Below are 71,796 nucleotides of genomic sequence, written 5' to 3' on the forward strand. Positions count from 1 at the left end.
CCCAGATGATGCTATATTAGCCATGGCCGAAGTACATGAAGGAATTTGTGGTACCCATCAATCAGCTCCAAAGATGAAGTGGTTGTTGCGAAGGTCTGGTTTTTATTGGCCTAGTATGACAGCTGATTGTTTCAAATACTACAAGGGGTGCCAAGTGTGTCAAAAATTCGGCGACCTACAGTTGGTCCCTGCAGTCGAATTACATCCTATCATCAAGCCTTGGCCATTCAGAGGATGGGGATTAGACTTTATTGGAGAAATTCATCCTTCATCATCAAAGGGGCATCGGTTTGTGTTAGTTGCCACTGACTATTTCACCAAATGGACTGAAGCCATTGCTCTAAAGAACATGACGCACAAGGAGGTAATTGAGTTCATAACTGAGCATATTATTCATAGATTCGGCATTCCCCAGACCTTGACTACAGATCAAGGTACTTCTTTTATGTCAAAGGAGGTACGTGAATTTGCTGAATTATACAGAATTAGGCTGCTTAATTCGTCTCCATATTATGCTCAGGCCAATGGACAGGCCGAGTCTAGTAATAGGACGTTGATTAATTTGATAAAGAAGAAGGTATCTGATAATCCTAAACATTGGCATAAGATTTTGTCTGAAGCTTTATGGGCTCATAGAATATCTAAACATAGTGCTACTAAAGTATCTCCTTTTGAGCTTGTCTATGGGCAGGAAGCAGTGTTACCTGTGGAAATAAGTTTGAATGATGTCAGGTTTGCCAGACAAAATGATCTAACTGCTACTGATTATTATAATTCAATGATGGATAATATTGATGAGGTGACCGACAAGAGGATGATAGCTTTGGGAGCAATAGAAAAGGACAAGATCATGGTAGCCAGGGCCTACAACAAGAAGGTCAAAGCAAAATCATTCCAAGTAGGAGACTTGGTGTGGAAGACCATTCTACCTCTAAGGAATAAAGACCAAAAGTTCGGGAAATGGTCGCCAAGCTGGGAGGGTCCTTATAAAGTGAAACAGGTGATGTCTGGTAACGTTTATTTACTACAAACATTACAAGGCAAGGATTTACCTAAGGCTTTGAATGGGCGTTTCCTCAAGCAGTATCATCCTAGTATGTGGCAAGATGCCTAAGAAAACCGATGTGATCACATCGAGTTAGTTGCTTTTGGTTCGCCCAGCTCCACCAAAAGGCAGGGGGGCATATGTTCGAACCAGAAATGAGCCGGCGGACTGTCCGGCCCTGAGGCCGGACGGTCCGCGGTCCGGACGGTCCGCGCCTGTGGGCCGGACTGTCCGCGCGTGCGCAGAACAGATTAGGGTTCCGAGTTTTGTGCTACGGTTGTTAGCTATATTCGCGGGATTAGCTCGGAATCAGTTGTGTAAAGGGTCCAGCCCCCCTCCTCTAAAAATAGAGAGGTCTACGGCCGATTTGTAATCATCAACAATCGAATCAATACAACTTTTATTCGCATTTTATCCTAGGAGTAGTTCTAGTCTAGTTTAGGTTTAGCCTCTCAATCCCCAAATTCTCCGCCTCTCCTCGACTCTACGTCGATTAGAGGAGTCTAGGTCGGTCTACCCGAGCCTAGACACCACCTAGGATCTCTACTCCCCGACGGGGTCCCTCCCGGGAGCGAGATCCAGGCGCCGCCGGCGATCTTCCGCCGTCCCTGCGTACGCGCGGACCGTCCGGCCCTAGGCCGCGGACAGTCCGCCCTTGTGCAGAGAGCATCACCGCGCCTCGCACCAGGCCGCGGACAGTCCGGCCCCTGCGCGCGGACCGTCCGCCCCTGTGCAGAGGGCACCGCCACGGTTCTTGTTGAGTGTTTGGCGCTCCAAAAAGGCGTCAACACTCATATATTCATTCCTCCCTGCCCTCTTGTTCGATCCTTAAGCCTTTCTTCCTCGTCTATTTCCTTCTGACCACACCCAAGCCCTCTAGCGCTCGCGAGCCTCGACGATTAGCGCACACCCTAATTCGTGCAAGCCTCAATGGCTGCGCCTTGACAGCCCACGCTCACGAGCGACGGAGTCCGTGTGTCGTCGGCGTCTATGTACGGAGGCAAATCTGACCTTGGCACGTGATGAGGCCCACCGATGCAAATCTGACCTAACCTAGGTAACACCGTGGTCTTTTAGCTTCATCTCCTATCCATTGTCTCTTGAGAGTGGAGTATATTTTTAAGGAGTTCCACTAGTGAAATTGTTTCGTTAAGACAACTTCAACAATTAATACAGTACTTTGTTTTTTTAAAAAGAAAAGCTCGCACGTTTGTTGGAATTTATGAGCGTGTGTACGTGAGGAGTATTTCTTTTCATTCCTGGGTCATCTCCCAGGCGTAGTGTCAGCTTGGTTTTTTTTCTGGCTGCAGAAAACTAGTAGTACTAGTAGAGCCCAAAGCCACCCTGGTGCACTGATTGGGCCTGGCCGGGTCGGACAGCCCATGTTCACAGCCTAGTTGGAAGGGCAGCGGTGGCATCACGGAGGGTGGCGCCCGTGCGTGAACCCGTACATCATTACTGTAGCTGTAGTTGATGAAATGATGAGTGCGTGTGCTGTGTTGTGCGCATCACATTCACATTCACCGCAGCATCTCGACCGAAAGCTCCCAATTATCAGCCGCATCATGCGGACCAGACCGCTGGATCCTGATGGCCGACCACTATGCGGCGCTAGCTACAAGAAGAATCTTGTCAATCACTGGCGGTCGTAGGTACCTCTAGCCGTCCAATGGTTGTAGGAGTAGCGTTACCTCTTGAGAACATATCGGTGCTTACAGATTTTGGTGTATATGATGTACATGTTAAACCATCACCGTTCATCTCATATTTAATGTTTGCTTTATATATTTTTTACAAAGAACACAATCTAAAGCGATAGAGTGTAGTGGTGAAAGATGTTATTTGTAAAATATAATAAGCAACAAGAGATACTAATTAGATATGAATAATTATTATTTAATATGTGCATCATGCGCACCAAACTCTCATGTGCATCGGGTATGTTCCTTTTTTCAAGTTCTATTTCAATGCACTAGAAGTTAATAGTTAACTAACTAACTTGCTAAAAAGTTGATACTAAAATTAGCTGACTAACAAATAGCTAGCTAACTATTAGTTGTTTTTATCTGAGTTGAAATACCTAATGAATTAATGGGTAGTTCAGGCTGTAGCTAATATTTAGCTAGACTATTAGCTAGGTGTGTTTGGATGTCTCCATTTAAAAGAAGCTAATAGTTGAACTATTATCTAGGTTGTTTGGATGCCTCCAGCTAATTTTAGTAGCTAACTATTATCTTTAGTGCACTCAAACAGGGCCTTAACCAAAGAGCAAGTTTTAGACGTATGAGACGTACCAGTCATTTGTAGGCGCATCTACAAAGTATAACTTATGCTCTGGCCAGCAGATCGTACATACGTTTGTGCAAAATATTGTTTTGCATTATAGGCATACTTTTCATAGAGCGGAGTTTAAAATAAGAGATGTGATAAGAGAGGTCGTTGGAGATAGCTTAATAGCTATGTTGTGGTGCATAATCTTGGTAGTGGTTAAAGTTATTGTTTACATCCTACTTTTTCAACAAAAAGGGTACATTATAGTAACATTGTATTAATACATATAAAGTTTATCAACACTAGGAGAAAGCTATATCATCAAATACCATAAAAAAAATTCAAACATTTTGATGAAGGAAATCATCAAGACTCTAGCTCCAAGAAAAGTAGTGGCTCACTATCCTAAAGAATTTGATCTCCCCCCACAAAGAATAAAGTTGCTCTAGTCATCGTGTTCCAAAGAGAACTACCCAAAACTTGCTCCCTAGGTCTCAGGACGTTCTAGACTTCAAGACGCTTCTAAACTTGAGTTCTTTTGGCTATCGCTGACCATAAAAATGACCTAAAGTCCGAGTCCCCGGAGCAATCCTGAAAGCAAGAAACTTACATATTCCCTTGCTTGTCTGGGGCCTTTGAGAGCACCTAGAGGGGGGTGAATAGGTGATCCTGTAAAAACTTGAAACTTAATGCCACAAAACTTGATTAGGAGTTAGCACAGTAAATCCAAGTGGCTAGAGAGGAGTTCTTGCAAAACACAATAACCACAAGAAGATCAACACAGAGAGGCACAGTGGTTTATCCCGTGGTTCGGCCAAGTCCAACACTTGCCTACTCCACGTTGTGGCGTCCCAACGGACGAGGGTTGCACTCTGTTGGGGCGACGGCAAAGACGCCACCCTTCGCTCCAGGCCTTCAGCGTCTCCGCCATCTAGCGACGTCTTCGGCACCAGGTGACTCTGTCGAACTGGTCCCTCGGAGGGCAAATGTTGGGGCGAAGGCAAAGACGCCACCCTTCGCTCCAGGCCTTCGCTGCAGCCGCTGGTCCGACGGAGGCAAAGCGGGCAGGGACACCCTTCGCAGGTCTCGACACCTTGACGAAGACCTGCGGCGACGTCCTCACACGGCGCGGCCTCATTCAGCCCCAAGGCCCGCGTGTGATCTGGCCCATTGTAACGGGCCCCGCGTGGCCGCCTCTGTATTACGGGCCTGACTTGTAAAGGCATACTTGTAATTACAGCTTGTAACCCTGCTTTATGGGAATATTCCGGGGATAAACTAGGCGTCTGAGGGCACATGCGTCCTTGAGACAAGACGCTGGGCGCTCAGACACCTATAAATACCCCCGCACAGTGCCCGTGAGGGGCTAGATCAACAGAGCTATTGCCCCCGTGCACGTAACCCTGTTGTCGCCATTGTTCACCCCCGTTGGCCCACTTGCAGCAGAGAGCAAGTTCCAACACACTCAACCCCTCTCAAGCGGTCCCAAGACCCACTTGAATACCACGGTGCTTTGCTTTGTTTCACTATATCCCGCTTGCGAGGAATCTCCACAACTTGGAGCCTCTCGCCCTTACAATTTGATGTTCACAAAGAAGCACGGAAGTAAGGATCGGATGAGCAACGCACACAAGACACAAAATCAGAGCAACAATACGCACACAAGTCACAACTTGAGCTCTCAACACAACTCAAAGAGTTCTCTACTAAAATGGAGCTCTAGATGCTATCACAAAGAATCGAATGCGCGGAAATGAGGTCTTGGTGCTTAGGAATGCTCAAGGGATGCTTGGTGTGCTCCTCCATGCGCCCAGGGGTCCCTTTTATAGCCCCAAGGTAGCTAGGAGCCGTTGAGAGCATTCCAGGAAGGCAATTCTTGCCTTCTGTCGACTGGCGCACCGGACAGTCCGGTGCACCACCGGACACTGTCCGGTGCGGATTTCTTTCCTATTCTGGCGCAGCCGACCGTTGGCGATTTGGAGCCGTTGGCGCACCGGACACTGTCCGGTGCACACCGGACAGTCCGATGCCCCCTTCAGACCGTTGGCCCGGCCACGCGTCACGCGCGGATTGCGCGACCGACCGTTGGCCTGGCCGCGTTGGCTCACCGGACAGTCCGGTGATTTTTAGCCGTACGCCGCCGATGATTTCTCGAGGGCAGCCTTTTCACCAGAGCCAGCCTGGCGCACCGGACACTGTCCGGTGCACCACCGGACAGTCCGGTGCACCCAGACTGAGCAGACTCTTGGCTGCTTCGAGCCAAGCTTTTCCAATTGTATTTTCTCTAATTCTAGCACTTAGACAAATTTGTTAGTACACAAAAACCAATGTACTAAGTCTAGAATCATACCTTTGTATTGATTTGCACCTTGTCCACCATTTGGCATAGTTGATCACTTAAGCATTTGTGTTGGACACTAAATCACCAAAATACTTAGAAATGGCCCAAGGGCACATTTCCCTTTCAATCTCCCTCATTTTGGTGATTTATGCCAACACAACATAAAGCAACTAAAAGAGGTGCAATATCAATGCAATTTCGAACAAGAAATGATTTTGATTCAAATTTGGCATATTTGGATCATTCTTTGCCACCACTTGGTTTGTTTTTGCAAATTAAACTCAATTTTCTATCTCTAAGTCAAACACACTTGTTGAGACATAAAGAGAGGTATTTCAAGAGAAATTGATCAAAGATTCAAACCCCCCCTATTTCCCATAATCGAACATTCTCCCCACAATAGACCAACTTTTGACAAGAGAGACAATAAGAGAGTTTTGACAAACCAAAAGCTCTATTCTACTATTTTCAAAATTCTCAAGTGGTAGCTGATCCATTTATTGCTTTGGCCTTAATTTCTCCCCCTTTGGCATCAAGCACCAAAACGGGATCATTTTTTGCCTTTAAACCCCATTGCCTCACCAAAATCTTCGATTAAGAGTAAAAAGGCAATAAGAATATGAAGACGAACTTGGAGTGAGTTACCCTCTCGTCGGAGTGCAGTGGAAGTCTTGCATGGTCCAAGTTCACCTTTCCCTTTCAATCTACCTTTGAGACTAAATCAAGTAAACTCAAGCACACGGTTAGTCTCAAAGGGTCAAGTTGTAGCATGCCTCCCCCTAAATAAGTGCATCACTTGCATATGGACTTGTGAGGTCCGGGGAGTGCTTGTACAACTTGAGCACCCTAAATAAACAACACTATGTATAGAAGGAACATGATCAAAGCATGAGACACATGTATGCTATAAATCAATCCAAGTTCCGCGAATCTAAGACATTTAGCTCACTACGCAGCCTGCAAAAGGTCTTCTCATCTAAAGGCTTGGTAAAGATATCGGCTAGCTGGTTCTCGGTGCTAACATAAAACACTTCGATATCTCCCTTTTGCTGGTGGTCTCTCAAAAAGTGATGTCGGATGTCAATGTGCTTTGTGCGGCTGTGCTCAACAGGATTGTCCGCCATGCAGATAGCACTCTCATTGTCACATAGGAGTGGGACTTTGCTCAGATTGTAGCCAAAGTCCCTGAGGGTTTGCCTCATCCAAAGTAGTTGTGCGCAACACTGTCCTGCGGCAACGTACTCGGCCTCAGCAGTGGATAGGGCAACAGAGGTTTGTTTCTTAGAACTCCACGACACCAGGGACCTTCCTAGAAATTGGCACGTCCCTGATGTGATCTTCCTATCGACCTTACATCCAGCATAATCGGAGTTTGAATATCCAATTAAGTCAAAGGTAGACCCCTTTGGATACCAGATCCCGAAGCAAGGCGTAGCGACTAAATATCTAAGAATTCGCTTCACGGCCACTAAGTGACATTCCCTTGGATCGGATTGAAATCTAGCACACATGCATACGCTTAGCATAATATCCGGTCTACTAGCACATAAATAAAGTAAAGAACCTATCATGGACCGGTATGCTTTTTGATCAACGGACTTACCTCCTTTGTTGAGGTCGACGTGTCCGTCTGTTCCCATTGGAGTCTTTGCGGGCTTGGCGTCCTTCATCCCAAACCGCTTGAGCAAGTCTTGCATATACTTCGTTTGGGAGATGAAAGTGCCGTCCTTGAGTTGCTTCACTTGGAACCCAAGGAAGTAGTTCAACTCGCCCATCATTGACATTTCAAACTTTTGAGTCATCACCCTGCTAAACTCTTCACAAGACTTTTGGTTAGTAGAACCAAATATTATGCCATCGACATAAATTTGGCACACAAATAAGTCACCATCACAAGTCTTAGTGAATAAAGTCGGATCGACTTTCCCAACCTTGAAAGCATTAGCAATTAAAAAGTCTCTAAGGCATTCATACCATGCTCTTGGGGCTTGCTTAAGTCCATAGAGCTCCTTAGAGAGCTTACACACGTGGTCGGGGTACCGTTCATCCTCAAAGCCAGGGGGTTGCTCCACGTACACCTCCTCCTTGATTGGCCCGTTGAGTAAAGCGCTCTTAACATCCATTTGGTACAACCTGAAAGAATGGTGAGCGGCATAGGCTAACAAAATACGAATTGACTCTAGCCTAGCCACAGGAGCAAAAGTCTCCTCAAAATCCAAACCTGCGACTTGGGCATAACCTTTTGCCACAAGTCGAGCCTTGTTCCTCGTCACCACCCCGTGCTTGTCCTGTTTGTTGCGGAACACCCACTTGGTTCCCACAACATTTTGCTTGGGACGCGGCACCAGTGTCCAAACTTCATTACGCTTGAAGTTGTTGAGCTCTTCCTGCATGGCCAACACCCAGTCCGGATCTAGCAAGGCCTCTTCTACCCTGAAAGGCTCAATGGAAGAGACAAAAGAGTAATGCTTACAAAAATTAACTAATCTAGAGCGAGTAGTTACTCCCTTGCTAATATCACCCAAAATCTGGTCGACGGGATGGTTCCTTTCAATCATCGCTCGAACTTGAGTTGGAGGGGCCTGTGGTGCTTCTTCCTCTTCAACTTGGACATCTTGTGCTCCCCCTTGAACACACGCCTCCTCTTGAGGTACCTGTTCATCATCTTGGGTTGGGGGTGCACGGTCGTTGAGGAAGAAGGCTGATCTTGTTCCTTGTGTTCCTGCGGTCGCACGACTCCAATTGCCATGGTACGAATCGCGTCCGTTGGAACATCTTCCTCATCTACATCATCAAGCTCAACTTGCTCTCTTGGAGAGCCATTAGTCTCATCAAATACAACGTCGCTAGAGACTTCAACCAAACCCGATGATTTGTTGAAGACTCTATACGCCTTTGTATTTGAGTCATAACCTAACAAAAACCCTTCTACCGCTTTGGGAGCAAATTTGGAATTCCTACCCTTCTTTACTAGAATGTAGCATTTACTCCCAAAAACTTGGAAATACGAAACATTGGGTTTGTTACCGGTTAGTAGCTCGTATGACGTCTTCATGAGGAGGCGATGAAGGTAGACCCGGTTTATGGCGTGGCAAGCCGTGTTCACAGCTTCCGACCAAAACCGCTCGGGCGTCTTGAATTCTCCAAGCATTGTCCTCGCCATGTCTATGAGTGTCCTGTTCTTCCTCTCTACCACACCATTTTGCTGAGGTGTGTAGGAGTGGAGAACTCGTGCTTGATTCCTTCCTCCTCAAGGTACTCCTCCACTTGAAGGTTTTTGAACTCGGACCCGTTGTCGCTCCTTACCTTCTTCACCTTGAGCTCAAACTCATTTTGCGCTCTCCTTAGGAAGCGCTTGAGGGTCCCTTGGGTTTCTGTTTTATCCTGCAAAAGGAATACCCAAGTGAAGCGGGAAAAGTCATCAATAATAACAAGACCATACTTACTTCCTCCTATGCTTAGATAGGCGACGGGTCCGAAGAGGTCCATATGAAGTAGCTCCAGGGGTCTTGATGTAGTCATCACGTTCTTGATGTGATGAGCACTTCCCACTTGTTTACCTGCTTGACAAGCTGCACAAGGTCTATCTTTTTCGAAATGCACATTTGTTAGTCCTAACACATGTTCTCCCTTTAGAAGTTTGTGAAGATTCTTCATCCCCACATGTGCTAGATGGCGATGCCACAGCCAGCCCATGCTAGTCTTAGCAATTAAGCATGCATCTAGATCGGCCTCCTCCTTTGCAAAATCAACTAAATAGAGTTTGTCGTCTAGTACACCCTTAAAAGCTAATGAACCATCACTCCTTCTAAAGACAGACACATCTACATTTGTGAATAAGCAATTATATCCCATATTACATAATTGACTAACCGACAAAAGATTATAACCTAGCGACTCTACTAAAAATACATTGGAGATAGAGTGCTCATTTGATATGGCAATATTGCCTAAGCCTTTAACCTTGCCTTGATTCCCGTCATCGAGAATCTTTATTCTTGACGTAGGAGGTGAACATCTTCTTCTCCCCCGTCATGTGGTTTGTGCATCCACTGTCGATAATCCAGCTTGATCCCCCGGATGCATAAACCTGCAAGGCAAATTAGGCTTGGGTTTTAGGTACCCAACTCTTGTTGGGTCCTACAAGGTTAGTGACAATAGTCTTAGGAACCCAAATGCAAGTTTTGTCTCCCTTGCATTTTGCCCCTAATTTCCTAGCAACCACTTTCTTATCCTTTCTACAAATAGCAAAGGAAGCATTGCAAGCATGGTAAATTGTAGAATGTTCATTACTTACTTTCCTAGGTACATGAACAACATTTCTTCTAAGCATATTGAGAGCACCTAGAGGGGGGGTGAATAGGTGATCCTGTAAAACTTGAAACTTAACTCACAAAACTTGATTAGGAGTTAGCACAAATAATGCCAAGTGGCTAGAGAGGAGTCTCAACAAAACACAATAACCACAAGAGATCAATCACAGAGATGGCACAGTGGTTTATCCCGTGGTTCGGCCAAGACCAACGCTTGCCTACTCCACGTTGTGGCGTCCCAACGGACGAGGGTTGCAATCAACCCCTCTCAAGTGGTCCAAAGACCCACTTGAATACCACGGTGTTTTGCTTGCTTTACTATATCCCGTTTGCGAGGAATCTCCACACTTTGGAGCCTCTCGCCCTTACACTTGAAATTCACAAAGAAGCACGGAGTAAGGGAGGGATGAGCAACACACTCAAGACAAGAAATCACAGCAACACCACGCACACAAGTCGCAACAAGAGCTCACAACACAACTCAATGAGTTCCCAACTCAACTAGAGCTCTAATTGCTATCGCAAGGAATCAAAAGCGTGGAATCGATGTCTTAGTGCTTAGGAATGCTTAGAGAATGCTTGGTGTCCTCCTCCATGCGCCTAGGGGTCCCTTTTATAGCCCCAAGGCAGCTAGGAGCCGTTGAGTACATTCTAGGAAGGCATTTCTTGCCTTCTGTCGCCTGGCGCACCGGACATTCCAGTGCACCACCGGACACTGTCCGGTGCGGATTTCTTTCCTTCTTTGGCGAAGCCGACCGTTGGTGCCTTGGAGCCATTGGCGCACCGGACAGTCCGGTGCCCCCTTCTAGCTGTTGGCTCGGCCACGCGTCGCGCCCGGATTAAGCGGCCGACCGTTGGCCCGGCGACCGTTGGTTCACCGGACAGTCCGGTGAATTTTAGCCGTACGCCGTTAATTACTTCCCGAGAGCGGCAAGTTCGCCTGAGCCAGCCTGGCGCACCGGACACTGTCCGGTACACCACCGGACACTGTCCGGTGCACCACCGGACTGTCCGGTGCACCACCGGACAGTCCGGTGCACTCATACAGAGCTGACTTTGGCTGAACAAAGCCATCTCTTATCCAATTTGATTTCTCCTATTTCCGGCACTTAGACACAATACATTAGTCTCTAAAGCAATGTACTAAGTCTGAGAAACATACCTTTATGACTTGATTTACACTTTGTCCACCACCTTGCATATATTAACACTTAAGCACTTGTGTTGGACACTAAATCACCAAAATACTTAGAAATGGCCCAAGGGCACATTTCCCTTTCAATCTCCCCCTTTTTGGTGATTTATGCCAACACAACATAAAGCAAGTAGAACAAGTACAAAATCAATTCAAATAAGAACTCAAATTTGTTTTGAATCAAATTTGGCATATATGGATCATTCTTTGCCACCACTTGGTTTTGTTTTTGCAAATCAACCTCAATTTCCTATCTCTAAGTCAAACACACTTGTTGAAACATAAAGAGAGGTATTTCAAGAGAATTTGATCAAAGAGTTCAACCACTCCCCCTTTTGCCCATAATTAAACCTTCTCCCCACAAGAGACCAACTTTTGACAATAAGAGGCAAACAAGAGTATTTTGACAAACAAAAACTCTAACTCTATTTTTTCAAAATTCTCAAGTGGTAGCTGATCCATTTCTTGCTTTGGCCTTATTTTCTCCCCCTTTGGCATCAAGCACCAAAACGGGATCAATTTTGGCCCTTTAACCCCATTGCCTCACCAAAATCTTCAACTAAGAGTAAACAGGCAATAAGAGTACAAAGATGAACTTGGAAAAAGTTACTCTTTCATCGGAGTGCAGTGGAAGTCTTGCATGATCCAAGTCCACCTTTTCCCTTTCAAACCACCTCCTTTGTTGAGGTCGGTGTGTCCGTCGGTTCCCATTGGAGTCTTTGCGGGCTTGGCGTCCTTCATCCCAAACCTCTTGATCAAATCTTGTGTGTACTTTGTTTGGGAGATGAATGTGCCGTCCTTGAGTTGCTTCACTTGGAACCCAAGGAAGTAGTTCAACTCGCCCATCATCGACATCTCGAACTTCTGCGTCATCACCCTGCTAAACTCTTCACAAGACTTTTGATTAGTGGAACCAAATATTATGTCATCTACATAAATTTGGCACACAAAAAGATCACCATCACAAGTCTTAGTAAAAAGAGTTGGATCGGCTTTCCCAACCTTGAAAGCATTAGCAATTAAAAAGTCTCTAAGGCATTCATACCATGCTCTTGGGGCTTGCTTAAGTCCATAGAGCGCCTTAGAGAGCTTACACACATGGTCGGGGTACCGTTCATCCTCGAAGCCAGGGGGTTGCTCCACGTACACCTCCTCCTTGATTGGCCCGTTGAGGAAAGCGCTCTTTACATCCATTTGGAACAACCTGAAAGAATGGTGAGCGGCATATGCTAGCAAAATACGAATGGACTCTAGCCTGGCCACAGGAGCAAAAGTCTCCTCAAAGTCCAAACCTGCGACTTGGGCATAACCTTTTGCCACAAGTCGTGCCTTGTTCCTTGTCACCACCCCGTGCTCGTCTTGTTTGTTGCGGAACACCCACTTGGTTCCCACAACATTTTGCTTGGGACGAGGCACCAGTGTCCAAACTTCATTTCTCTTGAAGTTATTGAGCTCCTCTTGCATGGCCAACACCCAGTCCGGATCTAGCAAGGCCTCCTCTACCCTAAAAGGCTCAATAGAAGAGACAAATGAGTAATGCTCACAAAAATTAACTAATCGAGATCGAGTAGTTACTCCCTTGCTAATGTCACCCAAAATTTGGTCGACGGGATGATCCCTTTGAATCATCGCTCGGACTTGAGTTGGAGGTGCCGGTTGTGCTTCTTCCTCCATTACTTGATCATCTTGTGCTCCCCCTTGATCACACGCCTCCTGTTCATCATCTTGAGTTGGGGAATGCACTATTGTTGAGGAAGAAGGTTGATCTCGTTCATCTTGTTCATGTGGCCGCACATCTCCAATCGCCATGGTGCGTATTGCGGCCGTTGGAACTTCTTCTTCATCCACATCATCAAAATCAACAACTTGCTCTTTTGGGGAGCCATTAGTCTCATCAAATACAACGTCGCTAGAGACTTCAACCAAACCCGATGATTTGTTGAAGACTCTATACGCCTTTGTATTTGAGTCATAACCTAACAAAAACCCTTCTACGGCTTTGGGAGCAAATTTGGAATTTCTACCCTTCTTCACTAGAATGTAGCATTTACTCCCAAAAACTCGAAAATACGAAACATTGGGTTTGTTACCGGTTAGTAGCTCATATGACGTCTTCTTGAGGAGGCGATGAAGGTAGACCCTGTTGATGGTGTGGCAAGCCGTGTTCACGGCTTCCGACCAAAAGCACTCGGGGGTCTTGAACTCTCCAAGCATCGTCCTCGCCATGTCTATAAGCGTCCTGTTCTTCCTTTCTACCACACCATTTTGCTGTGGTGTGTAGGGAGCGGAGAACTCGTGCTTGATCCCTTCCTCCTCAAGGAATTCCTCCACTTCAAGGTTCTTGAACTCGGACCCATTGTCGCTCCCTATCTTCTTCACCTTGAGCTCAAACTCGTTTTGAGCTCTCCTTAGGAAGCGCTTGAGGGTCCCTTGGGTTTCAGTTTTATCCTGCAAAAAGAATACCCAAGTGAAGCGGGAAAAGTCATCAACAATAACTAGACCATACTTACTCCCTCCTATGCTTAGATAGGCGACGGGTCCGAAGAGGTCCATATGTAGCAGCTCCAGAGGTCTTGACGTGGTCATCACATTCTTGCTGTGATGCGCTCCTCCCACTTGTTTACCTGCTTGACAAGCTGCACAAGGTCTATCTTTTTCGAAAGTAACATTGGTTAGACCTATCACGTGTTCTCCCTTTAGAAGCTTGTGAAGGTTCTTCATCCCCACATGTGCTAAGCGGCGATGCCACAGCCAGCCCATGCTAGTCTTAGCAATTAAGCATGCATCTAGACCGGCCTCCTCTTTTGCAAAATCAACTAAATAAAGTTTGCCGTCCAATACACCCTTAAAAGCTAATGAACCATCACTTCTTCTAAAGACAGACACATCTACATTTGTGAATAGACAATTATATCCCATATTGCATAATTGACTAACAGATAGCAAATTATATCCAAGAGACTCAACTAAAAACACATTAGATATAGAGTGCTCGGATGAAATAGCAATTTTACCTAACCCTTTTACCTTGCCTTGATTCCCATCACCGAATATTATTCAATCTTGGGAATCCTTGTTTTTGACGTAGGAGGTGAATATCTTCTTCTCCCCCGTCATATGGTTTGTGCATCCGCTGTCAATAATCCAGCTTGAACCCCCGGATGCATAAACCTGCAAGGCAAATTTAGGCTTGGGTCTTAGGTACCCAACTCATGTTGGGTCCTACAAGGTTAGTACAAATATCCTTAGGGACCCAAATGCAAGTTTTGTCTCCCTTGCATTTTGCCCCTAATTTTCTAGCAACTATCTTTCTATCCTTTCTACAAATAGCAAAGGAAGTATTTAAAGCATGATATATTGTAGAAGGTCCATTCATAACTTTCCTAGGAACATGAACACTATTCTTTCTAGGCACATGATGAATATTTTTTCTAGGCATATCTCTACCATGCATATAGGAGGAACCAGAAGCAAACATGGCATGAGAGTCAAAGGCATCATAAGCATTACAACTTCTATAAGACTGTCTTCTATCATGGTACATAAAAGCATGGTTCTTTTTAGCACTACTAGCCATAGGAGCCTTCCCTTTCTCCTTGGCGGAGATGGGAGCCTTATGGCTTGTTAAGTCCTTGGCTTCCCTCTTGAAGCCAAGTCCATCCTTAATTGAGGGGTGTCTACCAATCGTGTAGGCATCCCTTGCAAATTTTAGTTTGTCAAATTCATTCTTGCTAGTCTTAAGTTGGGCATTAAGACTAGCTAATTCATCATTCAATTTGGAAATTGAAACTAGGTGTTCACTACAAGCATCAATGTCAAAATCTTTACACCTATTGCAAATCATAACATGTTCTACACAAGAGTTAGATTTACTAGCTATAACTAACTTAGCATTTAAATCATCATTTATGCTCCTTAAGCTAGAAATTGTCTCATGAAAAGAAGATAGTTCATAAGAAAGCATTTCATTTCTTTTAACTTCTAAAGCATGAGATTTTTGTGCCTCTACAAATTTGTCATGCTCTTCATATAAAAGGTCCTCTTGTTTTTCTAAAAGTCTATCCTTTTCATTCAAGGCATCAATCAATTCATTAATCTTATCTATTTTAGTTCTATCCAATCCCTTGAACAAACTAGAGTAATCTATTTCTTCATCACTGGACTCATCATCACTAGAAGAATCATAAGTAGCATTGTTTCGAGTACATACCTTCTTTTCCTTAGCCATGAGGCATGTGTGACGCTCGTTGGGGAAGAGGGATGACTTGTTGAAGGCGGTGGTGGTGAGTCCTTCATTGTCGGAGTCGGATGACGAACAATCCGAGTCCCACTCCTTGCCAAGGTGTGCCTCGCCCTTAGCCTTTTTGTATGCCTTCTTCTTTTCCCTCTTGTTCCCCTGTTCCTGGTCACTGTCATTATCGGGGCAGTTAGCGATAAAATGACCAATCTTACCACACTTGAAGCATGAGCGCTTCCCCTTTGTCTTGGTCTTGTTTGGCTGTCCCTTGTGACCCTTTAGCGCCGTCTTGAAGCGCTTGATAATGAGAGCCATTTCTTCATCATTTAGCCCTGCCGCCTCAACTTGTGCCACCTTGCTAGGTAGCGCCTCCTTGCTTCTTGTTGCCTTGAGAGCAAAGGGTTGAGGCTCATTGATTGGACCATTCAATGCGTCGTCCATGTATCTCGCCTCCTTGATCATCATTCGCCCGCTCACGAACTTCCCAAGAACTTCCTCGGGCGACATCTTGGTGTACCTAGGATTTTCACGAATATTGTTCACCAGATGTGGATCAAGTACAGTAAAGGACCTTAGCATTAGGCGAACGACGTCGTGGTCCGTCCATCGCGTGCTTCTGTAGCTCCTTATTTTGTTGATGAGGGTCTTGAGCCGGTTGTATGTTTGGGTTGGCTCCTCGCCCCTTATCATTGCAAATCTTTTGAGCTCGCCCTCTACCAACTCCATCTTGGTGAGCAAGGTGACGTCGTTCCCCTTATGAGAGATCTTGAGGGTGTCCCAGATCTGCTTGGCATTATCCAAGCCGCTCACCTTATGATACTCCTCCCTGCACAAAGAGGCTAACAACACAGTAGTAGCTTGTGCATTTTTATGAATCTGTTCATTAATAAATATAGGACTATCCGAGCTATCAAATTTCATTCCATTCTCAACAATCTCCCATATACTTGGATGGAGAGAGAACATGTGACTATGCATTTTGTGACTCCAAAATCCGTAGTCCTCCCCATCAAAGTGTGGAGGTTTGCCAAGAGGGATGGAAAGCAAATGTGCATTTGAGCTATGTGGAATACGAGAGTAGTCGAAAGAAAAGTTCGAATTAACCGTCTTTCTTTTGTCGTAGTCGTTGTCGTCGTTGTCCTTTTGGGAAGAAGTAGACTCATCGTTGTCGTCGTAGTAGACGATCTCCTTGATGCGTCTTGTCTTCTTCTTCTTCCCATCTTTGCGTTTGTGGCCCGAGCCCGAGTCGGTAGGCTTGTCATCCTTCGGCTCGTTGACGAAGGACTCCTTCTCCTTATCGTTGATCACGATTCCCTTCCCCTTAGGATCCATCTCTTCGGGCCATTAGTCCCTTTGTGAAGAGAACGGTTCTGATACCAATTGAGAGCACCTAGAGGGGGGGTGAATAGGTGATCCTGTAAAACTTGAAACTTAACTCACAAAACTTGATTAGGAGTTAGCACAAATAATGCCAAGTGGCTAGAGAGGAGTCTCAACAAAACACAATAACCACAAGAGATCAATCACAGAGATGGCACAGTGGTTTATCCCGTGGTTCGGCCAAGACCAACGCTTGCCTACTCCACGTTGTGGCGTCCCAACGGACGAGGGTTGCAATCAACCCCTCTCAAGTGGTCCAAAGACCCACTTGAATACCACGGTGTTTTGCTTGCTTTACTATATCCCGTTTGCGAGGAATCTCCACACTTTGGAGCCTCTCGCCCTTACACTTGAAATTCACAAAGAAGCACGGAGTAAGGGAGGGATGAGCAACACACTCAAGACAAGAAATCACAGCAACACCACGCACACAAGTCGCAACAAGAGCTCACAACACAACTCAATGAGTTCCCAACTCAACTAGAGCTCTAATTGCTATCGCAAGGAATCAAAAGCGCGGAATCGATGTCTTAGTGCTTAGGAATGCGTAGAGAATGCTTGGTGTCCTCCTCCATGCGCCTAGGGGTCCCTTTTATAGCCCCAAGGCAGCTAGGAGCCGTTGAGTACATTCCAGGAAGGCATTTCTTGCCTTCTGTCGCCTGGCGCACCGGACAGTCCGGTGCACCACCGAACACTGTCCGGTGCGGATTTCTTTCCTTCTTTGGCGAAGCCGACCGTTGGCGCCTTGGAGCCGTTGGCGCACCGGACAGTCCGGTGCCCCCTTCTAGCCGTTGGCTCGGCCACGCGTCGCGCCCGGATTAAGCGGCCGACCGTTGGCCCGGCGACCGTTGGTTCACCGGACACTGTCCGGTGCACACCGGACAGTCCGGTGAATTTTAGTCGTACGCCGTTAATTACTTCCCAAGAGCGGCAAGTTCGCCTAAGCCAGCCTGGCGCACCGGACACTGTCCGGTACACCACCGGACACTGTCCGGTGCACCCAGACAGAGCTGACTTTGGCTGAACAAAGCCATCTCTTATCCAATTTGATTTCTCATGTTTCCAGCACTTAGACACAATACATTAGTCTCTAAAGCAATGTACTAAGTCTGAGAAACATACCTTTATGACTTGATTTACACTTTGTCCACCACCTTACATATATTAACACTTAAGCACTTGTGTTGGACACTAAATCACCAAAATACTTAGAAATGGCCCAAGGGCACATTTCCCTTTCACATATGATGAACAACATTTTTCCTAGCAAAATTTCTATCATGCATAATAGAAGAACTTGAAGCAATCATGGCATGTGAATCAAAATCATTATAACTTCTATGAACATTCCTAGAATATCTCCTGTCATGGTACATGAAAGCATGGTTCTTTTGAGCACTATTAGCCACAGGGGCCTTCCCTTTCTCCTTGGCGGAGATGGGAGCCTTATGACTGGTTAAGTTCTTGGCTTCTCTCTTAAAGCCAAGCCCATCCTTAATTGAGGGGTGTCTACCAATGGTGTAGGCATCCCTTGCAAATTTTAGTTTATCAAATTCATTTTTGCTAGTCTTAAGTTGGGCATTAAGACTAGCCACTTCATCATTTAACTTTGCAATAGAAACTAGGTGTTCACTACAAGCATCAATATTAAGATCTTTACACCTATTGCAAATCACAACATGTTCTACACAAGAGTTAGATCTATTTGCTACTTCTAGTTTAGCATTTAAATCATCATTAACACTTTTTAAACTAGAAATGGTCTCATGGCAAGTAGATAGTTCACAAGAAAGCATTTCATTCCGTTTAACTTCTAAAGCAAGAGATTTTTGTGCCTCTACAAATTTATCATGTTCTTCATACAAAAGATCCTCTTGCTTTTCTAACAATCTATTCTTATCATTCAAAGCATCAATCAATTCATTGATCTTGTCGATTTTAGTTCTATCTAAGCCCTTGAACAAACTAGCATAGTCTATTTCATCATCGCTAGATTCATCATCACTAGAAGAGGCATAAGTAATAGCATTTCGAGTACTTACCTTCTTCTCCTTTGCCATGAGGCAGGTGTGTTGCTCGTTGGGGAAGAGAGACGATTTGTTGAAGGCGGTGGCGGCGAGTCCTTTGTCGTCGGAGTCGGACGAAGAGCAATCTGAATCCCACTCCTTTCCAAGGTGTGCCTCGCCTTTAGCCTTCTTGTAAACCTTCTTGTTCTCTCTTTTCCCATTCTTTCCTTGTTCCTGGTCACTATCATTATCGAGACGATTAGCAATAAAGTGACCAATCTTACCACACTTAAAGCAGGAGCGCTTTCCCTTCGTCTTGCTCCTTTTGGGATACTCCTTGCGACCCTTTAGCGTCGTCTTGAAGCGCTTGATGATGAGGGTCATTTCTTCTTCATTGAGCCCTGCCGCCTCAACTTGTGCCACCTTGCTAGGTAGCGCCTCCTTGCTATTTGTTGCCTTGAGAGCAATGGCTTGAGGCTCATGAATTGGACCATTTAACGCCTCATCGACGTACCTTGCCTCCTTGATCATCATCCGCCCGCTTACGAACTTCCCAAGTATTTCTTCGGGCGACATCTTGGTGTACCTAGGATTTTCATGAATATTGTTTACAAGATGTGGATCAAGGACAGTGAAAGACCTTAGCATTAGGCGGACGACGTCGTGGTCCATCCATCGCGTGCTTCCATAGCTCCTTATTTTGTTGACGAGGGTCTTGAGCCTGTTGTATGTTTGGGTTGGCTCCTCCCCCTGATCATTGCGAACCTCCCAAGTTCGCCCTCCACCAACTCCATCTTGGTGAGCATGGTGACGTCATTTCCCTCATGAGAGATCTTGAGGGTGTCCCAAATCTGCTTCACGTTGTCCAAGCCGCTCACCTTATGGTACTCATCCCTGCACAATGAGGCTAACAACACAGTAGTAGCTTGTGCATTTTTATGAATCTGCTCATTGATGAATAGAGGACTATCCGTGCTATCAAATTGCATTCCATTTTCTACTATCTCCCATATACTTGGATGGAGAGAGAACAAGTGACTACGCATTTTGTGACTCCAAAATCCGTAGTCCTCTCCATAAAAGTGTGGAGGTTTGCCAAGAGGAATGGAAAGCAAATGTGCATTTGAACTATGCGGAATACGAGAGTAATCAAAAGAAAAGTTCGAGTTAACCGTCTTCTTTTTCTCGTAGTCGTTGTCGTCGTTGTCCTTTTGGGAAGAAGAGGACTCGTCGCTGTCGTCGTAGTAGACGATCTTTTTGATGCGCCTCTTCTTCTTCCCGTCTTTCTTCTTATGACTTGAGCCAGAGTCAGTGGGCTTGTCGTCTTTCGGCTCATTTATGAAGGACTCCTTCTCCTTGTCGTTGATCACCATCCCCTTTCCCTTAGGATCCATCCCTTCGGCGATTAGTCCCTTTCTTGAAGAGAACGGCTCCGATACCAATTGAGAGCACCTAGAGGGTGGGTGAATAGGTGATCCTGTAAAAACTTGAAACTTAATGCCATAAAACTTGATTAGGAGTTAGCACAGTAAATCCAAGTGGCTAGAGAGGAGTTCTTGCAAAACACAATAACCACAAGAAGATCAACACAGAGAGGCACAGTGGTTTATCCCGTGGTTCGGCCAAGTCCAACACTTGCCTACTCCACGTTGTGGCGTCCCAACGGACGAGGGTTGCACTCAACCCCTCTCAAGCGGTCCCAAGACCAACTTGAATACCACGGTGCTTTGCTTTGTTTCACTATATCCCGCTTGCGAGGAATCTCCACAACTTGGAGCCTCTCGCCCTTACAATTTGATGTTCACAAAGAAGCACGGAAGTAAGGATGGGATGAGCAACGCACACAAGACACAAAATCAGAGCAACAATACGCACATAAGTCACAACTTGAGCTCTCAACACAACTCAAAGAGTTCTATACTCAAATGGAGCTCTAGTTGCTATCACAAAGAATCGAATGCACGGAAATAAGGTCTTGGTGCTTAGGAATGCTCAAGGGATGCTTGGTGTGCTCCTCCATGCGCCTAGGGGTCCCTTTTATAGCCCCAAGGTAGCTAGGAGCCATTGAGAGCATTCCAGGAAGGCAATTCTTGCCTTCTGTCGACTGGCGCACCGGATAGTCCGGTGCACCACCGGACACTGTCCGGTGCGGATTTCTTTCCTATTCTGGCGCAGCCGACCGTTGGCGATTTGGAGCCGTTGGCGCACCGGACAGTCTGGTGCCCCCTTCAGACCGTTGGCCCGGCCACGCGTCACGCGCGGATTGCGCGGCCAACCGTTGGCTCACCGGACAGTCCGGTGATTTTTAGACGTACGCCGCCGACGATTTCCTGAGGGCGGCCTTTTCACCAGAGCCAGCCTGGCGCACCGGACACTGTCCGGTGCACCTAGACTGAGCAGACTCTTGGCTGCTTCGAACCAAGCTTTTCCAATTGTATTTTCTCTGATTCTAGCACTTAGACAAATTTGTTAGCACACAAAAACCAATGTACTAAGTCTAGAATCGTACCTTTGTATTGATTTGCACCTTGTCCACCATTTGGCATAGTTGATCCCTTAAGCATTTGTGTTGGACACTAAATCACCAAAATACTTAGAAATGGCCCAAGGGCACATTTCCCTTTCAGCCTTCCACCCCTCCTCAATTTTTAAGGTTCCTGACCTTGGGTAATTCAAATGGACGATCCTTGAGCCTCCCCTTGGGGGGGGAGGCCTCCCTAGGGGACAAAGGCGCTCCTACAACAGGTAAGTATGGATTCACCCACAAAAGGCAAATGAATGGACTGGCCTCTAACTAAGGGCATCACATCCTCCAAAAGTTAGCATGAGTAGTAGCACCCTCTTAGTTTAGCGCCACCTATAGTGCACGTATGCATGAGGCCCATACATTTGGTGTTGATTGCATGACACTCACCCTTGAACTTCAACAGGGTCCTCAAGATGCTGGGGCTCAATACCATCACCTTCGTCCCCTCTAATCGCCTGGACGCCATCACAATAGTCAATGAGTTTCATGTCATCATAGAGTATGGCTCTGAGATAGAGTCCATAGTGGTGGGGCTATCCTGGGGAGGGGAGGGGGTAAAGTCACATCCATAGCACCTACCACACCCATCGGGGCCCAATGCCCTAGACCTTCCCATACTTGCCCTAACAATTCTAGAAGAAGGTTGCGGTCGTCGAGACCCAATTTTGTCCCCGCCAAACTTGTGAAAGTTAGTGGGAAGAACTCGTAGACAACTTGCATTATAGAGAATCTAGGAGCCAAATAGGAACTCATGCTCAGCACCTTCCTTTGGGCTCATGTCCACACGTTCGCATAGGAACCTTTCTAACATGCATGGGGACCCTATGGATGCGATTGAGCATCGTATGATGGTCCACCTTGATGCATGACCCATCTAACAAAAGATGTGGAGGTAGTCCGCAAAAACAATAGTAGTCATACATGAAGTCCAACAACTTGAGTGGATGGCCAACCTTATCATTGTCCCAAAGGCAATAGGCAAGCTTTGGATGTGCATCGACTACACCAATCTAAACAAAGGCATGTCCTAAAAATCCATACCCTATTTCTCACATAGATCAGATAGTAGACTTTACTTCTAGGTGTGAACTTTTATCTTTCCTATATGCATACTCTGATTTCCATTGGATTAGTATGGAAAGGGAAGATAAGGAGAAACATTCTTTGTAACTCATCAAGGCTTGTATTGCTATGCGAATATGCCTTGTGGACTAAAAATGCCTTATCCACCTTTATGCGCGCAACACATATTACTTTAAGGAATCACATAGATAAAACCATTGAGATCTATATAAACAACATCATAGTTAAGCCCTATTTGAGTGATTCAATCCTCTAGGACTTAACTGATGTGTTTGAAAGCATTCATTGGCTCCACATGACGCTCAATCTTAAAAAGGTGTATTCAAAGTATCTTCGAGTAAATTGTCCATTTTCTTGGAATCCCACCATGGAATCGAGGGCTAAGGCCAAGAGCCTCCCGAGTGGACAAAGATAATCCTATAACAACTAAGTCTGGAGTCACCCGCAAAAGGCAAAGGAATACAACTGGCACTAGATAAAGACATGACAACCCTCGAATGTACGATGCCACATTCAAAGTCTACTCCTAACAACCTTATGGCGTTGTCACTTTAGATAAGGCTTCTATACATCATATTAAATATGATGTGCGACATTACAGTCCGATAGACGCATTGTTCCCATGATTTAGGAATTTGACATACTCAAGACCACTATTATTATGTGACATCATCCATGTAGCCATGTGTGGGCACGCTAGTATACCAGGAAGTGTTATAATGTATGGATTGCTACACTAGTCACTAGCTATGTTGAACCCGACATCGTGGAATTAATGTGGTGTCCTCTAATACGACATGATACACCTTCCCTGTGATGAAACATCTGACATCATAGTGGGACACCCTCAGCATTGTTGTATGACCGAAGGCATGACACTGCGACCAAGATAAGATTGGGGATGATAGACTATAACTATTAGAAGCTCACAGTCTAGCTAATATGTAATCCTCTCTCCTCCTTTAGAATATAAAAGGAGGAACAAAGCAACACAATGGGAGATTCCCAATCTTTGGCTAGTCCTATCAAGTCGAGATACTAACTTCTAAGGATAGACATAAATGTGAACTAGGGACCGTTATGTTAGAACTTTCACCATTAGCAAATATGAAAAAGGAGTTAGTAGGTCATGATGTTCGGTTGATGGTATAGCCTGTAAATCTTCTTCACATTGGTGTTCCTCTTTACTTTTATATGTAGCCTGTAAATCTTCTTCACATTTGTGTTTCTCTTTACTTTTATATTCATCAGTCCACCACTCACAAAAGAGGATGTAGGGTATTACACACATCCGCGGCCTGAACCTCTCTAAACCGCTCTCGTGCTCATATCCAGTTGCACCCAAAGTTTAACGCATAACCTACCACGGCAACAAAGTTCATATCAATTGGTAAATCCACCTTACCATTCACATGCAATCTGTAAGGGAATCAAAAAATGTATATTAGATGCACGTGTGTGTGGTGAAAGAGATACATGGACATATACACATGTTATGAAAATTGTTGGATAAATATGCTATTGGTAGGACTTGAACATCGGTCTCTCGGAGAGCTAAGTGCCCTAATCAACAAATAATTACAACATAGTTGTATGTTTCATGGAACAATAGTTGTTATATATGCCAAGACGGGATAATGGTTCATCACTAAGATATGTGGTGCCGAGCTTGGCATCAAAATGCACGATATCGAGGTGTTGTCTATGTCGGTATTTTGGGGAACGACTACTATGCAAGCAGCTATCAAATGGTGGAAACGTACAAGCGAGACTCTTGGTCCGTTAGATCTGGATCCAACCGCATATCATATTTAATACTTAAACCCTTCACCACCACCTCATGTAGTTTTATAAAAAAAGCCCTACCAAACTACGATAGCATCTACCGTTCGATCCAGATCTAACGGACAAAAAAACTTGCTTACATGGTTACACCTAATGGTTGTTTGTATAATAGTCGTTGTCATACTTTGACCCTGGACGCTAAAACATGCTCAGCGCAATGACCGATATATTCGAAAACAATAATTAAATATGAACGGTTTATAAAAAATCGGGTAGTGCACTAGTGTTGCCCCGGCCGGCGTAGGTCGACGGTGCCTCCGGACAAGGGTGACGAACGCCACGGGCTAGCCTAGGACTGGACGTTCGGGTTTACCCGAAATTTCGGGTCGGGCTTTTTGGGATTTTTATATTTCGGGTTTTCAACAGTAGAACCCGTATCCGTACCTGAAATTTCGGGTACCCGCAATTTCGGGTTTGGGTTTGGGTTTGGGTAAAATTCGGGTACCCGCTATTATAAATCATACACAAGAGTATATGACAGGTGGACAACAAACAAAGTCATAAACCAAGACTTTTCAGCTATTATTACAAAATCTCTAGAGCAGCTAAAAACCAATAGAAACAGGAGTCCACTGTCTAATCTTGCCCATATGCCCACTAAGCTCAAAGAGCTGCTCAAGCTACAGTGAGTTTGATTGCCCGGTGAGTTTGATCGCCCATTAAGTTCTGGGATCTTCCAAACTGACGCACCAAAGTCCTCACCTGCATTCACACAACAAAATTTTCAAATAACGGGAAAATCACACACTACAGATTTGCAAATTGCAATGCTCATAAATAGAGAGGCAACTTTTCCGTTCGTTACCAGACGTGTAGACTATGGAGAAGACCCTGTGATCGAAGGTATATGATTTGAGATCCCAGATCTCATTGGGGTGGTAGAAGACTCTATCGCACACCAGCTCACTCTCTGCCGGCGAATTGCGTGGGAATGGGAGGCTGGGAGCTAGGGCTGCGAGTTGTGACATGCCGAGTTGCCGATATCAACTGGGCGTGGCCCGTGGGCTGTGCTGTGCCGCTGTTGGGCTTGGGCTAGCATGCTGTCTAATTTCGGGTAGAATGGGTACTTCGGGTACCGCGGATGAATACCTGATTAGGCCCAAACTTACTTTGGGTATCTAGTTTTGTTACCCGTTGGAACTGTTCGGGTAACGGGTCTCGGACTAAACGGGTACAAGTTCGGGTATTTTAGGTAACGGGCTTCGGGCTCGGGTTTTATGCCCAGTCCTAGGCCAGCCACTAGCAACGTGTCCCTCTTCGATCTATTATTGTGTCCCTCTTCGATCTATTATTATTCGCTCCTTGTATTCGCAGTCTCGCAGAGACTCCCTACTCGAGCTCGATCGCCCCCTTTCCTACCGAGTACCGACCATCCATCCGTCCGTCGCTGCGGCAACCACAAGTATAGAAGTAGCGGCAGATCGCCGCGCGCGTATAAATAGGGGCCATTCTAAAAGCAGGCAAGCGCAAAAGCCGCGGCGTCCATCCACCCCGACCCATCCAATCCGTTCCATTCCTACGTCGGCTCGGACCTCGGAGACACAGGGATCGTCTTCGTCCCCGGCCTCTCGCCTTCCTCCACCCCCCTCTCCTCTCTCTCGCTGGCTCGTGGCCAACCCACCCACCCACCTCCGCTCCGCCCCGCTTCCATCGATCCATTCCGCGATCGGCCTTACACGTCTAACAGGTACGATCGACCGCTCGATCCATCATAGCGTTTCTGCATTTCCTATTCTCCCGGTCTCGCTCGTTTCGATTGATCGACCTCTTTGCGTGGCGTGGATGGATGCGTGGTTGCGACGCGGATCTCATGATGATGGTTTAAAATTTCTTCTGTGCCTGTGCGCTCTTGCAGTACATGAGTTTCTAACTGGTGCGAGCCCAAGTAAAGTTCTGTAATTAGTCACATTCCTGCACAATGTCGACTGCGAAAGTGGTGCTTGAGCCTGCATTTCAAGGAGCTGGCCATAAACCGTATCCCTACTACTACCATACCAGTAGATGGCTTCATGCAAGCTGCCACCTTATTTTAGCTGTTTTTTTTCTCTTTCTGTGTCTTCGGTTCCACACGCAAGAGTTGTCTTTTCTCTTTATGTTGGCTATGTGCTCCTTGACTTGAGCACAGAGGGACAGAGATATGGAGGATCGAGGATTTCAAGCCAGTCGCTTTGCCAAAATCAGACTATGGCAAATTCTACTGTGGAGATTCTTATATAGTTCTGCAGGTAATAATTTTAACCTTTCCTTTTTCCAGAGCCACCAGCATTCTCTCTTTTCCCCTACACAAACTGTATTTTATTATTATTAATTAATGCACTGTACCTGTCCCATTTTTTAGACGACATGTAAAGGAGGTGCTTTTATTTTTGACATCCATTTCTGGATCGGAAAAGATTCCAGCCAGGTAGTAGGTTTTCTGTGCCTGCTCCTCAGATCTCCTACGACGCTACAAACGACATTCCGTGCCCACCTGTCGAAAACTGTTCTTGTCACGCAGGATGAAGCTGGAACTGCGGCGATCAAGACAGTTGAGCTTGACAGCATGCTCGGGGGCCGTGCGGTGCAGCACAGGGAGCCACAGTGCTACGAGTCTGATAAATTCCTCTCGTATTTTAAACCGTGCATCATACCCATGGAGGGCGGCTTTGCTTCTGGGTTCAAAAAGCCAGAAGTGGACAAGTTTGAAACACGTCTATATATCTGCAAAGGGAAGAGAGCTATCAGAGTTAAAGAGGTGCATTGTGTTCCACCACATCCTCGCTTCCTGTATGTTTCATCAGCTGTTTAAGCCAATCCTAATGCTGTCTTCTTTGCTCAGGTTCCATTTTCTCGTTCATCGTTGAACCATGATGATGTCTTTATCTTGGATACTGAGAACAAAATATATCAATTCAACGGTGCAAACTCCAACATCCAAGAAAGAGCCAAAGCCTTGGAAGTGATCCAGCATTTAAAGGAGGAATACCATGACGGAGTGTGCGCTGTTGCAATCGTCGGTGAGATGAGAATGAGACGAATCTCATACATGTGAAACGTCAGCAAGTTCACACACACTTATACATTTTTTTGTTGCCTTGATAATAGATGATGGGAAACTGCAAGCAGAATCAGATTCAGGAGAATTCTGGGTCCTTTTTGGAGGTTTTGCGCCAATAGGGAAAAAAGCAATAAGTGATGATGATGTTGTTCTTGAAACTACATCACCAAAGCTTTTCAGGTACCTACTCTTTATGAGTGTGCAATCAACTGAATTTGGTCTATTGGTTTTAATTATCAGTACTTGTTATTAACCCCTAAGAGGGGCAAAGTTTTTCTAATGGTCCTTTATGTTAAATGGTAAGGAAGCTAAAATTATGTGTAAATGGGGATTCGAACCACGGTCGTTGGCTCTAAACCCATATTTACACCCACCCAGCCAACAGAATACACGTGTCTTCTATAATATAAGATTAAGAGACGTACGAGCACTTTGCTAATATAAGATTAAGAGGCAGGGGTACATATATAGATAAGTAGGACCTAAGGTTTGTTTATAAAAAATATGACCATCTTGTCTTTTACAAAAATAAGCAATCTATAATAACCGCACGTAACGGGCCAACATCGCACGTCCGACTGTCTAAAACTTTCAAGTTACTTATTACGGTGAATTCACTTAAGAAAGGGAATCAAATATCTGTGTCAAACTTTGCCTAATGCATTAACAGCAAGGGATCATTGGGATGGATTGTTATTACGGTGAATTCACTTAAGAAAGGGAATCAAATATCTGTGTCAAACTTTGCCTAATGCATTAACAGCAAGGGATCATTGGGCTGGATTGTTGGGACGGGTACCATGCAATTACTTAACATTCTGCATTGGACAGTCTAGTGTATAAGCACTTCTGTGTATCCCCCCAAATCCCCCCCCCCCCCCCCCCCCCGAATTCGTGGTAGAGCTGCTTGTCATTGCATTAAGAAAAAAAAACTCAGACAAACACAATGAATCCAAGACTCACACGGTCACACCTCACACCCCTTGCACAGAAATATTTTGTGCCTTTGATTAAGTATTACAACACGTCCAGCCAGAACTGCAAACCTATTAACTACTACAAATACCCCCAACATTTTTTCAATATTGTTTCCTCAAAAAATAATTCTATTCTTCATTGTTAATTGTTGTGTTTGCAGTATCAGTAACGGCCAACTGAAGTTAGAAGACGCTGTCCTTACAAAATCAATTTTGGAGAACACCAAGTGCTTTTTACTTGACTGCGGGGCTGAGCTATTCGTGTGGGTTGGTCGGGTAACACAGGTAGAGGACAGGAAAGCTGCCAGTGCAGCAGTTGAGGTAAACCCATAGCCCAATTTTATTGCTTTCTTGCCTTGTTCACAATATAACCTATCTAAAAGTTACCTCCTGTAGAAATACATTATTAAAGAAAATAGACCAAAGACAACAAGAATAACTCAAGTGATCCAAGGTTACGAGAATCATACGTTCAAGTCTAAGTTTGAGTCATGGCCTGTAAGTAACACGTCAGGGAGTGCCAGCACGGAGGAAGGCCGAGGGAAAGTTACAGGTACAATATTTATTTATTGGTAAATCAAACAATTGGCCTTTTGTCATTCATTACTAACATGTATGTTTTATCAGCACTCTTGAAGCAGAAAGGTGTTGATGTCAAAGGAATCTCAAAAACTAGTGTGCCAGTAAATGACGAAGTTCCTCCTTTGCTGGATGGCGGTGGAAAGCTTGAGGTTTTGCTGAACTTAATCGCATTTTCCTACTGAGTACATTAGTGGATGCAATGTAGAAATGAAACCACAAGCAAGCTGTGCATGTTTCAGGTTTGGTGTATTGATGGCAGTGCCAAGACTGCTCTTCCAAAGGAAGAACTTGGAAAATTCTACAGCGGAGACTGCTATGTTGTTCTCTACACTTATCATTCTGCTGAAAAAAAAGAAGAGTTCTATCTAGCTTATTGGATTGGGAAAAATAGTGTACAGGTGATTGTCCTTCAAATATACACATGCTTAAGATGTAGTGCACTGAACTTTCTTGCTTTGCATCTTCCGTCGACCCCCGTTATTGGAATGCCTTTTTATTATTAGGGCTAATTAGGGTATGTACAATATGTGTCTTGAGTTGTGTCTTCAAGTGTGTCTAAACAAGTAAATGTAAAAAAAAACTCAAGGCATATCTTAACGAAGACACGGTGTCTTATCTCTATGTTCGAGACAGAGGACTAGTTGATATATCAATTTAATTTATTGAATGCTCTGATTTGTGCAATGAATATAGTAAGACACACGTTTTAGACACACCCACTATATTATATTGTGTTTTAGTTATGTCTTATACTTATAGTACCGTGCAACAGTGTCAGGTTGCATATGCCCTTAGAAATATGTCACTCCAATTTTGAAAAGTTAGGAACTGGTTCATAGTTACATTGCAACTGAAACCTGCTTATTAATCTTTTTTTTTTGTAAAACTCTGTCATGAATTCTTCTCGCATCCAAATAGAAGCTATTAGTGCACATGTTTGTTTGAAATAACGATGGTCCTTATGCATTTGTGTGTCCTATGTTTAACATATGAGCCTTGATGTACTTAACATATACAAAGGTTCATGGTGGATCATGTGCCCGTATATAAACCTACTCTTTGTTTATTTAACGTAGGAAGATCAAGAGGCGGCTTTTCAAATAGCTAATACAACTTTTAATTCTTTGAAAGGAAGACCTGTCCAGGTACTGTATTCATATTTTAAATTTTTGATTATGCATAAAATATTTCCTGTGGATGAGTTTCATAACTTATTTGTGGTGTTGTAGGGTCGTATTTATCAAGGAAAAGAGCCACCACAATTTGTGGCTATTTTCCAGCCAATGGTTATTCTTAAGGTATGGTGCTCACTGTGATTATGTCATGTATAGGGAGTTAGTTAATGATAAATGTGTGCTGGTCTGCAAAGAACTCATTGGAGCATTCTATAGAAATGAAAAATGTTTTGTAACGTTACTCCCGAAATTACGGCAATGTATTTGTAAAATCATGCAGGGTGGTACTAGCTCTGGTTATAAGAAATTTGTAGAAGAGAAGGGTCTGAAAGATGAAACGTATTGTTCTGATGGCACTGCTCTCATTCAAATTTCTGGAACAGCGGTTCATAACAATAAAACGCTTCAAGTTGATGCGGTATTTCTTACCTCTACCTGTTGTAAATATATTGACTTCCATTCACATAAGCATTCTGAAAATTTTTAAGTTAATGAGAAAAAGTAGCCAATAATACTTAATCAATATCCGTAAAAATGGGTCATAGCAATTTTCCAGGTTATCGTTGATTTTACTAAATCTCGAGGTCAAGAACTTTTGCTCTTATAACACATCAAGTTTTATGCATCTATCAGTTTGCTCAAAATCCTAAGATAGGGAAGTGAAGTATGGAACTAATGCTGGATGGAATCACTATGTTCTCATTATGGCCTGCATACCAGCATCCTCTGTTTTTTAAAATATTTTTCTTGGCCAGCAAACTTAATTAAAGAGTACATGGATGAAAAAAGCTTTATCCTTGTTTGTATATCTAGTACAAAACTGCACAGTAAGTAACTTAAAAGAGTCCAACCTTTTGCTCCCTTGAACTAATTGTTATTTGACTTTCTAGGTCGCAACATCCTTGAGTTCCACAGATTGTTTTGTTTTGCAAGCTAAAAACTCGATGTTTATATGGAATGGGAATGCAAGTTCTTTTGAACAACAACAGTGGGCTGCTAAAGTTGCTGAATTTCTGAAGGTATGGACCAATGAAACCAATTTTGATAATTCCTTTTCATGCATGGCAAGTTGGTAACCTTGTTATGGGAATATGGGCTGTCAGCTAGGGGGACAGGGGCCATAATATTAATTAAATGGATTGATTCAATTACAGATAGGATTAGATTTGGGTCAACTAGAGGTAGGATTGGATATGTTTTGTTTGAATTTGATTGGGCCTTCTTAGGGGACCAATAATCCTCTGTATACTAAGGGAGATGTATCAAGGAAAGAAAGCAATGGAGAAGGATTAATTGTACATCCCCCAATACTAGAGTCTCACCCCAATTCAACTTCGTCTAGCTATCTCCTAATGAGCTATGGAAAACCAGTTTTGAGTGAAACAACTCTGAAAGACGATTTTGTTGAAACCTGCTAACAGAATGATCTTTATCATAAAAGTCCATCAATGCTGGAAGGTAATAATTGTATGCACAAATACTGGTGTTTTCTCACTGCCGTCTAAATTTAAGGTCTATTAATTATCCAAAGAGGTTACACAGAACTACGCTGGTTGCTGAATGCTCCTTCCTCGGCAGCACTTGATTCTGATAAAATAGGAACTAATTGACATTTCTTATCGTGTCGACTATTACCCACTTAAATTATCTGTACCCCCAATCCTACAGACCGGTGTTGCTGTCAAGCATTGCAAGGAGGGCACTGAGAGCTCTATTTTCTGGTCTTCTATTGGTGGAAAGCAGAGTTATACAAATAGAAATGCTGCACCTGATGTTGTTATTAGAGAGCCTCATTTGTATACCTTCTCTCTGAGGAATGGTTAGTAGTAGTCAAACCTTCTATTCACAGTGTTTCTCGATGTTACCACATTGTGTTTTTATGCTTTATAGTGACCCTAATTTTTCATTTTCATTTTTTGGCTTCAATCGCGATAACATCGTCACCATTTGTCAGGGAAGCTGGAGGTTTGTTTCTGTATTGATTTGATCCAAATTGGTCTTGTTCCAGTAATCTTGCTTTTTTTAAAATAATCTGAAAGCTCACTTGTACGCAGGTTACTGAAATTTTCAATTTTTCACAAGATGATCTGTTGACCGAAGACATGATGATACTTGATACACACTGTGAGGTTTTTGTTTGGATGGGTCAGTGTGTGGAGACAAAAGAAAAACAGAAAGCATTTGACATTGGCCAGGTAGGTACCAAGTGTTAAAGTGTTAACCTTTCTGTTTTTTTGTTGGATCACTATCGTCCAACTCCTAGCAACGATTGCTTCCCTCCCAGAAATACGTACAACATGCCGTGGCCTTTGAAGGTATTTCTCCTGATGTGCCTCTCTATAAAGTCAATGAAGGGAATGAACCTTGCTTCTTCAGGACATACTTCTCCTGGGATAGCGCACGATCCGTGGTATGCTCTTATATATTTACTTCTGTATTTTAAAAGTTCAGCTTTTCGTTCTAAGTATGTTCCGTTTATTAGGTATTTGTATGGTACAGATCATATTTTGAAGGTTTTACCTTTTTCACTTGGTAGCATCAACTTTGTAGAGGCAGAGAGCTTTGCCATCTTCCTAGTTTCAGTACCTTTCAGCTCAGCTTGTTGTAGACGATTTTTTGAAAACCGCGAACAAGTTTCCCTTGCCTTTTGCCAACTTCTCCTGAGTTATTACACTAGTTAGATCATTGAAGTCCGTGGATCGGTGAACCCCACGTCACTAGTCTAGGTTCAAAGGTTGGCATAAAGTTCTTAAGCACAAAATTTCCCATTTTCCTATTATCCTTTTGTGAACATTTAAAAACAGAGAATATTTATTGTGAGAACATTATTATTATTACTTTGAATATATATATATATATTTTGGGTGGGGGGGTCACAGTGGGTAGGGAGTGAAATGTACTTTTTCTCATATGTCCAATAATATACTACTTTTGGGCATACCTTTTTTCTTTGCTTGCGATAAAGCTGATACATGTCATCCTTGAAACAGATTCATGGAAACTCTTTTGAGAAGAAACTTTCAGTTCTTTTCGGAATGCGTTCAGAGGCAAGTCCACTTTTGCTATTCAATTTACAAAGCGTGATACATGTTATTTTTCCTTCTTATTCCTTTTAACTGCTTGCAGGGTGGCAATAAGGGCTCAGGTGATGGTGGGCCAACTCAAAGGGCATCAGCCTTGGCCGCTCTTTCATCTGCATTGAATCCATCGTCGCAAGGAAAACAGGTACTGCTAATAATTTTCTTCCCTCCGTTTCAAAAACAGTAACAATTTCCTTCCGGATTTTTCTTAGCAGCTAACCACCAGGTCCTGTGGGTTTTTTCCAGTCAGATGAGAAGCCCACAAGCTCAGATGACAGCGAGCATACTCAACGAGCTTCAGCAATGGCTGCCTTGTCCTCTGCCCTTAATCCATCGACAAAACCTAGCAGCACACAGACACAATCTCATTCAGGTCAAGGGTCTCAAAGAGCCGCTGCTGTTGCAGCACTGTCCAATGTTTTGACTGCAGAGGGATCTCATAGCCCCCGCCACAGTAGGTCGTCCCCAACAGCAGGTTAGACATACCAGCCTAAATTTTATTTGAAGTTTCACCTTTTCTTTAGGGGATTAATTGTATATATGTCACTCAACTTTTACAAAATTAGATAGCTAGTTCATTCGAATGTGATGGAAACGAACTAGCTATCTAGTTTTGCAAAATTTGAGTGACATATTTCTTTAGAATGATAACATAAATAGAACCATGACTCAAGCTCCCACCGATATTGTTCCTGTGATGTTGGTAATTCTGGTAAATAATATTGGATATTTTTAGCACAGCCATGTTGCATCGTTATTTCTTTTGTAGAAATATCCAAATCGTGTCCTTTTGTTTTTTCCCTGGAAGAGTAAAATGGATCTAGGATGTGTTTAAGCTTGTTGCCTATGTTTAGGGGGTGTTTGGTTCCTTTAGTCACCCTCCTAAACTGTAAATCATATTTGAAAGACTTATTTTAGTTACCCGTTTGGTATTTTAGGTACTAAAAGTGACTAAAGTTTAGGAGGTGGGACCCAAACACCCCCTTAGTTACTTATCAATAGTGAATAGGATTCGCTTAGTAACTGCAAGAAAGTAAGTGAACCTAGGAGAATTCTGTGATTATTTCTTTTTTACCCCTTAGCTTGATGCCAAAGGTTGATGACACCTTCACTTGATGCAGATGCAGACAAGACTGAATTAGTTCCTACTTCTCCCCATCAATTAGAAACAGGGACTGCAGAAGATGTCCGAACAGAGCCTGATGTCTCACAGGAACAAACAGCTAAAGAAAATGGAGGCCAGACAACCTTTAGCTATGAACGATTGATATCAAAGTCCACTGACCCTGTTAGTGGGATAAACAACAAGCGCAGAGAGGTTTGTGACTCCACTGCACATTGATAAAAGCTCTCTCTCTCTCTCTCTCTCCTGTTACCTCATTTGCTTGTGAAAGGGCTGAGTATTTGTCGAAATTAGAAAGGGGACTTTTTGAGAAATTTTCTTGAATCTAGACCAATTTAGAACTGGTGAATTTATTTGCATTAAAAACAAACAGACACCTAGATTCGCCTCATCTGAGGCTCAGGCGTTCAGCATTTACTTCAGAATTTCGATTTACTGGATTCCCCATAAGTAGGGGTGGTAATGGGCTATAAAATTTACACTGCAAATTTTAAGGGTCGAATCGGATTAGGATCGGGCCTTATTCTTATTCATTTTTGAACTAATATTATTTTAGGGCCTTAACTTTTTGTGAAGAAGCATTTGGATCGTGATCCGTTACCACCCCTACCCATAAGACATGGTAGATAGAACCATTTTTTTTTTTTGTAAACATTTGTAGGCAAGGTTATTCACAATAAAGAGTAAATGGGTAAGCTTTGGAAACTTATTATAGACTTTGCTTCAAGGTCTTATTTTGGAGGTAACCTCTGGTTACTAATATCCCAGACGTACAATTTGGAAAATAACAGCCAGTCAGGATTGCCGCAATTACTGTTAGTCATGAAGAACATGAGGTGTAAAAGGTTATTTTGGAGAAGAAACAAACTGGCATGGAAAAAGGAGCCAAGATTTGATCAGAATCACAGCCAAATCCTTCTCTTATAGAACTCTAGAAAATGTATCCTTGTATTCTTTCAGTTCCATACATATTCATGATTTAACAACGCTCACCAAGATAATGATGCTCTTAGTCATTTTCGTTGGCCTAGTACCGCAAGCAGCAGTTATTTGCAAAAGAAGCAGGGACGGTGACCATTTCTCTTACTGAACTAGTACTATGATTGAGCTGGGTTTATTACAGATGCAACTAAACCGAATATGACGGGTTTTTTTTTTCGTTTCTCGTTGGATTACCTGTCACAGCTTATGGCTGCCTCTTCTTCTGCAATTAGTGCACCTCATGTTTATGGGTTCCAAAGGCTAATTCCATCTTGCTTCTGCAGACATATTTGGTGGACAGTGAATTCGAGACCGTATTTGGCATGACTAAGGAGGAGTTCTACGAGCAGCCAAGGTGGAAGCAAGAGTTGCAGAAAAAGAAAGCCGATCTTTTCTGAGACAAGGCTGGCTTCGAACTAATAAAAGCCCTTACGTCGCACAGGATTGTCCAGCATTCTCATCATGCTCGTTCCGCGTATGATGATCGATCACCAGCAGCTTTATCCGTGAGTTGTATAGGCTACTCTTTTATCTGCACATGGTTTGGGAGCATTATATATATATCCCCCTTGCCCGTCCATTATTCTGAGGTCGTTCTTGATGTTGACCTTTCACGTGTTTTCTTTTTTTATTGTATTATAAAAAATCAAACTGGTGTAAATGGCATTACTAGTGAGATTTTTGTAAGTAATGGTGCATGGGCACCAAGGTGTATGCAACATATTTTTGTTGTAAGACTTCAGCTTCTATTGTTCTGGTGGTGTTCTATTGACCACTGGTCTAATCATCTTTACTGGCTTAGGTAATGGCCAACATATCATGGACCATGCAAAACACTGTTTCACATTATAGATTACTTTATTTATAAAATAAAGTTTGAAATAAAAGACGTAGATAAGTAAGCTGCTGGAGATAGCATTACCGCTGAGCACTGCAGCTGTGCTCAATGATGATATGGTTGGTTTGACACCCTACTAGTCTTCTTGATGGTGTGGCTGCGGCTCTGGAAGGAGAGGAACAGGCTATTTTCAAAGTATGAATCTGTATGGTGATGATAAAAATTTCCAATTAGCCTTTCATAAAAAAGAAAAAGGAGCTACAGTAACTAGGATCTATTGGAGTTTCTGAATCAATTGCAAGTAGACTCTGGTAGAAGAAATAATTGGATTTTGCTAGCATATTTTATTTATTTATTTTGGTTATTTTCAACTCCGCCTATGTTGATTGGAAGACTTCCTTGAGTCGTTTCAACATAGCCGGTCCCAAGCCCGGTAAAGGAGGAGGGTTGTGTTAGGTCCGGCAAACCAACGTAAAAAACCAGCCAAATCTTATGGAGATGAAACCACAAAGAAAACCGTTGGGGCGTAACCCTCTTAGCGACGCGCCATATCGGAACCCGGGTATGGTGTTAAATGAGCAAGGGCCGGGTCGTCACCCCTCAAGTGACGCGCTGTCTCTTGATCTGGAGCCGGTGATAAGTGAGCAAGGATCGGGTCGTCGCATCCTTAGTGGCGCGCTACATCGGCGCCCGGGTGTAGTGAAAAATGAGCAAGGGTCTTTGCATCTTCCTCGGCGGGTGCGAAGGGTAAGGAAGCTAGTCGAGCCAACTAGGGTCCGTGTAGGCAGTTGGAACGTAGGTTCCTTAACAGGTAAGTTACGAGAAATAGTTGACGTTGCGGTGAGGAGACGGGTAAATATTTTATGCGTTCAAGAGACCAAGTGGAAGGGACAGAAGGCGAAGGAAGTGGAAGGTACAGGTTTCAAGTTGTGGTACACGGGGACTGCAACAAACAAGAATGGAGTAGGCGTCTTGATCGACAAGAGCCTCAAAGATGGGGTAGTAGATGTTAAGAGGGTAGGAGATAGAATCATCCTAGTCAAGCTGGTCATTGGAGACTTGGTTCTCAATGTTATCAGCGCGTATGCTCCTCAAGTAGGCCTTAATGAGAACTCAAAGAGAGAGTTCTGGGAAGGCCTGGAGGACATGGTTAGTAGTGTGCCAGTTGGCGAGAAGCTCTTCATAGGAGGAGATCTCAATGGCCATGTGGGTACATCTAGCACCAGTTTCGAGGGTGTACATGGAGGCTTCGGCTTTGGGACTAGGAATCAAGAAGGAGAGGAAATCCTGAACTTTGCCCTAGCCTATGACATGTTTATAGCAAACACTTTCTTTAAGAAGAGGCAATCCCACCTGGTGACCTTCAGTAGTGGCCAACACACTAGCCAGATTGATTTCGTCCTCTTGAGAAAAGAGGACAGGCATGCCTGCTTAGATTGCAAGGTTATACCTGGAGAGTGTGTGGTAACCCAACATAGGCTTGTCGTTGCTGACTTCCGTTTTAAGATTCGTTTACAACGAAATAAGCATAACAAGGTCACTAGAACAAAGTGGTGGAAGCTTAAAGGGGATGTGGCCCAAACTTTCAAGAAGAGAGTTATCGAGGAGGGCCCTTGGGCAGGAGAGGAAGACGCAAATATCATGTGGAGGAAGATGGCGACATGCATCCGAAAGATAGCTTCAGAAGAGTTTGGGTTGAGTCAAGGGAACAGAAGGGAAGTTAAAGACACTTGGTGGTGGAACGAAGATGTCCAAAAGGCTATCAAGGAGAAGAAAGATTGCTACAAACGCTTACATCATGACAAGTGTGCAGAAAACATAGAGAAGTACAGGATAGCGAAGAAGTCTGCAAAGCGAGCGGTTAGTAGAGCCCGGGGTCAAGCCTATGACGACCTTTATCAACGGCTGGACACAAAGCAGGGAGAAAAGGATATCTATAGGATGGCCAAGATTCGTGAAAGGAAGACAAGGGATGTCAACCAAGTCAAATGCATCAAGGACGAAGCAAACCAACTATTAGTGAAGAGTGAAGAGATCAAGAACAGATGGAAGGAGTACTTCAACAAATTGTTCAATGGAGGGAATGAGAGTGCTACAATAGAATTGGACGAACCATTCGATGACAACAACAGGGGTTTTGTACGAAGGATACAAGAATATGAAGTTAAGGAGGCGCTAAAAAGGATGAAGGTAGGAAAGGCGATGGGCCCTGATGGTATCCCTATCGAGGTATGGAGATGTCTCGGAGACATAGCGATAGTATGGCTGACTAAGCTTTTCAACACCATCTTTCGGGCAAACAGAATGCCCGACGAGTGGCGGCGGAGTACATTAGTACCAATCTTCAAGAACAAAGGAGATGTTCAAAGTTGTACTAATTACCGTGGAATTAAGCTCATGAGCCATACAATGAAGCTATGGGAGAGAGTCATTGAACACCGCCTGCGAAAGATGACGAGCGTGACCCAAAATCAGTTTGGTTTCATGCCCGGGAGATCAACTATGGAGGCCATTTTCTTACTAAGACAACTTATGGAGAGATTCAGAGAACAAAAGAAAGACCTGCATATGGTCTTCATAGACTTAGAGAAGGCTTATGACAAAGTACCTAGGAGTGTAATGTGGTGGGCCTTGGAAAAACACAAAGTAGCAACAAAGTACATTAATCTTATTAAAGATATGTACACTAATGTTGTGACAAGTGTCCGAACAAGTGATGGAGACACCGATGACTTTCCAATTAACATAGGACTACATCAAGGGTCGGCTTTGAGCCCTTATCTTTTCGCTTTGGTGATAGATGAGGTCACAAGGGACATACAAGGAGTTTTACCGTGGTGTATGCTTTTTGCCGATGATGTGGTACTTATTGAGGAGAGTAGGAGTGGTGTTTCTCAAAAGTTGGAATTGTGGAGGCAGACGCTGGAAGCAAAAGGTTTTAGGCTTAGTAGGTCTAAAACAGAGTATATGAAGTGTGATTTCAGTGCCATGGGGTATGAGGATGGCGATGTTAGTCTTGATGGGCAAGTGGTACCCAAGAAAGACACTTTTCGTTACTTAGGATCAATGCTTCAAAAGGAGGGAGACATCGATGAGGATGTCAGTCATAGAATTAAAGCCGGATGGTTGAAGTGGCGACAAGCTGCGGGTGTCTTATGCGACCACCGGGTGCCACGCAAACTAAAAGGCAAATTCTACAGGACAGCAATCCGGCCGGCTATGTTGTATGGAGCAGAATGTTGGCCCACTAAAAGACGACATGTCCAACAACTAAGTGTGGCAGAGATGCGTATGTTGCGCTGGATATGTGGCCACACAAGGAGAGATCGAGTCCGGAATGATGATATACGAGAGAGAGTAGGAGTGGCGCCAATTGAGGAGAAGCTTATGCAACATCGCTTGAGATGGTTTGGACATATCCAACGAAGACCTGAAGAGGCACCAGTGCATATCGGAATAATTAGGCGTCCCGAAAATGTGAAGAGAGGTAGAGGTCGACCAACTTTGACGTGGACAGAGGCTGTGAAGAGAGACCTGAAGGAGTGGAATATTGACAAAGAGCTCGCCGCAGATAGGAAGGGGTGGAAGTGTGCAATTCACGTGCCAGAACCCTGATTGATAGTTTCGCTTTTCCTCCTTAATCGTTTGACCTTTTCTTGTGTCCATTTTAGATCTTGCTGGTCCTTGTGGGTTTTATCTCTTTTATGTGTTTCCCCGTTTCGTTGTTTTCGGTTCTCCTTTGCCTTTGTTTCCCTTTTCTGTTCTTTGGGGGTTGAGCTCTGAGGTTTTCATACGGGGTTTCATCTCTAGCCTACCCCAACGTGCTTGGGACAAAAAAGGCTTTGTTGTTGTTGTTGTTGTTGTTGTTATTTTGGTTATTTTCCACTTTCATACATGAGGACATTAGGTTATTTTCCCCATGAAATATCTAAGGAGAACTAAATAACCAGCATTAATAAGTACACAGTGTTTACAAGTTCTCAAACATGTGAATCACTACAACACTTACTGAATCCGCAGCTAGCCTTATCTACCTATGGAGTCAGATCTTCTAAAACTTTCTATACCACATGGTGCAGATAGCAGCAAATATTGCAATGCCACTGAAAACACACAGCGTGTCGAACCGGCACTCGCTGCGTATCTTCTCTTCCTTCAGCTCACTCTGTGCCTTGAGGTACAAATTGCAAGACTCCAGCACCTCATCGTAGTTCCTGCTGCGGTGGCAGCTCAGCGCCTCCTTGAGGAGGAGGAGGCTGCAGCGGCCGTTGAGATGGACGCCGCCCATGTCCTGGATCTGCATGCTCAGTTCCGTCAGCGCGAGCGTCGAAGGCTCCCCAGCCTCCTCGCCGCCCATGCCTGTCACGCGGAACTTCATCAGCAGGATGCATTCCGCCACCTGGCAGGGCAGGACCTCCTTCGCCGGAAGCACAGACCCGAACCGCAGAACGAAGTCAGCATCGGTCGGCCAGTGCCTCTGCCCGCTCAGCGGGTGCCAGCTCGTCAGGTTCACTGCCCTCTTCATCTTCTTGTTGACAACAATCCAGCTCAGCTTTACACCATCGTTCAACTCCCTCCATAGCTTGCCGTCTTTCCTTTCTTGCTCCATTGAGGGTACCGGTGACACGCCACTGACAGTGGATAGGAATACATCTCCGTTGTTGTTCTCGTTGTTTTCAGCCGAGTGTTGAGACAGGTCGATCCGGAACGGGTAGTTGTAGAACCATCCATTGGCACTGTCTGAGCTGGGAATTCCCCATATGACCTTCGAGTAGAGCGCATGGCCTTTGTACCATACATCGATCAAAGACACGAAATCCGAAGGCAATGAGTTTTCAGAATCGTCCATGCCGCCGTCGTCGTAGTAGTAGTAGTCAAGACTCAGCCCATTCTTCGGCAAAGAAGTTAGTTTCATTGGCTTGAACCACAGGGACGTCCTTGTTCAGTATAAGTGTGAAACAATCCGCATAGAACTTCCTGAACCCACCAGCAGAGGCAATTAAGCTCCTAACGTCATCTCGTCTCATTGATGGCCACAGAGATGTGCAGGCATTTTCCCACAGATCCTCTTCATTTGATATGGCACGAAAATCAGCGCAGGCACAGCCTGCTCTTGCCAGAGCTGCAGCATCGAGACGCTTGAGTATGTCGTAAAAGAGGTCAGCACTCAGCGATGCCATGATCACAGCCAGCTGCAGTTGCAGCTAAAAGAGATGACACCCAATCAAGCTGGAGCATAACAACACAGGACTATGGTTAGTTTCTTCTCAGCATACCAATTGATATTATATCAACAGATCTCCAAAGTCATCCAATGAGTAGATAGATGACTTTAGTGAGATGTTGCTTCAAAGAAAAAAAATATGTAGTGTGCTGCTGAAACTTTGGCCCATCAGTTAAATTTCTTAATAGAAAGAGAGGATCTCAATAGCGGTGCAGAGTAGGCCAAAACGACCAAACTCCCAGATCTGGAAAACCAAGGCATCCAGTTCCAAGCCTGCTCGGCAGCACAAAATCAATACGACTGTCCTAAAATCAACAGCTGTTATTTACATCACAGATACTCTTCCTGGCGCTTGTATTGCACTATGACAGTGAATGGAACTAGCCATTTCAATTGGCCATAGAAGCAATGTTATGGTTGCTTCATTGCCAACAAAAGAGCTGAGCACTTGCTTAGTAATGAACTAAAATCTAGTGAAACATAAGTTGGGAAGTCAATCAGTCTCTTTTTTTTTTGGTGAAGCTTAAACCAATCAGTCTTTTGGCCAGGCACTGGGAGGAGGCGACGAACAGGTTGTGCATAGTTCTATTGGAGTGACCGCGTCTTGCTGGTGAGAGAAGAAATCACGGGCAGGAAACTGAATCAGAACCACCCACCACCCAAAAAAAACCCCCACAGATCTAGGGTTACAGCTGCAGGAGGAGCAAGAAGCATCGAGGGGAAGAGGGAGACGAGAGAGGCAGGCTCACCTCAAGAATCAAGATTCGTCAGGCGTATGAGGTAGAGACGACTGACTGGACTGTTCAGTATTCACTCCTTGAACAGCACAAGGTGGCGTCAGGGTTTAAATAAGGATAGGTCCTAGCTGTCCTTCCTCGCATCGCCATCGCCTCGTGAGTAATGTCGCCGGATAAGCGCAGGCCGGACCATGGCGTACGCGGGGTCGCGGTTCGCGGGCGTATCAACGAGCCACGCGACGGCCGGCCTGCCGGCTGCGCGGCGTTGTGGTCTCTTTCGCAGCCTCCTCGCTCCGCGTTGCAGGACGACCCCCGGTCTAGAAAGGGCGAGCGTGTGCCGATCTGCCAGCGCACACCTTTTTTCTTTGTTTCTTCGAGGGTCCCGGCGCACAGGTTGTTGATGTTTTTGGTCTTCACGAGACTATCTCCGGTATTTCTCATATCACATTTTCTATTACACATTTTTATTTCAAGTTTCACTCGATAAATAGTGTTATCTATAATATATTACATGACCATGTATATGATTTGCTGAACACAATTTTATAGAATATACACTATTTTAGTTTTTATGAGACAACTTTTTAAGAATATGACATTACTGCTACCATATACTGCTACCATATATACGATCTGTTGAACACAACTTTATAGAATATACACTATTTTAGTTTTTACGATACAACTTTCTGACATTATGTTAGTGCTAGATATGTAGATATTTTTAATTGTAGTTTAATCTAGAAAAAGTATAATGACAACTTGGTGACATCGTTCCATTTTATCACGATAAACATATAAGAAGTACAAAGAAACAAGACTTTAAACAATCAAGAAGACAAAACATACCTAGCGGCGCTAGTCGATGTAGCCATTTCGTTAGATGCAGTGTTGGTATGTAATTGTGTTGATCACTACCAAAGCAATATACCATGAAGGAGAGAACATAGCTTAGCACCAAAAATGAGAGGAGCAAGCGAGCAATCATGGCGCTTACGAACACTACCCAAAATTGTGTTTATCGTCCTTAACCCGAGCAGGTGAACTCTTGGACGACACTTGTTTCGAAGGCCTGTTCTTCCTGTGTTTGTGTGCGCAAGAACTAAAACTGAGTGCTTGGCTAACAGCTAAAACAACATCAGCGAAAGCGAACCGATAAACAAAGACAAGATGGAGTTTATATAGGTGAACAAGGAGAATCAAAGAGACATAGGAGATTAGACATCGGGAGAACCAAGCGAACCCGAAAGATTATACGACGCGAAAATCGAGCGGGTGTGGGAGATCATAAGGAAACTTCACAACCGGACGAGTAACTTCTGGAGTTACAAGCTATGAAACTTCTAAAACTCCTTGCACACGCTCTAACTCTGTGACATTTTGATTCCCTGCACGCTCTGTGTCTACATCACACCATGTTGTGACCCGACTGACCGTGATCACGCCTTGTCTCGCTTTGGCTCGGTGGCGGCGCGTACATGCGTGGCACACCTTAACCATTTTCTCAACCACTTAAGATAGACATACAAGATCTAACCATATAAATTGTGTTACCATCACTTAGCTTTCTCAAGTGTTGTTGTCAAGCATATTGACATTAAATATTATGTTATAAAGAAGAGAGTTCATGATCAAATAATTGACCATGAGCATATACATATACGTACAGAGCAAATGTTTGCAGGTCTGCTCACTAAAGGGCTTATACTCAACGTATTTAGAAAACTCGTAACCAGTATAGGTTTAATGGAGCACCTATGATTCTGGACTAAGGGGTCATAAAAATACAACCATCTTCCTCAAGTTTTAGGTTCTATACTTTGAGATAGAAATGTGCACTATAGTCATTGAGTTCAATAGTACCTAACAAGTTGCTTAAATGTCTTGGTGTTGGTGTACTGATGTATTGTGAAGTGAAAACCATAAGTTATGAAATTAAGACGTTAATAAAGTAAAAGTTGTAAGTATAAGAAAATGAGTATGAGATTAAATGGAGAGAATGTTAGGGTTGATCTTGACCGTCTCGGTCATGGACCGAGTCGATCCTATCCTATCATAACACATTTTGAATCATGCGCATTTTTTGCGAATCAAAGCTGGAGAACATTATTTATATCTGCTCTCTAGGTGCTTGAGGACGAAGTATTTATCGCATAGAAAAATTATTTATTGGTCCCTCCAGCGAGATAGATACGGTAGAGATAGCTACTGCCTACTGCTCCAACTTCAATCTGTCTAGGTGCTTCCTTCCGTCAAGCTTCGTTGCAAAGTAATGCTTCATAAATTCCTCATAATCCGTTGATCCATACCGCTCATTACCGCCATTCACGAACTCCGGCAATGGGCCAACCCTCATGTTCTGGCGAGGGTACAGGAACAGCGCCGCCGACATTCTCTCTCTGGTTGGGTGTACCACGGCCCTGTGCTCAACGCTGGTGAATTTTCCATTACTCAGGATCTGCAAAACGGACACAAGACGATCGATATACATCAGCCACATAGAATCCACACAAAACTGACAGCACGTACGTACCTCAAGAAAGTCGCCGACGTTGACGACGAGGGCGCCGTCGATGGCGTCCACGGCGAACCACCTGCCGTCCTTCCTGACCTGCAGGCCCTGCACGCCGTTGCTGGCCTGCAGCAGCAGCGTCAGGCCGGACGCGTCGGTGTGTGGCGACAGGCCCAGCACCCGGTCCGCCGCCCGCCGGCACGGCGGGTAGTAGTTCACCCGCATGCCCTGCGTCTGCCCCTCGAACACGCGTCTTAGCGACGCCGGGTCGGCGGCCCCGACGCCCCTGGCCATGAGCTCCAGCAGGCGGTACGCTAGCCTCGAAGCTTCCAGGGAGTAGGAGTCCACGGAGTCCCCGAAGGACGCGGGGCGCGTCGGCCAGAAGCGCGTGTCCCTGGCCTCCCTCGGCTGCACGATGAGGAAGAGCATGTCGGCCCAGTCCAGCTTCTGGTCCTCTGACACCACGAAGGCCTGCCCGTATCCTTCGAGGCTGTCGGCCTGCTGCGCGCATTCCTTCTTGGCGTCCAGCGGCTGCCCGAAGAACCCAGCCACGTCGTTCATCAGGTTTCCGGTCACCTCGTCCGGAATTCCATGGTTGATTAGCTGCACAGCAGCACAGGCCGGACCGGCCGCCGGCTCATGGTTGATATACAACACAAGCAGCAAATGATCCGACCACCTCAAGAACGTACTCGTACCTGGAAGAAGCCCCAGTCGAGGCAGGCAGACGCCAGCTTGGCGGTCTCCTCCTCCGATGACTCCGGATCGAGCAACCTACGGGCTACGGAGATCGATGACAGGAATCGCCCTGCAGGCGCTGTCGTCGCCGGCTACGACGACGACCTCCTCCGCGCTGCTGGGATCCTTGCTGAGATATCTCTCGGGCACCTGGACGTCGCCCCCGTCGTCATTGCAAGCCTCCGCGAGCGCCTGGACGTTAGCCACCGGGAGAGAACCAGTGCTTCTTGCTGCGGACGACATTGTTAATTGGGATCGAGCTCTGCTCCTCCGTTCGGACTTCTTTTCCAGCACCACCAGGTGATGAGGCTGATTTACACAAATATAATATATATATCGAATATCGTGGAAATCAGGATCAGGCAGCCAGAAGGCGGTGGTCCACTTACGTGCGTCGTCTTCACCACGTGATGATCCATACCTGCCAAGTTTGTTTGCGTATGCTGGCACAATCTAGTCCAGGAAAACAAAATAAATTGTATGTGATATCTCTCTTCTCATGCACCCACACACACTTACGTGGTCTACTTGCATTCACAAACACGATGATTGTGCCAAGAACGGCCGGTGAGGCCGACCGTTCTCGTAGTTGACGTAGCGAGCTTGCTAATTTCGTAGACTGTAGAAACAGCTAGGGAAGTCTCCGGAACTGCTGCTTTTTGGTTTAGTGGATACTCTCTCTCTCTATATATCATATTTAATGCTTTCACTATCGAAATCGAAATCCAGGCCTTTATCGAGTGCTTTTTGTCGGGCACTCGACAAAGATGCTTTTACCGAGAGCCGCACTCGGCAAAATCCTGCACTCGGTAACGATCTCGTTTACCGAGTGCAGGACACTTGGTACAGAATTACACTCGACAAAAATAGCTTTGCCGAGTGCTGAACCCTCGGCAAAGAGCCATCAGCGGCTATCTAAAGATAACAGTCGTTAACCTTTGCCGATGGCTGAAAGTAGGCACTCGGCAAAGAGGATTCTTTGCCGAGTGTCAATCAGATGACACTCGGCAAAGTATATTTTTATTTTTTTAATTTTGACAACCAAACTTTTTGTGATATGTTCCTACACTATATAGACCTACATGTACCATTTTGGGACAATTATAACAGTGTTTTCAATAGCTAGTAGATTTAGTTTGTTTATTTGAATTTCTTCGGAAAATTTAGATTTGAACTGCAAGTCACTCGAAACTTGGAAAACCGTACATGCAAAAATGATACAAATGCTATTTAGCACAAGTTACGACTGATTTCATGAGCGGACCGGAAACTTCAAGCACCATGCTCACTCAACGTGGCTATGAACTTGTCATCCTGTTGTTTAAAAATTGTATAAAACACAAACAAAGTCAAAAAATCATGAAACCTGTCCACGTGTCATGATATCATATGTAGAGGCTGTGAAAAAAATGAGAATGTTTCGAGAAAGTTGAGACGTACTATGTGTAGAAACCTAGGAGAACTACACATAAAATCATAGTTTCAATGTAGTTCTCCTAGGTTTCTACACATAGTACGTCACAACTTTCTCAAAACATTCTCAATTTTTTATCACAGCCTCTACATATGATATCATGACACGTGAACAAGTTTCATAATTTGTTGACTTTTTTGTGTTTTATACAATTTTTAAACAACTGGATGGCAAGTTCACGACCATGTTGAGTAAGCTTGGTGTTCGAAGTTTCTGGTCCGCTCATGAAATCGGTCGTAACTTGTGCTAAATAGCATGGATATTATGTTTATTTGCATGCACGGTTTTCCAAGTTTCGAGTGACTTGCAGTTCAAATGTGAATTTTTCGAAGAAATTCAAATAAACGAACTAAATCTACTAGCTATAGAAAACACTGTTATAATTGTCCCAAAATGGTACATGTAGGTCTACATAGTGTAGGAACATACCACAAAAAGTTTGGTTGGGAAAATAAAAAAATAAAAATGTACTTTACCGAGTGTCTAGAGGTAACACTCAGTAAAGAAAGCTTTGCCGAGTGTTAGTCGGTTGACACTCGGCAAAGAATCTTCTTTGCTGAGTGCCATCCCTCGGCACTCGGCAAAGACCCTAGAACAAATATTTGCCGAGTACCTGTCGTTTGACACTCGGCAAAGCCGTTTTTGTCGAGTGCCCGCGATCTGGCACTCGATAAAGAATATTTTAAAATTTAAAAAAATCTTTGCCGAGTGCCAGATCACGGGCACTCGGCAAAGAAGTGAAATAAACCGGCCATGTCTTCTCCTTTCTCCTTCTTCCTCTCCTCTCACTCTCTGTCACTTTCCGCTCACCCCGCCACCGCTCACCTCGCCCGCGTCGTCCGCTCGCACCTTGCCGTGCCGTCCGCCCGCCCCTCGCCGCGGCCGTGACCGCCCCTCGCCAAGGCCGCGCCCGCCCGCCGCGCCCTTGCCCTCGCCCGGCCACCGCGCCCGTGCCCCTCTCCCTCGCCCTCGCTCGCCCGCCGCCCCGACACCGCCGCAACGCCCCGTCACCGCCGCTCCGCGCCACCGCCGCGCCGCGCCCCCACACTGCCGTCGCCGCGCCCTGGCCTCAACCGCCGTCCCCACGCCTCGCCCTCAACCGCCGTCGCGCTCGGTACCACGCCGCTGTTTGGTAAATCATTCTCTATTTTTGTTGAGCATGTGATTGATAATGTGATGGATAGTTAGAGTTATATTATCTCTAGCCACTAGGTACTTAGAATTTGCATTGTGTGGATAACCTTTTTTCTAGTAGATTAATAAAAGAATGCCGAACTCTAAAACATGCATATTCCAAGGATATATATGAATTGTGTTGTTGAATTATGCGTGATGTCTCATGGATTGAATATATATATGTGTGATTGTCGGCCATCGTGCCGTTGAATTATGTGTGTATGTTAGCCATCGTGCTGATAGTTTTATTTGCAGGATTTCGAAACCTCCCCGTGCAGGGGAGGTGCTGCCGAAATTTTCTATTGCTAGGCTTCTGTTAGAGGATGGAGTTCCATGAGTGGATGTACACGGGCCGTAGAGGAAGGAACGATGTCACCCCTGAATGGATTAGAAAGACCGATGATTTCGTGGAACGAGCATATGGCGAAGCAGCTAAAGGAGCGAGTCTAGTCTCATGCCTGTGCAGCAAATGTACCAACCGGAAATGAAAACCAAAGAAGACCATGGTAGAACATATTTGGTGAAAGGGAAATGTGCCCTTGGGTAATTTCTATTATGTTTTGGTGATTAATTGCCCAACATATTCGATTAAGTTCTTATGTGCTCAATGAAGAGAGAAGTGTAAATCAAAGAGAAGGTATATTTCTAGACTTAGTACATAGTTTTTAAGTACTAATATGTTTTATCTAAGTGCTAGAAACAGTGAGAAGAGGAGAAGAAAAGAACCAAACAGACTTGGCTCGGTGCAGCCAAAACTCAGCTCAGTCTGGCACACCGGACTATCCGGTGGTGCACCGGACAGTGTCCGGTGGTGCAGGCTGGACTCCGATGAAAAGGTCGCTCTCGGGAAAAGATCAGCGGCGTACGGCTATAATTCACCGGACTGTCCGGTGAGCCAACGGTCGCCAGTGCAACGGTCGGCCCGCAATCCGCGGGCGACGCGTGGCCCGGGCCAACGGTCGGCAGGGGGCACCGGACTGTCCGGTGTGCACCGGACAGTGTTCGCTGCGCCAACTGGCCCGGAGCTGCAACGGTCGTCTACGCCAGAAAAGGAAGGAGATCGGCACTGGACCGTCTACAGTGACTGTCCGGTGGCGCACCGGACTGTCCGGTGCGCCACTCGACAGAAGGCAAGGATGGCCTTCCTTGTTGGCCTCCAACGGCTCCTAGCTGCCTTAGGGCTATAAAAGGGACCCCTAGGTGCATGGAGGAGAGACACAAGCATTCACTAAGCATCCTAAAGCATTCACTAAGAATCCTAAAGCATCCAGACTCTGTTCTCGCACATTCGTTTCACTGTGTTAGAGATTTGAGCTCTATTCGAGTCAAGGACTCTCTGTGTTGTCATTTGAGCTCAAGTCTTCTCTTGTGTGCGTGGGTGTGTTGCGATTTGTGTCTTGTGTGCGTTTCTCTTCCCAACCTTACTCTTGTGCGTTCTTTGTGATCAATCTTGTAAGGGCGAGAGGCTCCAACTTGTGAAGATTCCTCACAAACAGGAAAAAGATATAAGGAAGAAAAGTCGTGGTATTCAAGTTGATCATTGGATCACTTGAAAGGGGTTGAGTGCAACCCTCGTCCATTGGGACGCCACAACGTTGGAAGTAGGCAAGTGTTACTTGGCCGAACCACGGGATAAAATCGCGTGTCTCTTGTGATTGCTCTCTCTTTGATTGTCTGTGTTCGCAAGAGCTCGTCTCATTGACTTGATTAACCCGCACTAATATCTTTATAATCAAGGTTGTTGGAATTTAGTGTTGAATTTTACAGGATCACCTATTCACCCCCTCTAGGTGCTCACAATTGGCATCAGAGCCTTTCTCTTCACTTAAGGGACTAACCGCCCGAAGAGATGGATCTTAAGGGAAAGGGGATGGTGGTCAACGACAAGGAGAAGGAGTCCCTCTTCAACGATCCAAGAGACGACAAGCCCACTGACTCTGGCTTGAGTCACAAGAAGAAGGACGGGAAGAAGAAGAGGCACATCAAGAAGATCATCTACTACGACAGTGATGCCTCATCTTCTTCACCACACGACGACGACGATGACTCCTCATCAAAGAAGAAACCGGTGAATCAAAACTATTCATTTGATTATTCTCGTATTCCATTTAATTCTAATCCTCATTTGCTATCAATTCCATTCGGGAAACTGAAAGGGAAATAGGCTTACACCTTTTCCTAAATTGATTTTGGTGGTTGAATTGCCCAACACAAATAAATGGACTAACTAGTTTGCTCTAGTCTATAAGTTTTACAGGTGCCAAAGGTTCACAACAAGCCAATAAAAAGACCAAAGATGGGTTCAAATAAAGAGAGCTAAAGACATGCCAAAGGCACCCTGGTCTGGCGCACTAGACTGTACGGTGTGCCACCGGACAGTGTCCGGTGCACCAGGGAACTTGACGCTGAACTCGCTACCTTCGGGAAAATGGGAGGCCGCTCCGCTATAATTCACCGGACTGTCCGGTGTGCCAGCAGAGCAACAGCTACTTCACGCCAACGGTCGACTGCAACCACATTAAATGCACTATAGTGCGCGCCAGAGTCAGAGCACACGCAGAAGGGGCACCAGACAGTCTATAGGACCTATCCGGTGCACCACCGGACAACCCAGAGGCCCCACTAGTCAGAGCTCCAACGGTCAGAACCCAACGACCGGCTGACGTGGCTGGCGCACCGGACAGTGTCCGGTGGCGCACCGGACTGTCCGGTGCGCCATGCGACAGACAGCCTCCCAACGGCCACTTTTTGTGGTTGGGGCTATAAATATCCCAACCACCCCACCATTTATTGCATCCAAGTTTTCACACTTCCTACACCTTACAAGAGCTATAGCATTCAATACAAGACACACCAAAGAGATCAAATCCTCTCCCAAGTCCATAGATCATTCCAAATCAAATCGTGACTAGTAAGAGAGTGACTTGTGTTCATTTGAGCTCTTGCGCTTAGATTGCTTCTTTTTTCTCATTCTTTCTTGTGATCAACTCAATTGTAATCGAGGCAAGAGACACCAATTGTGTGGTGGTCCTTGCGGGGACTTTGTGTCCCATTTGATTGAGAAGAGAAGCTCACTCGGTCTAAGTGACCGTTTGATAGAGGGAAAGGGTTGAAAGAGATCCGGTCTTTGTGACCACCTCAACGGGGAGTAGGTTTGCAAGAACCGAACCTCGGTAAAACAAATCCTCGTGTCTCACTCTTTATTTGCTTGCGATTTGTTTTTCGCCCTCTCTCTCGGACTCATTCATATTTCTAACGCTAACCCGGCCTGTAGTTGTGCTTAAGTTTATAAATTTCAGATTCGCCCTATTCACCCCCCCTCTAGGCGACTTTCAATTGGTATCAGAACCCGGTGCTTCATTAGAGCTTAACCGCTCAAAGTGATGTCGGGAGATCACGCCAAGAAGATGGTGATCGGCGGTGAGAAGTCCGCTACAAGCCATGGGAAGGCTCCATCAAGGGAGTCCGCCAACAACAAGAAGGATGGATCCCCTTCACGCATTCAATCACACAAGAGTGGCGAGAAGAAGAAGAAAATGAAGAAAGTGGTCTACTACGAGACCAATTCTTCCTCGCCCTCTACATCCGGATCCGACGCCGCGTCCGTCACTTCTAAGTGCCAAGAGCGCAAGAAGTATAGTAAGATCCCCCTACGCTATCCTCGCATTCCTAAGCATACTCCATTACTTTCCGTCCCATTAGGCAAACCACCGACATTTGACGGTGAAGATTATTCTAGGTGGAGTGATATGATGAGATATCACCTAACCTCACTCCACAAAAGCATATGAGATGTTGTTGAGTTTGTTGTACAGGTGCCATCCGTAGGGGATGAAGATTATGATGAGGACGAGGTGGCCCAAATCGTGCACTTCAACTCCCAAGCCACCACTATACTCCTCACCTCTCTAAGTCGAGAGGAGTATAACAAGGTGCAAGGATTGAAGAGTGCCAAGGAGATTTGGGACGTGCTAAAGACCACGCACGAAGGAGACGAGGTGACCAAGATCACCAAACGGGAGACGATCGAGGGGGAGCTCGGTCGCTTCCGTCTTCGCCAAGGGGAGGAGCCACAAGAGATGTACAACCGGCTCAAGACCTTGGTGAACCAAGTGCGCAACCTCGGGAGCAAAAAATGGGATGACCACGAAATGGTCAAGGTTATTCTTAGATCACTCGTTTTTCTTAACCCTACGCAAGTACAATTAATATGTGGTGATCCTAGGTATACACTAATGTCTCCCGAGGAAGTAATAGGAAAATTTGTGAGCTTTGAATTGATGATCAAAGGCTCAAAGAAAATCATCGAGCAAGATGGCCCCTCCACGCCCGAAGCACAACCGGTCGCATTCAAGGCGACGGAGGAAAAGAAGGAAGAGTCTACATCAAGTAGACTCCCATCGACGCCTCCAAGCTCGACAACGAGGAAATGGAGCTCATCATCAAGAGCTTCCGCCAAATCCTCAAGCAAAGGAGAGGGAAGGACTACAAGTCCCTCTCCAAAAAAGTGTGCTACAAGTGTGGTAAGCCCAGTCATTTTATTGCAAAATGTCCATTATCAAGTGACAGTGACAGGGGCGACGACAAGAAGGGAAAGAGGAGAGAAAAGAAGAGATACTACAAGAAGAAGGGAGGCGATGCCCATGTGTGCCGCGAATGGAACTCCGACGAGAGCTCCTCCAACTCCTCCTCCGACGAGGACGCCGCCAACATCGCTGTCACCAAAGGGCTCCTCTTCCCCAACGTCAGCCACAAGTGCCTCATGGCAAAGGACGACAAAAGGAAAAAGGTAAAATCAAAATCCTCCACTAAATATGCAACCTCTAGTGATGAGGATAATTCTAGTGATGAGGAGGATAATTTGCGCACCCTTTTTGCCAACCTAAACATGCAACAAAAAGAAAAATTAAATGAATTAATTAGTGCTATTCATGAGAAGGATGAACTCTTGGACTCTCAAGAGGACTTCCTAATTAAAGAAAACAAGAAGCATGTTAAGGTTAAGAATGCTTACGCTCTAGAAGTAGAGAAATGTGAAAAACTATCTAGTGAGCTAAGCACTTGCCATGATATTATTGCCAACCTTAGAAATGAAAATGCTAAAATAATTGCTAAGGTTGATTCAAATGTTTGTGATGTTTCAATTCCCAATCTTAGAGATGATAATGTTAGTTTACTTGCTAAGATTGAAGAATTGAATGTCTCTCTTGCTAGCCTTAGAAATGAGAATGAAAAATTAATTGCTAAGGCTAAGGACTTAGATGTTTGCAATGTTACCATTTCCAATCTTAGAAATGAAATTGACATTTTACATGCTAAGATTGTTGAACTAAAATCTTGCAAACCCTCTACATCTATCGTTGAGCATGTTTCCATTTGCACTAGATGTAGAGACATTAATGTTGATGCTATTCATGATCACCTAGCTTTAATTAAGAAACAAAATGATCACATAGCTCAACTTAATGCCAAAATTAATGAGCATGACTTAGAAAATGAAAATTTTAAATTTGCTAGAAGCATGCTCTATAATGGGAGACGCCCTGGCATCAAGGATGGCATTTGCTTCCAAAAGGGAGACAATGTCAAACTTAATGCCCCTCCTAAAAGATTGTCTAACTTTGTTAAGGGCAAGGCTCCCATGCCTCAGGATAACGAGGGCTACATTTTGTACCCTGCCGGTTATCCTGAGCATAAAATTAGGAGAATTCACTCTAGGAAGTCTCACTCTGGCCCTAATCATGCTTTTATGTATAAGGGTGAGACATCTAGCTCTAGGCAATCAACCCGTGCAAAATTGCCTAAGAAGAAAACTCCTATTGCATCAAATGATTCTAACATTTCATTTAAAACTTTTGATGCATCCTATGTTTTGACTAACAAATCCGGCAAAGTAGTTGCCAAGTATGTTGGGGGCAAACACAAGGGATCAAAGACTTGTGTTTGGGTACCCAAAGTTCTTGTATCTAATGTCAAAGGACCCAAAACTGTTTGGGTACCTAAAATCAAGAACTAAAATTGTTTTGTAGGTTTATGCATCCGGGGGCTCAAGTTGGATCATCGATAGCGGGTGCACAAACCACATGACAGGGGAGAAGAAGATGATCTCCTCCTACGAGAAAAACCAAGATCCCCAACGAACTATCACATTTAGGGATGGAAATCAAGGTTTGGTCAAAGGATTGGGTAAAATTGCTATATCACCTGACCATTCCATTTCCAATGTTTTTCTTGTAGATTCTTTAGATTATAACTTGCTTTCCGTTTCGCAATTATGTAAAATGGGCTACAACTGTCTTTTTACGGATATAGGTGTTACTGTCTTTAGAAGAAGTGATGATTCAGTAGCATTTAAGGGAGTGTTAGAGGGTCAGCTATACTTAGTAGATTTTGATAGAGCTGAACTCGACACTTGCTTAATTGCTAAGACTAACATGGGTTGGCTCTGGCATCACCGACTAGCACATGTTGGTATGAAGAATCTTCACAAGCTTCTAAAGGGAGAACACATTTTGGGACTAACAAATGTTCATTTTGAGGAAGACAGGGTTTGTAGCGCATGTCAGGCAGGGAAGCAAGTTGGTGTTCATCATCCACACAAGAACATCATGACGACTGATAGGCCACTCGAGCTCCTACACATGGATCTTTTAGGTCCGATTGCTTACATAAGCATCGGCGGGAGTAAGTACTGTCTAGTTATTGTGGATGACTATTCTCGCTTCACTTGGGTGTTCTTTTTGCAGGAAAAATCTCATACCCAAGAGACCTTAAAGGGATTCTTGAGACGAGCTCAAAACGAGTTCGGCTTAAGGATCAAGAAAATAAGAAGCGACAACGGGATGGAGTTCAAGAACTCTCAAATTGAAGGCTTTCTTGAGGAGGAGGGCATCAAGCATGAGTTCTCTTCTCCCTACACACCACAAAAAAATGGTGTAGTGGAGAGAAAGAACAGAACTCTATTGGACATGGCAAGGACCATGCTTGATGAGTACAAGACTTCGGATCGGTTTTGGGCGGAGGCGGTCAACACCGCATGCTACGCCATCAACCGGTTATATCTACACCGAATCCTCAAGAAGACATCGTACGAACTCCTAACCGGTAAAAAGCCAAATGTTTCATATTTTAGAGTCTTTGGTAGCAAATGCTTTATTCTTGTTAAAAGAGGTAGAAAATCTAAATTTGCTCCTAAGGCTATAGAAGGCTTTTTACTAGGATATGATTCAAACACAAGGGCATATAGAGTCTTTAACAAGTCCACTGGACTAGTTGAAGTTTCTTGTGACATTGTGTTTGATGAGACTAACGGCTCTCAAGTAGAGCAAGTTGATCTTGATGAGCTAGATGATGAAGAGGCTCTGTGCGTCGCGCTAAGGAACATGTCCATTGGGGATGTGTGTCCTAAGGAATCCGAAGAGCCTCCACAAGCACAAGATCAACCATCTTCCTCCATGCAAGCATCTCCACCAACTCACGATGAGGATGAAGCTCAAAATGATGAAGGAGAAGATCAAGAAGTTGAGCCACCTCAAGAAGAGATCAATGATCAAGGGGGAGATGCCTATGATCAAGATGTGGAAGACGAACAAGTTCCAAGACCGCCACATCCAAGAGTCCACCAAGCAATCCAACGAGATCACCTCGTGAACACCATCCTCGGTGATATTCAAAAGGGGGTAACTACTCGATCTCGTGTTGCTCATTTTTGTGAACATTACTCTTTTGTTTCCTCTATTGAGCCACACAGGGTAGAGGAAGCACTTCAAGATTCGGATTGGGTGGTGGCAATGCAAGAGGAGCTCAACAATTTCACAAGGAATGATGTATGGCATTTAGTCCCACGTCCTAACCAAAATGTTATAGAACCAAGTGGGTCTTCCGCAATAAGCAAGATGAGCATGGTGTGGTGACAAGGAACAAAGCCCGACTTGTGGCCAAGGGATATTCACAAGTCGAAGGTTTGGATTTCGGTGAAACCTATGCACCCATAGCTAGGCTTGAGTCAATTTGTATATTACTTGCCTATGCTACTTACCATGGCTTTAAGCTTTACCAAATGGACGTGAAAAGTGCCTTCCTCAATGGACTAATCAAGGAAGAGGTCTATGTTGAGCAACCTCCTGGCTTTGAAGATAGTGAGTACCCTAACTATGTATATAAACTCTCTAAGGCGCTTTATGGGCTCAAGCAAGCCCCAAGAGCATGGTATGAATGCCTAAGAGATTTCCTTATCACTAATGGCTTCAAAGTCGGAAAGGTCGATCCTACTTTATTTACTAAAACACTTGGAAATGATTTGTTTGTATGCCAAATTTATGTTGATGATATTATATTTGGGTCTACTAACGAATCTACATGTGAGGAATTTAGTAGGATCATGACACAGAAATTCGAGATGTCTATGATGGGGGAGTTGAAGTACTTCTTGGGATTTCAAGTGAAGCAACTCCAAGAGGGCACCTTCATTAGCCAAACGAAGTATATTCAAGACATTCTAAACAAGTTTGGGATGAAGGATGCCAAGCCCATCAAGAAACCCATGGGAACAAATGGGCATCTCGACCTCGACACGGGAGGTAAATCCGTAGATCAAAAGGTATACCGGTCGATGATAGGTTCTTTACTCTACTTATGTGCATCTCGACCGGATATTATGCTTTCCGTATGCATGTGTGCAAGATTCCAAGCCGACCCTAAGGAAGCTCACCTTAGGGCCGTAAAACGAATCTTGAGATATTTAGTTTATACTCCTAAGTTTGGGCTTTGGTATCCTAGGGGATCCACATTTGATTTTAATTGGTTATTCAGATGCCGATTGGGCGGGGTGTAAAATTAATAGAAAGAGCACATCGGGGACTTGCCGGTTCTTGGGAAGGTCTCTGGTGTCTTGGGCTTCAAAGAAGCAAAATTCCGTTGCTCTTTCTACCGCCGAGGCCGAGTATATTGCCGCAGGCCATTGTTGCGCGCAATTGCTTTGGATGAGGCAAACCCTTAGGGACTATGGTTACAAATTAACCAAAGTTCCTCTTCTATGTGATAATGAGAGTGCAATCCGCATGGCGGATAATCCCGTTGAACATAGCCGCACTAAACACATAGCCATTTGGTATCATTTTCTAAGGGATCACCAACAAAAGGGGGATATCGATATTGCATATATTAACACCAAAGAACAATTAGCCGATATCTTTACCAAGCCACTAGATGAACAAACATTTAACAAACTTAGGCATGAGCTAAATATTCTTGATTCTCGGAATTTCTTTTGATGTCTTGCATACATAGCTCATTAATATACCTTTGATCATGTCTCTTTTATATGCTATGACTAATGTGTTTTCAAGTGTATTTCAAACCAAGTCATAGATTAAAAGGGAATTGGAATCTTCGGCGAAGACAAAGGCTTCCACTCCACTCCATCAAATTACTCATCCTTCGCCGTCGCTCCGAGCCACTCTCCAACTTTGGTATAATCTTCACTCATATTGTGTTCGCCAAAGGGGGAGAAATTAGTTACTAAGGGCTTATATTTCACTCAAGTATCTGTTTTTGGCGATTCATGCCAAAGGGGGAGAAAGTATTAGCCCAAAGCAAAAGGACCGCACCACCACCAATTTTCAAAAATTTGAGTTAAGCAAAGATTTTTCAATTGATGATTTTCAATCGGTATCTTATTAGAATTTCAAATTGGTACAACCCCTTTCAAAACTAATATCTAAAACCCTCTTGAACACTAAGAGGAGAATTTGATTGAGGGGGTGTTTTGTTTAGTCAAAGGAAAAAGCATTTGAAACAGGGGGAGAAAATTTCAAATCTTGAAAATGCTTCTCAAAATCTTACTCATTTGTTCCTTGACTATTTGCAAAAGAACTTTGAAAAGAATTTACAAAAGAATTTGCAAAAACAAAACATGTGGTGCAAGCGTGGTCCAAAATGTTGAAAATGAAAAAGAAATCAATCCATGCGCATCTTATGAGAATATATTGGTTTCATTCCAAGCAACCTTTGCACTTACAATTATGCAAATTAGTTCAATTATGCATTTCTATATTTGCTTTGGTTTGTGTTGGCATCAATCACCAAAAAGGGGGAGATTGAAAGGGAAATAGGCTTACACCTTTTCCTAAATTGATTTTGGTGGTTGAATTGCCCAACACAGATAAATGGACTAACTAGTTTGCTCTAGTCTATAAGTTTTACAGGTGCCAAAGGTTCACAACAAACCAATAAAAAGACCAAAGATGGGTTCAAATAAAGAGAGCTAAAGACATCCCAAAGGCACCCTGGTCTAGCGCACCGGACTGTCCGGTGTGCCACCGGACAGTGTGCGCTGCACCACCGGACAGTGTCCGGTGCACCAGGGAACTTGACGCTGAACTCGCTACCTTCGGGAAAATGGGAGGCCGCTCCACTATAATTCATCGGACTGTCCGGTGAAGCACCGGACAGTGTCCGGTGTGCCAGCAGAGCAACGACTACTTCGCACCAACGGTCGACTGCAACCGCATTAAATGCGCTACAGTGCGCGCCAGAGTCAGAGCACACGCAGAAGGGGCACCGGACAGTCTACAGGACCTGTCCGGTGCACCACCGGACAGCGCAGAGGCCCCACTAATCAGAGCTCCAACGGTCAGAACCCAACGACCGGCTGACGTGGCTGGCGCACCGGACAATGTCCGGTGGCGCACCGGACTGTCCGATGCGCCATGCGACAGACAGCCTCCCAACGACCACTTTTTGTGGTTGGGGCTATAAATATCCCAACCACCCCACCATTTATTGCATCCAAGTTTTCACACTTCCTACACCTTACAAGAGCTATAGCATTCAATACAAGACACACCAAAGAGATCAAATCCTCTCCCAAGTCCATAGATCATTCCGAATCAAATAGTGACTAGTGAGAGAGTGACTTGTGTTCATTTGAGCTCTTGCGCTTGGATTGCTTCTTTTTTCTCATTCTTTCTTGTGATCAACTCAATTGTAACCGAGGCAAGAGACACCAATTGTGTGGTGGTCCTTGCGGGGACTTTGTGTCCCGTTTGATTGAGAAGAGAAGCTCACTCGGTCTAAGTGACCATTTGAGAGAGGGAAAGGGTTGAAAGAGACCCGGTCTTTATGACCACCTCAACGGAGAGTAGGTTTGCAAGAACCGAACCTCGGTAAAACAAATCCTCGCGTCTCACTCTTTATTTGCTTGCGATTTGTTTTCCGCCCTGTCTCTCGAACTCGTTCATATTTCTAACGCTAACCCGACTTGTAGTTGTGCTTAAGTTTATAAATTTCAGATTCGCCCTATTCACCCCCCCTCTAGGCGACTTTCATAAACCTCCACACTTTGATGGAGAAGACTACTCTTTTTGGAGTCACAAAATGAGTAGTCACTTATTTTCTCTCCATCCTAGTATTTGGGAGATTGTTGAAAACGGAATGCATTTTGATAGTACTGACAACCCCGTTTTCATAAATGAGCAAATTCATAAGAATGCACAAGCTACTACTGTTTTGATAGCATCCTTGTGCAGGGATGAGTACAACAAGGTGAGCGGCTTGGACAACGCCAAGCAAATATGGGACACCCTCAAGATATCACATGAGGGAAACAACGCCACCATGATCACCAAAATGGAGTTGGTGGAAGGCGAACTGGGGAGATTTGCGATGATCAGGGGAGAGGAGCCAACACAAACCTACAACAGGCTCAAGACCCTCATCAACAAGATTAGAAGCTATGGAAGCACAAGATGGACGAATCACAACATCGTCCGACTTATGCTAAGGTCATTCACGGTAATTGACCCCCATCTTGTCAATCTCATTCGTGAAAACCCCAGGTACACCAAGATGACGCCCGAGGAGATACTCGGAAAATTCGTGAGCGGGCGCATGATGGTAAAGGAGGCACGTTACGTGGATGACGCCTTGAACGGTCCACTACCCATCTACGAGCCGCAGCCGGTTGCTCTCAAAGCAACAAGCAGCAAGGAGACGCTACCAAGCAAGGTAGCTCAAGTGGAGGCCGCCAGACTCAATGAATATGAGATGGCGCTTATCATCAAGCGCTTCAAGACCGCGCTTTGAAGGACGCAAAGAATATCCCTCCAAGAATAAGGCAAAGGGAAAGCGCTCCTGCTTCAAATGTGGTAAGACTGGTCATTTTATAGCTCAATGCCCCGATAATGATAATGACCAGGAACAAGAAAAGAATGGGAAGAGGGAAAAGAATAAGGTTTACAAGAAGGCGAAGGGCGAGGCACACCTTGGAAAAGAATGGGATTCGAACTGCTCTTCATCCGACTCCGACGATGAAGGACTGGCAGCCTCAGCCTTCAACAAGTCTTCTCTTTTCCCCAACGAACGCCACACTTGCCTCATGGCCAAGGAGAAGAAGGTAAGCGTTTGAGATACCTCTAAGTATACTACTTCTAGAGATGATGATTCTAGTGATGATGAAGTAGATTACTCTAGTTTATTCAAAGGTTTAGATAGAGCTAAGGTAGAAAATATCAATGAATTAATTGATGCTCTAAATGAAAAGGATAGATTGTTAGAAAAACAAGAGGATATTTTATATGAGGAGCATGGTAAATTTGTTAGTGTGCAAAAATCTCTTGCTTTAGAGATTAAAAGGAATGAAATGCTATCCTCTGAATTGTCTGTTTGTCATGAATCCGTCTCTAGTTTAAATGCTAAGCTAGAGGAAGCCAATAAATCTAGTTCATGTGTAGAGCATGTTAGTATTTGTAATAGATGTAAGGACTTTGATGTTGATGCATGTAATGAACACCTTATTTCTATTGCTAAACTAAATGATGAGGTGGCAAGTCTTAATGCTCAACTTAAGACTTGCAAAATTGATTTTGATAAACTAAAATTTGCTAGGGATGCCTACACAATTGGTAGACACCCCTCTATCAAGGATGGACTTGGTTTTCGAAAGGAAACCAAGAACTCAACAAGCCAAAAGGCTCCCATTCTCAACAAGGAGAAAGGGAAGGCTCCTATGGCTAGTAGTTCTCAAAAGTGTCATGTCTACATTTATGCTAGAAAATATTCTAGGAATGCTCATAGGAGTTATGATCATAATGCTTTTGATTCACATGCTATGTTTGCCTCTAGCTCTACTTTTGTGCATGATAGAAGTAAGCCTAGGAGAAAACATGTTGTGCATCATGTGCCTAGGAGAGTATATAATGAACCTTCTACCATTTACCATGCTTGCAATACTTCATTTGCGCTCTTATGTAAGAATGAAAAAGTAGTTGCTAGAAAGTTGGGATCCAAATGCAAGGGAGACAAGACTTGTATTTGGGTTCCAAAGGCTATTGTGACTAACCTTGTAGGACCCAACAAGAGTTGGGTACCTAAAACCCAAGTGTAAATTGCCTTGCAGGTTTATGCATCCAGGGGCTCAAGCTGGATTATCGACAGCGGATGCACAAACCACATGATGGGGGAGAAGAAGATGTTCACCTCCTACGTCAAGAACAAGGATTCCTAGGATCCGAGCATTTTATCTCCAATGTGTTCTTAGTTGAATCGCTCGGGTACAACTTATTGTCTATGAGTCAATTATGTAACATGGGTTATAATTGTCTATTTACCAATATAGATGTATCTGTCTTTAGAAGGAGTGATGGTTCATTAGCTTTTAAGGGTGTATTAGATGGCAAACTCTACTTAGTTGATTTTTCGAAAGAGGAGGCCGATCTAGATGCATGCTTAATAGCTAAGACTAGTATGGGTTGGCTGTGGCATCGCCGTCTAGCACATGTTGAGATGAAGAACCTTCACAAACTTCTAAAGCGAGAACATGTGTTAGGCCTAACCAATGTATGTTTCGAAAAAGATAGACCTTGTGTAGCTTGTCAGGTAGGGAAACAAGTGGGAAGCACTCATCACAACAAGAATGTGATGACAACATCAGGACCACTGGAGCTTCTTCACATGGACCTCTTCGGACCCATCGCCTATCTCAGCATCGGGGGAAGTAAGTATGGTCTTGTAATTGTTGATGACTTTTCCCGCTTCACTTGGGTATTCTTTTTGTAGGACAAATCAGAAACTCAAAGGACCCTTAAGCGCTTTCTAAGGAGGGCTCAAAATAAATTTGAGCTCAAGGTGAAAAAGATAAGAAGCGACAATGGGTCCGAGTTCAAGAAACTACAAGTGGAGGAGTATCTTGAGGAGGAAGGCGTCAAGCACGAGTTCTCCGTTCCCTACACACCACAGCAAAACGGTGTGGTAGAGAGGAAGAACTGGATGCTTAACGACATGGCAAGGACGATGCTTGGAGAATTCAAGACGCCCAAGCGGTTTTGGTCAGAAGCTGTGAACACAGCTTGCCACTCCATAAACCGGCTCTACCTACATCGCCTTCTCAAGAAGACTTCGTATGAACTCCTTACCGGTAACAAACCCAACGTTTCTTACTTTCGTGTATTTAGGAGCAAATGTTACATTCTAGTGAAGAAAGGTAGACATTCCAAATTTGCTCCCAAGGTAGTAGAAGGGTTTTTACTAGGGTATGACTGAAATAGAAAGGCGTATAGGGTTTTCAACAAATCATCGGGTTTGGTTGAAGTCTCTAGCGACGTTGTTGTTGGGACCATGCTTCGTCGCCGAAGGTCCTGCAGGAAGAAACAACTTCGGCTGAAGCTGTCTGTACGTGATGCCGAAGGGTGCCGTTCATGAAGCTTCGGAATTACAAACCGACTTAAAGATAGAATGACCTTTTAGTCCATAAGAGTTTGATTCGTTGTTGTAAAATTTTATGAGGGGTATGATTGTAATTGCTCACAGGCTGTGTCCTGTGCCTATAAATAGTGAACAGTGTTCCTTTACTGTTCACGCATTCCTGTAATTGCAATCACATCACTCGGAAATTATTCCTTGTCAAGGCAGAGGTATAAATGTATCTAAACATTATATTTGAATACATCAAGTTTATATAATATGTAAATGATGTTGTTTACTTCTAGTTTACTTGTCTTTAATGCTTTATGTCTCGTGTTATTTTATATTATCTCTGAGAGTTCAATTACGAAGATACAACCTTCGTAATTGTGTCATTATAACCTTCGTCCGAAGTTCATTAAATCCTTGGGGAAATAATGCTTCAGCGGACGAAGGACATTAATATTTAACATTTTATGTTGCCTTGTTCTTAATTCATAGCATTTGAGAACAAGTCCCCAACATTGGCGCCCACCTCCGGTGAACTCACTTCCACTTTTCTGAGCTGATGGCTTCGTTCAACATTCAAGCTGGAGCTGCTTCGGCTCCGAAGCTGGTACTCCCGATAACAGGCGGTTCATGCTCAGAGCCAGCCAACAAGAAGCAGAAGAAGGAGGCACAGAGAAGGGTACAACATGTTGGGGTGCAAGGACCCTTCATCAAGTCAAGATGGTCTCACATTCCTATTACCTTCTCCCAAGAGGATCTTCAACTCAAGGATTACCCACACAACGATGCTATGGTTATCTCTTGTGTTATCAAAGGATTTCTGGTCCACAATGTTTTGGTTGATACAGGCAGTGCAGCTGATATCATATTTGCTAAGGCCTTCAGACAGATGCAAGAGCCTGAAGATAAAATTCTTGATGCCACACATCCCCTTTGCGGCTTCGGAGGAAGGCAGATTGTGGCACTCGGCAAAATCTCAATGCCAGTAACCTTCGGATTTATCAACAACACGAGGACTGAACAAGTTGTGTTTGATATTGTTGACATGGAATACCCTTACAATGCAATAATTGGTCGTGGTACTCTCAATGCCTTCGAAGAAATTCTTCATCCAGCTTATCTTTGCATGAAGATACCTTCGGACCAAGGGCCCATTGCTATTCATGGAAGTCAGGAAGCCGCCAGAAGGGCCGAAGGAAATTGGACAGACTCAAAAGCAATCCATAATATAGATGGAACTGAAGCTTGTGAGCAATACAAGTTCAGAAGGGAAAAGGCTGCTTCGGCTGATCAGCCGAAGTCCATGCTCTTATGTGAGGATATAGCAGAGCAGAAGGTGCTATTGGGATCTCAATTGTCCGAAGAGCAGGAGAAAACCTTGATAAGGTTTTTGTTCAACAATAAAGATGTTTTTGCTTGGTCAGCTAATGATCTTTGTGGAGTTAACAGGGATGTTATTGAGCACTCGCTCAATGTTGATCCATCCTTCAGACCCAGAAACCAGAGGCTTCGGAAGATGTCTGATGACAAGGCCGAAGGTGTTCGGAATGAAGTGAAAAGACTCCTCAGTGCCGGAGTTATTAGAGAGGTAAAATACCCAGAATGGTTGGCTAACACTGTTATGGTGAAGAAGGCCAATGGTAGATGGAGAATGTGTATCGATTTTACTAATCTCAATAAGGCCTGTCCGAAGGACGAGTTTCCATTGCCAAGGATAGATTCCTTAGTCGATGCAGCAGCTTCATCAGAGCTTATGAGTCTGCTGGATTGCTATTCAGGCTATCATCAAATCTGGATGAAGAAGGAGGATGAACCGAAAACCAGCTTCATAACCCCTAGTGGGACATATTGTTACCTTCGGATGCCTGAGGGGCTTAAGAATGCCGGAGGAAGTTTCAGCAGAATGACAGCGAAGGTCCTCCATTCTCAGATAGGCAGGAATGTGCTAACTTATGTTGATGATATCATTGTAAAAAGCATGAAGCAAGATAATCATATTGCTGATTTACAGGAGACCTTCGCTAATTTTAGACAGGCTGGTCTAAAGCTGAATCCAGAAAAATGTGTCTTCAGAGTAAAGAAGGGAAAATTTCTTGGTTGCCTAGTTTCAACAAAGGGAATTGAGGCTAATCCAAGCAAAATCGAAGCTATACTTCGAATGGAACCACCAAGTACAAAAAAGGGGGCTCAAAGATTGATAGGAAGGCTGGCATCTCTCAACAGATTCATATCCAGATCAGTAGAGAGAAACTTACCATTCTTCGAAGTGCTGAAGTCAGCCGAAGTCTTTCAATGGGGACCAATCCAGTAGAAAGCCTTCGAAGAGCTGAAGCAATATTTGATAGATCTAACAACATTAACTCCACCAACGCCAGGGGCTCCTTTGTTATTATATGTGGCAGCTTCGCACTCAGCGGTAAGTGCAGCACTTGTCCAGGAGAAGCTTGAAGGCCAAGTTAAGAGGCAGGCCCCAATATATTTCGTATCTGAGGTTCTTAGTTTATCAAAGAAAAATTATACAGAATTGGAGAAGGTACTGTATGCTGTTTTGATGGCCTCCAGGAAGCTTCGGCATTATTTTCAAGCTTACAACATAATTGTTCCTTCTTCGCAACCTCTGAAGGATATTATGAGAAACCGAGAAGCTACTGGAAGGATTGGAAAATGGGCTGCAGAGCTCAATGAATTTTGTATTGATTATGTCCATAGATCTTCGATTCAGTCCCAAGCGTTGGCAGACTTCATTGCTGACTGGACGCCAGGGGCTCAGGAGGAAGAAACGAATAAAGATACCGAAGCATGGACAGTGTTTTGTGATGGGTCTTGGGGAACCTTCGGAGCAGGAGCGGCTGCTGTGTTGGTTTCACCATCCAAAGTTAAAACTTGTTATGCGGCAAGACTTGATTTTAGTTGCACAAATAATATCGCTGAGTATGAAGCTCTGCTCTTGGGTCTTCGGAAGCTAAAGGCAATGGGAATCAGAAGGGCCATTGTTAAAACTGATTCTCAAGTTATTTCTGGTCATGTTGACAAGAGCTATAAAGCAAGAGACCCGAAACTTGAAAAATATCTAGATACAGACCGAAGGATTGAGGCTTCCTTCGAAGGTTTCTCTGTCAAAAATATTCCTCGTGGAGAAAATGAATATGCTGATCTGTTGGCCAAGTCAGCAGCCCAGGGGCTGCCTATACCTTCGGAAGTATTTTTCGAAACAATAAAAGCACCTTTGGTCAAGCTTCTTGAAAGAGCAATCCTTAACATATCCCCTGTTTATAGCGAAGATTGGAGAACTGAGATCATCTCTTTCCTTCAGGGTAATTTTCTTTCAGACGACGAAGCTTATAACAGGAGAATAGAAGCAAGAGCTCGACCATATGTCATAATAGAAGGGGAGTTATACAAGCGTGGGGTCTGTTCCCCATTGCTCAAGTGTTTATCCAGATCCGAAGGTATAGAATTAATGAAGGAAATACATGCAGGCCTGTGTGGATCTCACATTGGATCTAGGCCCTTGCTTGGGAAAGTTTTTTGCCAAGGATTTTATCGGCCAAAGGCAGCTTCGGATGCAGCGGATCTGGTCCAAAAGTGCGAAGGTTGTCAGAAATGTGCAAAAGATCAAAAACAACCTTCGTCTTTAACCCAATTAATACAACCCACTTGGCCGTTGCAAAGGTGGGGCCTCGATTTACTAGGCCCATTACCACCAGCACAGGGGAACCTAAGATATGTAGTAGTGGCAGTGGAATATTTTTCCAAGTGGAATGAGGCAAAGCCCTTAGCCACAATAACTTCATTTACTATTCAAAAGTTTTTTTGGCAAAACATTATTTGTCGCTTTGGAGTGCCGAAGGCTATTACTATGGATAATGGGACACAGTTTGATTCTGAAGCCTTTAGAGAATTTTGTGATCAAATTGGCACGAAGATCCATTTTGCATCAGTCCGACACCCAGAGTCAAATGGACTTGTAGAAAGAGCTAATGGGATCATAATGACAGGAATAATGAAGTCAATCTTCAATCAGCCCAGGGGAAAGTGGCCAGACGAGTTAATCAAAGTGGTGTGGAGCCATAACACAACCATGTCAAGGTCAACAGGCTTTACGCCCTTTAAACTATTGTTCGGTGACGAAGCAATAACCCCAGAAGAGGCCAAAGCAGGATCAATAAGGACAGTAGCTTCGGCAGAAGGCGAAGACGAAGCTGATTGCTCTGTAGAAAAATATGCTATTGAAGGGATCAGACTTCAAGCTGTGGAAAACATCAATAAATATCAAGTTGAAACAATAAAATGGCGTGACAGAAAGGTCAAGCTGAAGAACATTGAACCAGGACACTTGGTACTTCGAAGAGTAGCCAACCCTGAGACAGTAGGCAAATTACAGCTGAAGTGGGAAGGCCCCTTTTTGGTAGTATCTTCGTCAAGACCCGGTTCCTACAGATTGAAGGATATGGACGGCAACGACATTCCTAGATCATGGAATGCGGATGAGCTTCGGCGATATTATGTTTAGTTTGATGTAATTTTTTATATTCTTTTTTGTGGCACCCTTTTCCTTTCCAAAGGGGGAGAAAGGTTTTTAATGGGGCCACAACATGTAATTTTCCTTATTTCAATTCTATGAGAGTGATATCCCCCAAAAAATGTAAATGTAAATGCAAAGGAAAAAAGAAAAGGAAACAGGGAGAAGCTCAAAAGTCGTTCCTAAGGGAATGCAGAGCTTACAACGAAAACTAAACGCTGATTCCACCGAAAGTAAAAGGCGAAGAAGCTCCTAAGGGAGGCTTACAGCGAAAAATAAACGCTGATTCCGCTGAAAGTAAAAGGCGAAGAAGCTCCCAAGGGAGGCTTACAGCGAAAAGTCAACGCTGATACACCGAAAAGTAAACAGTGAAGCCGAAAAGTAAACGGCAAAAAGATTTGAATCATTCCTAAGGGGATGAAGGGCTGTGCTTATGGTTTTTGAACATGTGTCCCAATATTCATTTGCACAGTACATTTCATCATGTCATTTGCATTCATAAACATTCATTTAGACATATACAGAATCATCATTATACTACACAAAAAAGACAGGTGCTTCAGCAATGAGGAAAAACTTCGAAGGAAAATTTTTTTATGCTTCGTTGTGTACGAAAAGAAGGGAAGGTGTTTTTCGCCTTCGGCTCAAAAGAGAAGTTTCGTCCACAGCAAAGCAGACTGTATGCGAATAAAGGAGACAAAATATATTACAAGGTATGTACAAATTTACATGAGTTGTTCCATAACTATATTACAAGAGTTTCTCCAGAATTTTTGCAGGAAAGTATATTGTAAGCAACTATTAAGCTTCAGGCTAGGCTTCGTCAAGCTTCAGCTTCGTCAAACTTCAGCTTCGTCATTCTTCAGCTTCGTCATCCTGCGTATATCAAACAACAGAATAAGAAAGGTGCAAATTTCAAGGAGAAGGTAAAAGTAACAAACATAAGTTTCTTACCGGCTTAAGATGGCTTCGAGCTTCGTCACCTGCCATTTTTCGCCCACCACTTACCCAGATCTGGGTCATGAATCTATTTCCAATGCTTCGGGCTAGGCTTGGGATATCTATCAGATCTGATGCTGACAAGCTGAAGTTTGGTCTATTCACAATATTTCCATGCGTGCAGCCAGCCTTCAGAAAAGCAGTAGCTGTGCCCCGAGAAGCTACCAGGGCGCAGAAGTCGGCGTGCCCACCAATAACTTCGTCAAGGGCATCAACCTCGCCTTCAATATATTCTAATGTGCTGGGCAGATTTTCAGCTGAAGGTGTAAATTTCGCAGAGCTGGCACCGACAGAATGAAACACATCCTTCAGCCGCTGCACGCATCGGCTGCCGAAGCTTAAGCATTTCTCTTGAAGTTTTATTTAAAGGATTTCTGCAAATTTGAATTTTTATCCACCTCAGTTTTCAGGCTTGCTTCAAGATATTTCTTTTCTTGCTCAAATTTTTCTGACTGTTGGAGCAATTCATTCTTTAAGTTGTTATTCTCAGTTTAGACTTCGGCCAAAGAACCCTCCATAGTCTGAATAACAAAATCTTTCTTTTCTAATGCACCTTCGTGCTCTTTAACCATGATTTCAAGGTCCTGGATGGTGAAGTCTTTCTTTTTCAGATTAGCTTCGTAATTTTCAACTTTTTCAGCCAAATCTTGGATGACGGCTTTGTTCTTCTCTTCTTCGAGATCTTGTTGCATTTTTAGAACCTTACTTAATAATATGCTTTGTCGAAACGATCTTCGTTAGAAAACGACCTAAAAGATAATAATAATAGTAATAAAATAACAAAAATATTTGTTACCTTGAAGTTAGCATAAAGCAAGCTTCCGGCGATATGGTGTCGTTGGTAACGGCAGAGGTCCGCTTCTAGCTTCGGCAAGCCAATGTTTTTGCAGAGAGTTCTAACAATTTTAGCTTCGCTGCGGTTTCGAAGGCACCTCAGCTTTCCTTCGTTAACCCCACCGAATAGTGTAGCCCCTGGCTTATATCCGCAGGCTATGGCACATTTTTTAAGCTCTGCTTTTTCAGCGTCTATCAGTCCTTGCCCAAGTAAATCTTGAAATTCAAAATCTTCTTCCTCCAAAAAGTCTTCAGCTTGCTTTTTCCCCTTTTCAGTAGCTGTGCTCGCCGCGGCCACAACAGTTTCTTCCTCAGTCATTTTTAGGAGTATGTTATCAATAACTTCAAGTGTTTCTTCCAGGTTCGGATCTTCTGTGGCCCCGGTTTCAGCCCCGGCAGCTTCGGCTGCGCCAGTTTCAGCTTCGAAGGTTTCCGCTCTGGTGGCTTCGGCTGCGGAGCCTTTAGCTTCTACGGGTTCGGCAGTCTGGTCAATAGCAATTCTTGATGCCGGTGTCGGTGACGGTGTCCCATGAATTACATCTGCTATTTGAATAATCCTTCGTTTTTTCGGCAGTGCAGGACCTTCGTCTGCCGAAGCTGCCTTGTCCTTCTGAAAAAACTTCGTCAGTTCCAGCGCCAGCGGACTTAGCTTGACAGGCAAAGGTTCAGTCATTACCTTCATAATCTCTTCTACTTCAACAGCAGAAGGCGTTGCAGGAGTACCTTCTTCTCGAACCAACGTTTTTGGTTCTGGAGATGCAGTTTTCCTCTTTCTTGCAGTGGCCACCTTCGGCTCAGGGTTCAACTCTTCAGGGCTAAGTTTTTCAGAATCTTCCCTTTTCTTTTTGGCTATCTTGGCGACTTCATCGCCAGCAGCGCTGGCAATTCTTTTTCGCTTCGGGCCTCCAGCATCTCCGCCCAGTCGACCATAATCAGCATATTCAAATCCTATAGCATCAAGCACCCTGTTCAGCCTTCGCTTCGGCCGAGTGCCGAAGGCTGCTGTCATCAGCTGGTCCTCTTTTTTGGAGTAATTTCCAAGGATTTCATTACTCATTACTTCGATTGTATCGAGCCATGCGTGGCAGGGTGCTTTAAAATATTTCTTAAACTTATAATAATAGGGTAGTCGGACAAGCTCCCCCTCTTTCTTTTCTCCTTTAAGCTTTGGCATAGTCCACTCCTTCATAGTTGGAAATACTCTGAAGGCCAGAAATTCCTGCACTAAATCTCTAGTGCCAATGTGTTCTGCAATAATTTTGAATTCAGCCAGTGCGGTCCAAGTTGGACCTTCTGCTGTCATATTGCATCGGGGTCTGGTTTCTCCGAAGATCAGTTCAAGAGGGCTCTGTACCAGCTTCTCTTTGTCATCGTCAACTTTGACATAAAACCATTCTGACTTCCAGCCTACCGGCCATTTGCTTTGGTAGCTAATCACAGGAAATTTTGTGGTTTTCCGATAGGCAAAATTATAACAACCAAAATTTTTATGCAACCCATCCTTTCTGGCCTTAGTCTGGTAATGCAGCTCATGTACTCGACAGAAGCTGTCGGCAAACGGCTCCACCACCTGGCTTTGGAGAGCCCAGATATAAACGCTAAGCCTGACAATGGCGTTAGGAGTCAGTTGGTGAAAATAGATCCAAAACTTTTGCAGCACATCAGAAATCATTCTATTTAAAGGAAACCTCAACCCAGCTTTTAGAAAACTCTTGAAAATAACTATTTCATCATTTTCTGGCTTCGGGGTAGTTTCCTCTCCCCCGAAGCGAATCAGCTTCTTCTCATCTTCACTGAAATAGCCCGACTTCACCATTTTGGAAAAATCAGCCTTCGAGATAGTCGACTTTCCGAAGTCCAAATGGCTAGGCTTGCTCGGTACTGCGATATGGTAATCACCATCAGAATCAGCTTCCTCAATATCTCCCTGTTCTGTTTCGGCAGCAGCTTGTTCTGTTTCGGCAGTGGGGATTCTTTCCGAGGTCACCAATCTGGATTGCTGCATTGCTTCGGAGATAGGAACAGTCTTCGCACCTTCGGCTTCGTCTCCCTCACGCTCAACTCTAGCAGTAGAGCGCACTCTAGCCATTTAATTTTGAATTTCTTGAAAGATTTCTTAGGAATTAAATAACCTTTTCTCCCGAAGCTTTTCTTCTGACGATGTAGGCACTAAACTGGAGCTTCGTCTGAATGCGAGAGTCAAGCTTTGGCTATGGTTAAAATTTTTGGCAGCAAAACAGTGCAATAGCAATGAATGATGTGGTAACTTCACACCTACCTGTCTGTTTATATAGTGTTGCAGGTAAGAAGGTGAATCGTCAGGATTTTTACACCAGGCAAACAGCTGCTCGCACCCGCTGCGCGGTGGGCCGCAAAGACCAAAATAGCGAACCTGCATGGTGGGACCGCTACGCGCTCGGAAGCTGTATCGTTTCTCGACAACGAGCTCAGGGAAGGTGTTTTTCGGACCTTCGGCTTCCTGAAGCCTAAGAGACTTTTTTCACGAATCAAGCTCGTTACGAAAAACGATCTAGCACCGCGAAGGGGCTACTGTTGGGACCATGCTTCGTCGCCGAAGGTCCTGCAGGAAGAAACAGCTTCGGCTGAAGCTGTCTGTACGTGATGCCGAAGGGTGCCGTTCATGAAGCTTCGGAATTACAAACCGACTTAAAGATAGAATGACCTTTTAGTCCATAAGAGTTTGATTCGTTGTTGTAAACTTTTATGAGGGGTATGATTGTAATTGCTCACAGGCTGTGTCCTGTGCCTATAAATAGTGAACAATGTTCCTTTACTGTTCACGCATTCCTGTAATTGCAATCACATCACTCGGAAATTATTCCTTGTCAAGGCAGA

At 44.3% G+C, this 71,796-nt stretch overlaps 2 protein-coding genes and 1 pseudogene across 4 annotated transcripts; 1 reads left to right on the forward strand and 2 right to left on the reverse strand.

The window, feature by feature from the left end:
* The first annotated feature begins 25,492 nt into the window (after window positions 1-25,492).
* LOC103635078 (villin-2) lies at window positions 25,493-36,013 on the forward strand. The gene is made up of 24 exons (XM_008657631.3): window positions 25,493-25,930; window positions 26,099-26,217; window positions 26,369-26,468; window positions 26,582-26,647; window positions 26,741-26,977; window positions 27,062-27,239; window positions 27,328-27,460; window positions 28,419-28,578; window positions 28,654-28,810; window positions 28,885-28,988; window positions 29,079-29,237; window positions 29,916-29,984; window positions 30,069-30,137; window positions 30,295-30,432; window positions 30,905-31,033; window positions 31,683-31,833; window positions 31,969-31,979; window positions 32,069-32,209; window positions 32,299-32,424; window positions 33,005-33,061; window positions 33,141-33,239; window positions 33,341-33,569; window positions 34,216-34,412; window positions 35,483-36,013. The coding sequence occupies exons 2-24, from the start codon at window positions 26,162-26,164 to the stop codon at window positions 35,594-35,596; spliced, it is 2,880 nt and encodes a 959-aa protein (XP_008655853.1). The 5' UTR covers window positions 25,493-25,930; window positions 26,099-26,161; the 3' UTR covers window positions 35,597-36,013.
* A 3,948-nt stretch (window positions 36,014-39,961) lies between these two features.
* On the reverse strand, window positions 39,962-42,452 carry LOC100276415 (uncharacterized). Of its 2 annotated transcripts, none has more exons than XM_035965608.1 (2): window positions 42,010-42,452; window positions 39,962-41,867 (listed from the first exon to the last, which is right to left on the reverse strand). In XM_035965608.1, exon 2 carries the CDS (start codon window positions 40,949-40,951, stop codon window positions 40,088-40,090), a length of 864 nt encoding a protein of 287 aa, XP_035821501.1. In that variant the 5' UTR covers window positions 40,952-41,867; window positions 42,010-42,452; the 3' UTR covers window positions 39,962-40,087. The 2 variants fall into 2 exon arrangements, with proteins under 2 accessions (XP_035821501.1, NP_001143686.2); NM_001150214.2 differs by having other exon boundaries at window positions 39,963-41,265; window positions 42,010-42,312.
* A 1,515-nt stretch (window positions 42,453-43,967) lies between these two features.
* On the reverse strand, window positions 43,968-45,551 carry LOC103635087 (S-norcoclaurine synthase 1-like; annotated as a pseudogene). The gene is made up of 3 exons (NR_156696.1): window positions 45,208-45,551; window positions 44,531-45,112; window positions 43,968-44,455 (listed from the first exon to the last, which is right to left on the reverse strand). The product of NR_156696.1 is annotated as an S-norcoclaurine synthase 1-like (transcript).
* Between the last annotated feature and the right edge of the window lie 26,245 nt (window positions 45,552-71,796).

The sequence above is a fragment of the Zea mays genome, chromosome 1 (genome assembly GCF_902167145.1).
Source record: "Zea mays cultivar B73 chromosome 1, Zm-B73-REFERENCE-NAM-5.0, whole genome shotgun sequence".
Lineage (NCBI taxonomy): Eukaryota > Viridiplantae > Streptophyta > Magnoliopsida > Poales > Poaceae > Zea > Zea mays.

Excerpts from the sequence above, each read along its gene's own strand:
- LOC103635078 (XM_008657631.3), top strand. The coding sequence starts at position 26,162 with ATGTCGACTGCGAAAGTGGTGCTTGAGCCTGCATTTCAAGGAGCTGGC. Across the intron at positions 27,240-27,327 it reads GTGCGCTGTTGCAATCGTCG|ATGATGGGAAACTGCAAGCA; the intron begins GTGAGATGAGAA and ends CCTTGATAATAG. Across the intron at positions 29,985-30,068 it reads TGAAAGGAAGACCTGTCCAG|GGTCGTATTTATCAAGGAAA; the intron begins GTACTGTATTCA and ends GTGGTGTTGTAG.
- LOC100276415 (XM_035965608.1), bottom strand. The coding sequence starts at position 40,951 with ATGAAACTAACTTCTTTGCCGAAGAATGGGCTGAGTCTTGACTACTAC.